This window comes from Cricetulus griseus, chromosome 3, assembly GCF_003668045.3.
Source record: "Cricetulus griseus strain 17A/GY chromosome 3, alternate assembly CriGri-PICRH-1.0, whole genome shotgun sequence".
Lineage (NCBI taxonomy): Eukaryota > Metazoa > Chordata > Mammalia > Rodentia > Cricetidae > Cricetulus > Cricetulus griseus.
Genome location: NC_048596.1, coordinates 190,525,513 through 190,597,601, shown reverse-complemented (window position 1 = coordinate 190,597,601; position 72,089 = coordinate 190,525,513). Strand labels below are relative to the sequence as shown.

General features: G+C 42.2%; 1 protein-coding gene across 2 annotated transcripts; it reads right to left on the bottom strand.

Annotated features, from left to right (window-relative positions):
* Window positions 1–43,043: 43,043 nt before the first annotated feature.
* Window positions 43,044–57,519, bottom strand: Nudt7 (nudix hydrolase 7). Of its 2 annotated transcripts, none has more exons than XM_027406075.2 (4): window positions 57,485–57,519; window positions 54,630–54,783; window positions 45,562–45,720; window positions 43,044–43,406 (listed from the first exon to the last, which is right to left on the bottom strand). In XM_027406075.2, the coding sequence occupies exons 1-4, from the start codon at window positions 57,517–57,519 to the stop codon at window positions 43,044–43,046; spliced, it is 711 nt and encodes a 236-aa protein (XP_027261876.2). The 2 variants fall into 2 exon arrangements, with proteins under 2 accessions (XP_027261876.2, XP_035297349.1); XM_035441458.1 differs by having other exon boundaries at window positions 45,622–45,720.
* Between the last annotated feature and the right edge of the window lie 14,570 nt (window positions 57,520–72,089).

Below are 72,089 nucleotides of genomic sequence, written 5' to 3'. Positions count from 1 at the left end.
GAAGAGCAAAGGAAGAGCCTGCAGGAGATTTTCTCCTCGCACATTCTAGCATGTACAGTTTGATGCTGTGGTTTAGAGATCATTGGCCCTCCCAGCTTGGTCCCCAGGTAGCATAATGAGAGAGGTGTGGAACCATTAAGAAGTTATATAAAGTAGAACATCTTTAGGACAATAGATGTTTCCTCTCATGGCCCAAAAGGGTTAAGATATTTCTCATGGGATCATGGTTAGTTCTCTCTAAAGGTCCTCATAAAAACCTGAACTAGCCCAACCCAGTCTCTCTGGCTTCCTGTTTGAAGATGTGACTTGTCCCTCACTGACTTTCTTTGTCTGCCATAAACTGAGACAAAGGAAAATGCTACTAAGATCCGGCTTCTGCCATTCAGACTTTCATCATCAAAAAACCAGTTTAGCTGGTTTTTCTTCCTAAGTAGCAGATATTAATTTCTGCTATGTGGCAGAAAAACACATATGGAAATGGGACCAGATGAAGGCATGGAGTCTACAGGAAGATAATTTTGCAAATTGCCTGGGGTCATATGCTACTATAAGACAGGCACAGGATTTAACTTAGCCCACTCTGATTTTAAACAACTAGACTAGGACTGACTTTTTCCTTTAATAGTTCCCTCATGAATTTTTGGGAAATGCAAATACAATAAGTAAATACAAGTAGTATTTTGGTAATTAGCAAATACCAAATGTGAGATTCATCATGCAGCAGACTCTTCCAGTGGTGGCAGGACCATGGCAGAGGAAGAAAGCTATACAAAAGCAGAGGCAGGTCCTGGCTTGATCGAGAATACTGACAATTCAATCATGGATTTTTTTTTGCATTTTAAAAATAATAATCAAGTGACTATATTTAATCTTAATTTCCGAGGTTAGAAATGGATATTTTGAGTTTTGCATCCAAGGTAAGTCCCTATATCTCTTGGTCCTAACCCACCCCTGATGTCATTTTACCTTGAAATAAATTTCGAAAAGTATGGCACACATAAATTAAAAAGTGCTCATGATGTTTTAAACAATGCTTTGCCCTGGCATTAGGTGACACTTTATCATCCATATACTTCCCTTTTTTTCTCTGTACCTTCCGACTAAGTAAAGGATAAAGTATCAAGTTGGCAGCTGGCAACTATGAACAGGGAGAGATGAGGCTTCAGTCCCAGGCCTCCAGTAGGTGCTTGGGGGCATCTTCTATTTGCCCTCAAGGTAAAACTCATTTCTTCTCATCCTCATCAGTGCCCTCAGGGGCCCAGTTTCCAGGGAAATCATTGGAATGGACCAATATGCACACTTACTTGCTAGTTTCAACATTGTCCAAATAATTAGAAAAACCAACAGACAGTTGTAAGATCTGAGGAAGAGAGGGTTCAAGATGCTTGTTACCAATTCACACCCTGTCCAGCTAGGTTTTAACTGGCTCATAAGAAAGGCTATAGCATCCAGGAGGCAGCCCTTCTCCCCTCATGTCCCTACTATCTTCACACCTGGGTAAGTGTTGTCAGAAACACATTGAACAGCCAGTTAACTTCGAATTTCAAATACATTACTAGTCATTTTAATATAACTAGGTTCTACATTGTGTATGGAACACAATTATATGTAATTATTTTTCTGGTAGCTAGACATCTGATATTTTCATTTGCTAAATCTGCCAAGACTAGCCTTTCGGATAATTGCACCAGCTATTGCCAGCTCCTTGTTAGTTAGGGTCCTCTAGCCTTATTCACAGCCTTGTTAATGGAATTTTCATTGAACTCTACTTGCCTTCCCCAGTTGAGAACTCTGTCTAGTTTTTTGATTAATGGAACTCATACTAGTGGGCAGCAATAACTGTTAGGATTTTATGGTACTGTTTCATTTCTCATTTTGTCTTCTTTTGGTGGCAAGTGGCATTGGTTTTTCTTTTATAGTGAAATATATTTTCATTTAAGAGTAAATGCATTTGCGGGGGGTTGGGGATGTAGCCCAGTTGGTAGAGTGCTTATGAAGCATGCACAAGGCACTGGATTTGATCTCTACTACTGCATAACTGGGAAGTAGTGGTGTATACCTGTAATCCTAGCACCCTGGAGTTACAGGCAGGAGAATCAGTAGCTCAAGGTCAAGCTTAGGTATGTAATCAGTTTGGGGCTAGCCTGCATACACCAGACTCTGTCTCAAAATAAGTAAAATTAAATAAAGTAAGTAGCTTTATTTTTAAAACAATAGTAGAGGTGGCACATATCTATGGCAAAGTTCACAGATATAAGCAAAGACTAGGTCCCAGTGTTCAGCTGACTTTAGATCAAATCCCAAGTCCACCACATAAAACAGTCACAAATACTAAAAATAAATGAAAAAAGTCTTTGGAAGTATGGAGTCTTGGCTTTTCTCAATATCAAATTACATAAGTAGACAGACAGATGGACAGACAGAAAGACAGACAGACACACACACACACACACACACACACACACATACACACACACACACACACACACAAATCCCTCCTCACTCCAGGGCACAAAACAAATGTTAGAACTAAGATTAGAGTGTGAGAACTTGTCCCTGAGCCCACTGTTTCTCATGAGACCACAGACCTTGTATATAGAGGAACTGCCATGCCAGCTTGGGCCTTACTCTGCCCTGGAGGCTGGCTGGTAAGAGTAGTCTGGCCCCATGATTGTGATGTTTTGAAGCATAGGAGTGAAGTCCTTTAAACTGGCAAAGTTGGTATTTCAAAGTGAGAGACTGATCACAAAAGATTTTCCTTGAAAGGACTACTTGGCGTATTGATGGTAAGAGCACACATCGGTGCTGCCACTATGGAGATCAGTGTGGTAGTTCCTAAAAGACCTAAAAGAAGAAGTGCCATATGATGCTACTCTTGGAAATATACCTGATTCTTCACTCAGCAACCCACAGAGATACTTGAATATCTATGTTTATTGTCCTGATAGACATAATAGCTAAGGTAAGGATTGAGCCTAGATGTCCATCAAAAGATGAAAAGATAAGGAAAATTTTATACACCCAGTGGAGTTTAATTCATCCAGTAAGAACTAAGAAATCATGTCACTTGCAGGAAAGTGTATGGAATTGGAAATCATAATGTTAAATGAAACAAGCCCTACTCAGAAATGCAGATTGTATACTTTCTCTCAAGCAAAGGGACCAACAAGGCATGGAGGATGTGGAGGGAGGGTAAATTCGAGCGAAGTGAAATGATATGCATGTATGAAGATGTCATGATGAAACCTCTTGCTTTGTAAACCAACTTTTAAACATCAACGTAAAATCCTCCTGGAGTTTAGGAGACTTAAAGAATGAAAGGAACTTGTTTCTTGAGTGATGAGGTTTAATGATGAATGAAGAGAACAAATGAATAGAGGAAGGCATGGGGTGAGTCTCAACCTGGATACAGTGTGTCCTGTCCTCAATGTCCTAATCTCTCCCTGCCTGCTGTGAGATGTCTTGGGGTACCATCCACTTCAGGTCTAGGGACCGTCTGGGGAGATGTGGTTTGTCATGAGCTCCCCAGGCTTCTGGAGTCTTAGTTAACTAATTTCTGTGGTGTGTGTGTGTGTGTGTGTGTGTGTGTGTGTGTGTGTGTGTGTGTGTGTGTGTAGGCAGGTGAGTGCCATGGCATGTGTCGAGTCAGAGGACACCTTTATTCTCTCCTTCCTTTACAGAAGTCCCATGGGCTGTGCTAGAACCACTTTTTATCTACCGAACCATCTTGTCACACTATCTAAAGGGCACCACGAGGCCCTCAAGTAGTAATGAAGGATTAGCAAGAAGCAGGGTTCCCTTTGCCCAGTGAAGGGTGGTCACATTACTTCTACCATTATGCTGCCACAGACAATCCTAGGAGCCTTTCTTTCACAACAATCCTGAGAAAGGGAAACTGTGCCTGGAATACTATTGGTATTGCAGTCCAGTACTCCAGGAAGGAGGTTCTATAATTCTGATACTGACCCAAAATTAATGACACCAGGATCTCCAAGATGTTGTGGCTTAGAGAGGTTAAAGATGAGCCCATAATCACACCACAGCTACACACTGGAGCCAGGACTGTGACCTGATCATGCAACTTTGGAGTCCAGCCTTTTAACATCTGGCCGCTCCCTGGAATAGTGCTTAAAAAATTCCCTCATGAGTAGATAGGAGGTGGGGTAGGAGGAGGTGGGAGGAATGGGAGGTGGGGAGGGAGGGAGATTGGTATGTAAAATAAAAAAGATGGTTTTAAAAAAGAAAATTTAAAATATAAAAGTTAAAATTTCTCTCACAGAAAGAGATGTGGAATAAGGTCAAGTTTATGTTCCCTCCCCTGACAACTATGAATCTCTTGGAATTCTGTGTATTTCAAATCTTGGAAGTTACATTTTCATTGAGTTAATGTACCAGAAAAGTGCTATGAGATGAAAAGGGGGAAGGCAAGAGGGAATAGAGAAAGGCTCCAAGTTGGTAAGATACAAGTTTATAGAGAAGATTGCCTTGGAGGATACATTATGGGAAATGGTCTGTGTGAGTAAAGGCTGGAGATGAGGACAGTGCAGGAACACACACAAAGAATAATTTACATCTTCTGATATCTCCGATACCCTAGCAATCTGTCTACTGTGTTCATCCTGGCCAATCCATAGTGACCTTCTTCATTGGAATTTGAACTACTCATTCTGTTGTCAACCGTTACATGAATCTTCTGCTCTCTGATTCTTAGGTCTCCACAAGCAAAGGGTTTTCTGGGAAATTACCTGGACAGAAACTCAAACTGACAACCAAGGACACTTTCCACAAAGCCTCCCTGATTTTCTTGCCTGGGAAACTGTAGGAATGGGCTTCTAGGGTTTGGCACTGACAGCCCAAGAGCCCTTGGTAGGGACAAACTTCTTGAAGATACTTGTTGGTTGGGTAACCAGATACTCACACTGGCTTTGTTGGGAAGACACAAGTTATTTTGTTGTTGTTTTGTTTTGTTTTCTTAACATTTTTGACACAATGTCATATGGTGTTAGGTCTTTTTTTTTTTTTTTGCAACACAAAGATAATGACATTTATGTGTGTTTTCCTGATTAAAAAGCCACAGCTGAAGGTATTGCATTTTTCTAGCCTCTTTGTAAAATGAACTTTTAGAGAATGGTGAACAAGTAAGTAAAGAATTGACATTTCTACACTATACCTTTGGCTTCTACACTTTAAACCCATAATTTAACTATCAAGAGGGATGGGTTTTAATAGTTGCCACTGATCTCCATAGAAAGTTGAGTAAATGGGTTAAATTTTTATTTCCAACTTAGAGATGAAAATTGAGCAAATCTATAACAACTATGCTTGCTTTTGCATAGGTATCACTGTGTTATACTACCTCTCAGACACTTATGTGTCCATCATTTAAATATGGTAACATGTGACATTTTATTTGACACAAAGGTAGCCATGTAATGTTAGCTACAATGGGGCTGGAGAGATGCCCCGGCTGTTAAGAACGCACACTGCTCTTCCAGAAGACCTGAGTTCAGTTCTCAGCACCCACATGGGGCATCTCTGTAAATTCAATTTAATGAGATCCAATGCTGTCTTCTAGCCTTAGTGTGCACCCGTACTTACATGCACATTAGCACACACACAATTAAAAATAAGATAAATACCAAAAATCAATCTTATACTAATGGCATATAAAATTATACTTCATACTGAAGTCACTTTTAAATATGTAGAGAAAAGGTATTTGATATTTTCCTGTCAACTTAATGACGGCACATGAATCTATTGATATTTTAATTTTTGTGTGGGGCCCCACAGTCAGTGTCCTGACAGCCACTCAGATGGAGGTCTGGAGGGCCTTTCAGTCCCATGGCACCAGCTCTGCTGCAGCTGTGATATGTAGGTTTAAACTAACTCTCTATTGTTCTATTTACCGACAAAGACTCAGAAGTCAGATGTGGGGGTGAAGGCCTACTAGATCAAAGAACCCAAGTAGCAACCAGCTGACCTTGATTTTTGGCCAGACATCCAGCAAGAGATCAGTCTCTTTACTCATCCCAAACCAAAAAGAAGCACCAAATCCAAGTCTCCACCCTTTCTTCTCTATCCAAATTGCTGGCCTCTCTGCAACTAGTTCTGGTTAGCTAGTCACTAGCTCTGTCCCCTGATTCAAGGTAAACTTTATTTACCAGTCTCAGAGTGTCATGTTACAATCAACTATCACACAATAGGTATTAGCATTTAAAGAAAAAAAAAAAACAAAAAAACACTGCTACAGTCATTGTTATCCTTTTTAGCTGTCCTGAGGCATCCTCCCTCACAGCAGTGGCCCTGTGACTTGCAGTTCAGAGTAATACAAGGTTAAAGAGGGTGAATTTTGCTATACTAGAATTTGTCTTGCTCTGGGCATGTCACTTAATCCTCATTTGCTTTCATAAAACAACAGAGATGGCCATACTAGCTCTAATTCTTCAACTAGATCAATTTAATGCACAATGACCAACAAGTTGGAAAAATCCACAGACATACAAAGAAAATAAAGTATAAAAGAGTGGAGCAGAAAATGCTGACAAGAAATATTAGTAGAGTATAACATTATAAAATGTTTTCACTTCTATGGGGTTGTGGACTCTAGGCTGGTTATCTTTTGCTCTATGTCTAATATCTAATTATGAGTGAGTACATACTATGTTTGTCTTTCTGTGTCTGGGTTACCTCACTCAAGATGGTTTCTTCTAGTTCTGTCATCCATTTGCCTGCAAATTTCAAGAATTCATTGTTTATTTTTTTTCCCACTGAGTAGTCCTCCATTGTGTAAATGTACCACATTTTCTTTATCCGTTCTTCAGTTGAGAGACATCTAGGTTGCTTCCAGGTTCTGGTTATTACAAATAATGCTGCTATGAACATAGTTGAACAGATGTCCTTGTGGTATGAATGTTCATCCTTTGGGTATATGCCGAAGAGTGGAATTGCTGGCTCAGACTGACAACTGGGGAACCTGCATAAGACTGAGCCAGCTCCCCTGTACATGGGAGGCCTGGGCAGTCCATGGAGCCTCTGCAGTATTTATCCCTAGTGTATGAACAGGCTTTTGGAGCCCATTCCCTATGGAGGGATACTCTCTCAGCCTAGATGCATGGGAGACGGCCTTGGTCCTGTCCCAAATGATGTGACAGACTTTGATGATCGCCCCATGGGAGACCTCACTCTCTCTGAGGAGTGGATGGGGGTGGGATAGGGAAATGGTGGGGATAGGAGGACAGGAGGGAGAGGGCACTGGGATTGGTATATAAAATAAATTGTTTTTAATTTAAATAAAAATTAATAAAGCTGCCTATACATGTAAATAGGTACAACCTGCATTATGATATGCAATGAGGTTTTTTTAAAGTATCTCACTTTTCATTAACTAATTAATTAGTTACCCAGGGCCTCAAATATGCTAGATAAACAAGCTTCACTGAGCCAAATGTCTAGCTCATACATTTTAGCTGAGCATTTTCAGAGGATGTTGACTGGCAGGGAACATCCACTTTGGATATGTGTGGCACTACTCCATGCACTCAGGCCTAGAAATAACGGAGGGACAAAGGAGAAGTTGCCTCTTGCCTTGGCACTGACATGCTGTGAATGAGCCTATCCACCATGCCTTCCCTCCTGGACCTTCTGAAACTGGGAACAAAGAAAATCCTTCCTTCCTAAAGATGTTTGTGCAAGGTTTTTTCTTTTGCTTGTCACAGAGATGGAAAAAAATACTAATACTAATGCTAGAGTAAAGATTAAAGGCAATTTAGGTAAAGGGAATGCTGGATGCATAGTTACTGACAGAACTGTCACTGTCATCATTATTGTCTTCTTTGCTGTCATTTCCATCTCTTGGCAAGATAGGAGAATCCAAGGCTGTCTATGTTAACCAATGATCCTCTGATCTCAGACAACTGATTGGAACAGGCTAATGCTTCTGAGTCTGCTAACCCTCCAAAACATCTAGAGATGTCCATCACAAAGGCAGATGAGCCCTGCTAACTCTCCAAAACACCCAGAGATGTCCATCACAAAGACAGATGAGCCCTGCTAACCCTCCGAAACACCTAGAGATGTCCATCACAAAGGCGGATGATTACCACCAGCCCAGGACAGTTTCTAGTTTCTGAAATACTGAGCAAAGAACAGACCAAATTTGCCTTCCAGCCATGCTCTCTTGCCCTTTCATTCCTGTACCCTTCTCCACTTAAAAGGCATTGAAATAGCACCTGGCATTCTGGTTACCTCTGGATAGCTGTACCTCCATCTCAGACCACAGAGGCATCTACTTGGAACAGAACATCTTTTCCCTCTTCTTTCTAGCAATTCAAGGATGGTGCAGATACTGGAACAGATACTTATGCAAACCTACACCACGCTGCAAGATAAGTCAGCTTTTCTGAGCTTTTGAAGAACTGCCCCCTTGATGCCACCAGAATGGCCTTTCTGTCATATGGCTCTGGTTTTGTTGGTCCCCGGGACTCTAGCCCCTTAATGGTTACGCATTATCTGCAGAATGAACCCACAGCATCTAATGGGACTCCGTGAGTCTGATTTCCCTGGTTTCACACCTATGTTCTACCCTCCCCCCGGTGCCTTCTGCTCCTTAAGTAGGCTTTGTACAGGTCCTGTACTCTTTGATAATGCTTTGAACTGATGTTCCCACTTCTAGGACCACCTCTCCATGGTGAGGTCACTTGCAGGATCTCTAATCATGTTTTTTTGTTGTTGTTGTTTTTTGTTTTTTGGGTTTTTTTTTTTTTGTAACTCAGCTCTCCTTTGTGGGGCCTTCCAGGTTAATTACTTCTGTCCATTGGAAATTAACCTGAGGGGCATATTCATTAATATTGGATTATGATAGATTACAGGAAGTTATTTACTTTCTTTTTCCATGAAGTCATCTCCAGATGGGAACATATTACTTGTGACAATAAAATTTCAACCAATAATTAATAAAGACTAACTAAGTGCCAAACTGGAGACCTAAGGTGTGCAGGGCTCTCTATCCTAACAGCTATGTCCTAACCACTGGAACCCACAGGACATACTTTAAGAGGAATTTTACAGATGGGATTAAAAGTCTACATATAGGGATGCAGCACAGAATCTTCGATCACAAATGTGTGTACTTACAAAATAAGCAAGATGCTATGTTGGTAGCTTTGTGGATGCAGGGAGGAGACAGCAGCTAAGGAATGTGGTTCTAGAAGCTTGACTGAGGAGGATCTTGTAACCAAGGAAAGCAAAAGCACTTAAGAAGTCCAAGGAACAGGAATACAGATAAAATGGGAAGGGGACACCCAGGTCCAGAATCAGATAGAACAGTTAATTATAGCATTACTTGTTTTAAAACGGAGTCACCACCTCCCTCCCCCATCCACCACCAACTCTATGGCTTTAGTGAGTTTCCTTATCTGTAGCATGGCAATCTTTCTATTAATGCCAGAGGGGGTGGCAAAAATCAGAATGAACCCATACACAGTTCCTGTCATTCTAATCTCCCTGAAATGACTGATTCTCTCAGATAAGTCAAGGTGTGTGCCATAGATACTCATGGATTATTTGGCTTATTTGCATCAGTTTAATACAGTGAATTTAAATATAAGTTTTCCATAGAGTCTTGTGCTATGGTTTCACTGTGTCCTCCAAATTTCATGTGCTAGAAACTAAATCCCTAAAGTTGTAGGTTAATAGAATTGGGAGATGAGACCTATGAAGTCATGAAGTTATAGACCTTTGAAGTATTGGCAACTTGCCATTGAATATTTGGGTGAGTGGCATTGTATAGCCTATCATACACGTGTCTCTTAATTTGGTACTTAGCAGGTCTTCAATAATAAAGTTAGTTGAATTTTAGTGATGTCCTCACTCTTCTTATGATTACACCAATAAGGTCCTCACCAGAGGCAAAGAATATGCCAGTATGTTTTGTAGCATAGAAACAATGGGGATATCTTTGAATTATTTTCCTAAGTTAATTAATCAGATTTCCAGAGATCAGGAGAAAGGAAATACAAAGTTTGGGCAGAAAAGCTCTCATGTCATGGGTAGGATCTGGTAGAATTCTACCAGATCCTACCAGATCTGGTGGGGGGGGGGTATTTGTACAACAAGGTACAAATCTGGTAGCGGGCTGGTATTTGTACAACAAGGAATACAGAAGGAACCTCCCTCCCTCTAACTCCTCTTGACTCCACTCACTACCTACCATTTCATCTGGTGGGGGTTCCTATTCTGGTTCCCTAGCCTAAATTCAGAGAATATCTGGCAGCAGATATTACCTGGAAGGGAGGAAGGGCCATGGTATAGTAGCTTTGGGGAGAAAGCACTACAGGTTCATTAAGGGCGCCAATTCTACAACCTGTAAGAAGTGGTCCACATCCTTCCTCTCCTTGGAAGAGTTTCAGAACACTCTGAGTTTCTGTTTCACCATTTGTAGAACGGGGAATGACAATAGCATCTTTCAATCTCTTGGTGTTGTTGAAGGTTAAAGAAAATATTTAGTATTTTTCATGCGCATGTGCATGTGTGTGTGCCTGCATGAGTTTATGTGCTCCATGTTTATGCATGGAGCCCAGAAGAGGGTGTCAGATCTGCAGCTGGAGTTACAGGAGGCCACTAGCCACCTGATGTGGGTGATGGGAACCAAACCTGAGCCATCTCTCCAGCACTGAGGGTGAAATATAAAAAGCCTAGAAAGTCATTTAGATGAGATTTTTGGCAAGTGTTTTTAGTTAAGGGACAGATGGTGAATATTTTTTATTGTTGACATCCACAGTGATGTATTTTTATTACAATAATCATAATATGTAGTTTTGATTTTAAACTCTTAATTGAATTTGCCTTTTCATAACTTCACACATGCCTAGAGTACACTCTTATTCCTGCAATCCTCCACCCTCTCTGGTCTCCTTCCCAATCTTGTTAGCGCTTTCGCCCTACAACTCCTTTTCAAACAGTTTATTTTGGTTTGAGACCCTCGGAGTTAAATATTTTTAAGATTTAGTTATTTTATCTGTATGTGTATTTTGCCTGCACAAGTGTTTATGTATACAGTGTTCATGCTTGGTACCTATAAAGGTCAAAAGATGGGATCAGATGCCCTGGAATTTGGAGCTCCAGATGGCTGTGAACCACCTTGTGGGTGCTGAGAAACAAACCCAGGTCCTTTGAAAGAGCAACAAGTGCTTTTACCACTGAGTCATGTTTCCAGCCCCAAACCACATAGAGTTTAAACTGTATCATCTGTGTGACCAGGGTTTTATAACCATCCATTGGAGCCTGATGGACCCCCTCAGTGGATACACAACTGAGGACAGTGTATATATATTCTCGTTATTGCAGGAGAGAAAAGGAGAAACTTGATTTTGTTTCTATTGAAAATGACCTTGTGAGGACATGGTATTATTCATATGGGGAAGAAAGTGCACTTCTCTTCTTTTTTGTATATGTATAAAAGTGTATAAGTGTATGTGCATATATACAACACACACACACACACACACACACACACACACACACACACACACACACGTGTGTGTTTTCCATAGAGTCTTGTGCTACGTGTGTGTGTGTGTGTGTGTGTGTGTGTGTGTGTGTGTGTGTGTGTGTTTTGCTTAAAACTTGAAAGGCTCTTTTCAAGTTTCAAGCTTTTTAGGGCATAGCTTCCTATAGCAACTGTTAACCTCTCTCCAGGGCTGTATGCTAATAAAACTTTATTTGTAAATCAGGGTTTGGGCAATAATGCTTTGGATCAATACCATTAAACCTTCAAAACTGGTGGCTGTGATTATTATTCTGTACTTTAGAGCTTTGTGGGATCAACCGGAGTCCTTATTTGAACTAGCAGATTCTCAAAAATGGAGTCTACTGCCATTCATCTTTATTCTCCTTGGAGAACTGCTTCTGTGATAAGCCAGTGGGCAGGGAGAGGGTGGATTCATTTCTGGACTTTAAATCAGCCTAGAGAATTGTGTCTTCCAAGTGCTTTTGGTATTGCTTTTTTTGAAATGTTGGCCCCTTGAAGGTTTCATTTTTATTGATCAAACTTTAGGGTGTTTGGGGGATAATTTGAGAAATAAATAATACACAGCATGGTTCATTTCTCATTAACCCAGCCAGATTCAGCTGTAGAGCTAGAGAGTGAAAATTGTATATGGGAATGGTTTGTTGCAAAATGTGAGTATATTGAGATAATTTAATTGTTTACTTTTAACTATCCCGGAGGTCCGAGTAAGTCTTCATAGTCAAGAGAATTTATTTAATGACTTTAGTGTAAAAACCATGACTTTATTTTCACAGGACTGGCTGAGCAGAAGCAGCAGTTTAACCGTGCTTGTGTGCCCTGCAAACATCCACAGTCTCATGTTCTAAATGAAAATGCTCATTAGCAAGCTTATCTCCTGATGTGCTATTAGCTGGAAGACAGAATTAATGCATTTGTTAGGTTGCCTGAAGTAAAGAGTGGAAAGGATAGAATACTTTGGCAGTCAGTTTCCATTCTATCATCTGCTTGTTGTTTTGCTTTGCTTTTTTTTAAAATGTCACCCCTAGAGGTCTTCTGAACTTCATATGGCCTAGAATTCTCAGAGCTAACTAGTATAGTATCTCCCCACCTCTCTGGTATCCTCTGTCGTGTCTATATTAACACTATAGAGGCTAAACACTAGCACTGGGTTCTGTGAGAAGAAACTCAGAAGACAGGTGTTGTGGAACGTGCATTGAATTCGAGGCTTCAGGGCTGGTTAGTTTTTTTGTCAACTGGACACAAACTAGAGTCATCTTCGAAGAAGGAATCTCAGTTGAGAAAGCGCCTCCATTAGATTGGCCTGTAGACAAGTCTGTGGATCTGTGGGGTGTTTTTTCAATTAATGATTGGTGCAAGAGGGCCAAGCCCACTAGAGGCAGTGCCACCCCTAAGAAAATGGTCATGAGTTGTACAAAAAAAAAAAAAAAAAAAAAAAAAAAAAAAAAAAAGCAGCTGAATGAACCATGAGGAGCAAGACAGTAAGCAGCAGTCCCCTGCCATCTCTGCTTCAATTCCTGTCTCCAGGTTCCTGCCTTGATACCTTGTCCTGACTCCTTTTAGTGACAGACTGTGGCCTGAGAGCAGTAAGATGAAATAAACCCTTTACTCCCCAAGTTGCCCTTGATCATGGTGTTTATCATAGCAACAGAAAACAGACAAGTGTGGCTTTCTCCAGTAGCAACCATTGGTTACAAATGGGACTGACATATCATTGGTCCCCTCCATCTATGAGACCTTCGTTTGTAAATTATCCTACCTATGGATTGAAAACGGGTTTTTAAACCCGTCTGTTGAATATGTATATAAACTCTATGTTATTATTCCCTAAGTAATACAGCACAATAACTATTTAGATAGATAGCACTTACATTGTATTAGGTGCTGCATTCGTCAGGGTTCTCTAGGCGAACAAAGTAGAGAATGAATATATACTAATTGGGATTTATTAGATTGGTAATTTGGGCAATCAACAATGGCTGTCCCACATTGGAGAAGCCAAGAAGCTGGTTTCACTCATGCCATGAAGCTGGAGGCCTCTGAAGCCCTGATCTGGCACTGAAGGCCTAGAGAATACCTGGAGAGCTGTTGGTCTTCAGTGCACACTGAAGTCTGAAGAAGCTGGTAATAGCAAAGGAATCATCACCACCATAAGCATTATCAGCATCATCAGCATCACCAGCATCACCAGCATCATCCACATCACGAAGCAGCAGCAGCAGCAGCAGCAGCAATAGAGTAGATTAACTCACCAGCAAGAGTGAAGGTTAAGCCAGCATAAAGCAAAAAGCTTTCCTTCTTCCAAGCCTTTTTTTTTTTTAAAGTCTTGGCCATTACCAGAAGGTGCTGCTCACATTTAGGGTGGGTATTCCTGCATCAGTGAAAGGAATCATGATAATCCCCCAAAGACATGACCCTGAGCCAATTTGATATGGACAGCCCCTCATTGAGACACTCTTTCCAGGTGGTTCTAGGTTGTATCAAGTTGGCAGTTAAAATTAACTGTCACCAGATGTTGTAAATACTCTAATAAAAGTGTGACTCCGGATGGATGATACGCAAATACTATGATATTAGTGGGTTGAGGGACAAAGGGAGTCTGTAAAGGAGAAAGGTGGTCTGGTCCTTAGAGTCCCTGGCCCTGGAGGCAAAAAAAAAAAAAAAAAAAAAAAACCTACACATTTAGCAACAGCAATCTTCATTTGAATAACCTCATGCTCCTGGAGAAACACTGAAAGTCAGTAAACCACCTCACAGCATACAATATGACTGTATCAGCTTTGCACCTGATTAAAGGGACTACTAGCTACCAACCCAAGTACGCAGAAGAGAGCTCAGTTTGTAGAGACCTTACCTAGAATGAACAAGCCCCAGGGCTCCATCCCCAGCTCCACCGATGCCTGTTATCCCTGCACTCAGGAGGTGAAGGCAAGAGGATCAGAAAAACTATGATAGATCCATGTCTATCGCCATACACAAAACTTAAGTCCAAATGGATCAAAGACTTCAACATAAATCCGGCTACAATGAACCTCTTAGAAGAGAAAGTGGGAAGTACCCTTGAACAACTTGGTACAGGAGACAGCTTCCTGAACATTACACCTGTAGCACAGACACTGAGATTGACAATTGATAAATGGGACCTCCTGAAACTGAGAAGCTTCTGTAAGGCAAAGGACACAGTCATCAAGACAAAATGGCAGCCCACAGATTGAGAAAAGATATTCACCAACCCCATATCTGACAGAGGGCTGATCTCCAAAATTTACAAAGAATTCAAGAAGCTATTTTCCAAAACACCAAATAACCCAGGTAAAAAGTGAGATACAGAACCAAATAGAGAATTCTCAATACAGGAATCTAAAATGGCTGAAAGACACATAAGAAAGTGTTGAACATCCTTAGCCATCAGGGAAATGCAAATCAAAACAACTGTGAGAAATCCTTGCCTACACAGTGAGTTTAAGTCGTGGGGGGGGGTGAAGCAGCAGAGAGAAGCACTACATAAATGTACATTATTGTTCATTTTATTTGTTATTTGTTTTCTTTTAGACCACACTTTACAATAACAGTGGGTGGAAGAGTATGTCATGGGCAAACAGTTGCCTGATCCATGTGAACAAAATATGAAGGTCTTTAGAATTCACAAGGACAACTAGAACATGCATTCCGTGTTCTGTGTTAGCTTAGAGGCAACTGCTTGAGCAATTAAAGTTCTGATTACTTTTTAGTTATAATATTTTCTCCAAATACTGACTCATAATTAGTCACACTCTAAATCTGTATGTTTGGATCATGACACTTGAAACTGTCAAGTTGTTTGTATGACTTTCCTTGGGAAGATGAAAAGAAACATCTATGCATCCCAGCTAAGGTACCAAAAGACCAAAGGAATGTTTCAGCTAAGCCAGCTTGACAGACAACATTTATAAGGTTACTTACCAGTGCTTGGGTAATTCAAAGGCAGCTTGTGTGGCCAAGGCTTTCAGCCTCAGCACAGTTATAGCTCATGGAAAGTTGTACAACTGAAGATTCCCAACCTTCAGTCAACCTTTCACCTCCTCTATACTCTAGCACTTCCTTTCCCATGATGACAACAGTAGGGGCAGTAAGGAAACAAGTCTGGAATCAAAGGTGAGGATCTGATGACCCTCACTACCTCCTGAAAGGGTGTGTTAGCAGCCTTATTACCATTCCTGTTACATGTCACATTGGCTATCAGCTATACTGATATCAGCTGTAAAGCCCTTCTTGTTCCTTGCCAGGGCTACAGGGCCACCATATTCTACGGGTTGTCAGTAATCACTTCTCCATGATGAAGATGGTCATGTAACTCATGGCAGACATAACTACTCTACCACAGGAGCAGATTGGACATTTTTCCTAATTACAGCTTTGCTTTCTTAATGAGGGAATCTTAGGGAATGGGTTTTGGAATATACATCAACACGACTTAAGACAAATGAGTGGCAGGAATACTCTTCGGGGTTCATACTTGCAGTTCTGTGAAGACACTTATCCCCTAAGGTTGGGCCTACAAAGCAGCAAAAGCAGTTCAAACCACCACAGTCTCTGTTGAACCACATTTTGTTGTTTATTCCCAGGTTCCACCCAGTGCTAGCTTGTATTCCTCCTTGATGGATTTTTTTTCCTAGGCGGCCTGTTTTCTCTTGGCAACTCGTTTGTAGCAGAGTCTCCTCTAAGTTCTGACATGCCTGGACATTGTTAGATCCTTCTGTGTGGAGGGTCAGTTTGCTTTCTCAGCATATGGCTCTGTCCCATGTATATTAACTGATGAAAACAGAGACCCAAGGGAAAAGAGATATCTGTTTCACACATCATCTTTGCACACAGAAAGCCCCAGATTTCTCAGATGTTGCATTTATGGGCAATTTATGCTGCAGAGATGTGAGCTGAAGACACAGTGAAGAGCTGGGGAGATGATGGGGTGTGTAAAGAACAGGGAAAGAGGGAGAACAAAAGACGCATGAGCTCATATCTGTAACTATTCTATTATGGTATTTCCCAGACAGATAAAACCTTGTATGGAAGACTTGGTCACATCAGCCAGACTCAATAGCTAAGAATTTGGGTTTCAGAATTTGATTTCTTGCTTCCCAAAATTTTGTATTAGGGATTCTCTAGAGGAAAAGAACTAATAGAACAAATACTTGACAATTTCACGTGTCCTGACCTGATCTGGACATTTAGATTGTGGCTAAATATAATTATTTGGAGAAAACATGACTAAAAAAGTAGTCAGAACCTTTTATTCCCAAGGCATTGCTTCTTATTTTGAAGATTGCTAACACCAAACATGGAGTGACTGCTTCCTCCTCTGCCCACATGAGTCAGGTGACTGCTCACAACTTCTTCTTCAGCCCACTCTTATTCTAAAGTAACGTCTGAAGAAGACAAAGGAGGAAGGATATCCACAATAATGCATATTAATTCAGTGCTTGCTCTGCTTCTTCTTGTTCTCTCTCAAAGTAATTGTGGAGGAAAAGATGCCCTTGAACTTCTGATTTTCCTATTGCTACCTTCTGATTGCTGCTATCACAGGCGTGAGCCAATGTGCCCACTTTAATGCCTTGTGTGTGCTGGGTAACTACTCTACAAGTGAGCTCTCTCCCCAGGCTACTCTGATTTGTAATTTAGCTGCTTTATGATCCCAGACACAGGACTGGAGTGGTTAGTCCTGCTGTACACTATACAGAGACTTGTACTTTCCAGTGTTTCTCTCAGAACATATGGCTATGCAATTTTATACTTAGAGATTGGAACTTTTGTATTTAAACTCTTTTTCATACTCAAACACCAACTCCTTCTGTATTTTAATCTTTGAAAAATTTCTGTTTTTAAAAGTTATTTTTTTCTGGCTATCAAAGAAATGCATAAACATTTTGGAAAAATCAGCAGGTGGGAAGCAAGAAAAACCCACCAAAACCCAAATAACATAAAGGGTAGCTGTAATTCCAGGACTTGTCTTGGGAACTTTGTCAGTTTGGCAACTTACTTTCAATGACAGAGATACATACAAAATTACTTGCCAAGGCTGGCAGTGATGGCAAACCCCTTTAATCAGGCAGAGGCAGGCAGACTTCTGTGAGTTCTAGGCCAGCCTGGTCTACAAAGCAAGTTCCAGGACAGCCAAAACTGTTACACAAAGAAACCCTGTCTCAAATAACAAAACAAAAGAAAAAACCTCACAAAAAAATATACTTGGATATTTTTGGATACATAGGTTTTTCAATAATATTGTATAACTTTGGTTTCTTTGGTGTCCTTGTTTTTTTTCCCACCTGTGTACAAATATAGAGGGAGGATAAATGGCTGAGAATAAATTAAATATTTTTGGTTAAAGAAAAAATGTATTGACAAATATGAAATGTAGTGATTCGTAAATGGTTATAAAATCAGTCCAGGTCAGAGCAAATGATCTATCAACTGTTTTAGCTTTGAGAGGCTAACACTGCCTACACATACTCACTAAATAGCCAAGTCTACCCTCTAATTTGTGGCAGTCCTTTTCCTCCAGCTTTCCCAAGTCCTGGGGTTATTTGGGTACTCCACATCCAGCTAATACCTATTTTAAAACAATATTTTATATGTAGCAATACAAATTACATGTTAAAGAACACTATAATAGAATACTTGATACAGTTTTAAATAAAAGAAAAAATTTCAAGTTACAAAACTCCTCCCCTAAAATGAATGTTTTTTAAATAACTTTTTCTGAGTGGGTCCGCATAACAAATGCATCCAGTGACTAGTCATGTCTAATGCCTATCACGTTAATATCAATTGAGCTGAATAGAAAGGACAACTTCAACATCCACTAGTCCCTGCTAATATTTTTTAAATAGCAAAAATAAAAGCCATAGCGTTTGAGGATATTAATATTATGATTAATATGATTTCAATATTATAAGGAGCTACTTTTGTTGCAAATGACTTTGACCTAGTTTCAAAAAAAAATCCCAACTCATTTATCCATTCAAGGTTGTTTTACATTCTTAGCAGACAATAAAATATAAGAAAAAGTTGCCATGTTTACAGAGATTGTATTTGAGTGTGAGTAACAAAGGGAAACACAAATAAGTACTCAAAAGAACAGATGTGTAGAATGTGAGAAATTAAAGTGTGCATATACAATAGAGTGAAGTCAGCGTAAGACTTTCTCAGCATAGGCAAGCGTATTGTATGGTTTAAACCGATGCTTGACATGAGAAGACTAGTTCCAACCAAGAGTGAAGACCATTTTGGGAAGAAGGGACACTGAGTGCAAAAGTGCTGTGGAGTAAATGAGACGGGTATGCTTCTGCAGGATTCGAAGAGCTGGAGTTAAGCAGGGTCAAGAATGTGCTGTTTTCAAAGGAAGAGAAGAAGGTCAAACTTCATTTTTGTACAACTGCAAGGTATCAGGAATGGCACCAGGCATGACAAGATGCCACATGGCCCTGAGTGTTCAGTGTATTATGAAGAGCGGGAAGAAAGGATAGGATTTGGAGAAGGACAGCTAGCAAACTTGCAGGTGTGGGCAGGAGGGGATGGCAGCAGGTGACACTGGGGCATGGGAGTAACAAGATGCACTTGTATGGATTGCAGTTGAACTTGTGCTGGAGGGGAGACCAGAAACATGGAAGCAGAACAGATTGAGGTAATATCTGTGGGGATACAGAACAAGCACTTACTTTGGTGAACATTTGGAGACAAATAGAATAACATGTTTGGGTATCTCTTACAGCACTCAGTAGAGTCTAAAAGTGTTTTCTGGTAATAACAGTATTTTCCATTTATTAAGATCCTAGCAAGTACTTAATACTGCCCCCCCAACTCTTCTTGTCTCTCCACGTGCAGGGGGAGCAATAATACAAAGGTGTACATTGAATTTCTGTTCTCTTTATTTTGCTTACTAAATTACCAAATAGCCCATGCTTTCCATATGGCCTTTGCCCTACTGTGGATTTCATTGCCAAGGAAACAGATTGTTAAACAGAGGCACTGCAGCTAAATCCTATTAAACATGCTATAATTCAAACGAAATGTGCAAAGCCAACCAGCACTTGGCTTTGGAACATTGGCCTCCAAATGTCCCCTTCCTAATGCCTAACACTATACTTAATAAGACCCAACATTTAGAGGCCTGTCTAATGCTACTCAGAACTTCAGACTTGCACATTCTTTCTGCAAATCCCTGCTCTGAGTGTCAGAATTTTTAATTAACCCCACAAAATGGTATTTTCACACAATAAACTCTTGGCATACTGCTAGTTTCAAATGGCAGAGGGAAAGAGGTACTCTTTTCTTTTCCCTCAGTCACATTTTTTTCCTGTGTAAAACATTAAGCATAATTGCCTATGCACCCACATGTAGTCAGATATAACCAGACAAATCTAGAATGGGATTTCACAGAAGTTTAGAGACCACATCCTTCAGATTGACTTTATACATAAGGAGCCTCGGGTTCAGCATCATAGATTTATTTTCCAAGGTCACACAGCTGATTAATGGGCAGCACCAGAGGCAATGTCCACTTGCCATGGCTAAAAATCTAGTGCTATTTTTTTTCTGTCTCAAGGCTATCTCTCTTACCTCCTCTTAAAAGTTGCCCTCACTACTCTTTGATATAAATTTTTCACGTTCTATTCTCTCTTACCTACATTCTCTGCCCCAGTCTCCTTCTCAAAGCCATTGTGTTATCCCTCTCCCAATTGCTTCACGGATGCCCAGATTTCTCCACTGCAGCAAATTATTTCAAATCTCACACCTACTTTTATCATTTGTTTCATTACTGTGTCTTAGGCTCATCTCTCCCTTTGCAAAATAAGGGCATGATGATGTATACCTGTAAGCCCAGCCATTGGGAAGTGGAGGCAGGAGACTCAGGGGGTTCAAATTACCTTTAGTTACATAGATGAGAATATGGTAGGGCCTGGGAGCAGATGCTGCAGGGGAATGGGAGGCATGAGATGAATTTGATTGTGAATTACAGATAGAATAAACAGGCTTACAGTGGGATGCAGACAGGAGATGTGAAGACCAGCCTGGGTCATAGAAAACCTTGTTTTAAAAAAATACATGTTTGCACATCAAATTGTATTTTGCATAAATGTATTTTCCAATCCAGTGCCCATGGATTTTTGGCATAAGCCTGTCCTCACTTGACCCTTGTCATTTCATTAGAAAACATCCAGTGAAGTGAGAAAAATGTAATTGGAACCATTGTAGCACAAACAAATGCTTATATTAGGACAACTCACTGCTAAGCTTATTGGATACAGAAGATGAACCTCATGGGCATGAGATACCAGCTGTCAAACAGATACAGTCCTTCCAAGGAAGTGAGTGTGGTGTTAGTGGTAGACGTAAGTAAGAGAGAAAAAGAGAAGAGTAAAGGTGTCATTGTTGCCCAATCAGGACTCAGCATCTGTCAGGAACAGAACGTTATGAAGAAAAGTAATACTTAGACCTAAGTCCTGTTCGCATGCAGTGTGGTATCAATTGTTTTTAATATTCCTGTGTCTCTAACTCAAGTCACTGAATTACATAAAAACACATTAATAATACCAAGAAGAAGTTGTCTCTGTCTTGGGTTTTGGTTGACATTAATGTAAAGAGGGAAATGAATGAATTTGAGATACAGAATGGAAACGCAAGAATCACTGAAGCTGCAAATGAACCTGAAGGTTATTAGAAAAAATAGAAGCCCTGGAGCATTTGAATGTATCTCAAGGACACTGCTCTTCACAATAAAGTTATGAAGAGGATCTACATCAAATTCATCTAGAATTGATGGGGGATGGTCCCCAAATCTGCATCAGGTGACAAGGTAACAATGAGATTCTGGAGTCAAGCATTAGCTTGAATTCCTTGTTCTCAGCTTCTCAACTGTGGATACCATGGGTCATTGCCTCAAACTCCTACATCTGTGACTCTCCCACCTAGACTGTAACCCTGAACTGTGCACCAAAATAAACCTGAATATGCTTTTGTCCAAGTATCTTATCACAATAAGGCAAAGGAGCATATGCAGAAAGAGGCCTGCCCACCTTATGGTGCCTGGGAAGCAAAGAGAAAGAAGGGACCAGAGTCCAAATACCCTCTTCAAGACCATGCTCCCAATGACCTAACTTCCTTCTGCTGGGCCCCACTCTTAAAGGTTCCACTTCCTCTCATCAGCACCACAGGCTGACAGTGGAGCCTTTAACATGGGAAACGTAGGGAAATACTTCAGATCCAAGAATCAGACATTTGTTCTAGAAGGATGATGTGTTATAATTTTCTGTTGCTTGGATAAAACATCATCTCCAAATGCAACTTACGGTTCAAGAGTTCATTTGAGATTACAGTTCCAGGGCCGAAATTCATAATGGTGGGGGAAGATATGGTATCAAGCAGCTGAATCAGGAAGCTGAGAGATCACATCTTCAACCACAAATATGAAGCAGAAGATAGCAAATCAGAGTGGATTTGCTCTCAACCCCACCCCTCCTATGACATGCTTCCTCCAGGAAGTCTCCAAGTCCTAAAAGTTCCACAACCTTCCAAAGCACCACCACCTACTGGGAACCAAATGTTCAAATACAGGAGCCTATGGGGGACATTTCCCAGTCAAGCCACCACAGATTAAGAAGATCTAATCTTTTCCTTCTGGTAGATCATAGCACACAAAGAAAATCAAGTAAGAAGATGGCTACATTACAAGATAAGCACCGCTTAAAGAAAGAGCTGCTCATTCTTGTCTACTTTCCAGGGAGCACTTTATGTAGAGTATTTAACACATTACTCTACACTTTACTACACTTTACACTTTACTACAGCGAAGTAGTAATAGTTGATACCAATGTGTGTCAACCTGAGGTTGACTTGTACAGGGAGTAGTCTGTTTGGCAGATCTTTAAGTTTCTCATTGCCCACTGACTTATAACAGATGAAATCTATTTGATTACAAACAGCTATCTCTCATTAAGGCATGTTTTTAAATTTTAACTAGTATCCATGGAACCCAAATCACTGACCAAGTACAGTGCCAAGGCTAAGAGTACAGTAGTGGATCAAACTGGAGACCTTGATCCTGCTATTGTGGAAATTGAAATCTGGAGGGAGATGGCATATCAGTTTAAAAAAAAATGAACAAGGTGTATCATGGCATCCCTGGGGCAGGAGTTATAAAGGATAGGTCCATAGTACCAAGAGAAACTGAACTAATGAAGCTAATAGGGGTAATAAACTAATTTAGAAAGACACAAGGAAATGTAAAACCCTAAAAGAAGGATGAACTCGTCTAGGCATCCACGAACTGAACCAAGGCCAACTCTGGTGGAGTACAATGAGTAGGAAAGGACGAATGGTACATGACACAGCTGGAGTCACACAGGAGATCAGAGTATTTGTAATTACCAAAACCAATGAGAAGTTTTTGGATTTTACACACACACACATAAAAAAAATGGGATTCTGTGTAAATCTTGAAAAGTAACTATTGCTGTAGAGGAAAGATGACTGTTCTAAGCACAGCTACTAGACAGGTGTCTGCAGGAGTTCCTGGAGGCTTAAACTCAGTTGATTCAGTAAAGGTGAGGCACATGAGACTAGGATGTTCAGAGAGTGAAATGTGTAGGGATTTGGTGACATACTGGATAGTGAAGTGTGAGGAGATGAGGAAGCCTTGAGTAAATGAAGTCCTGAGGGATGCATGGTATTGACATGGATATAGTGATGTCAAAGACCAAAGCCTCAGATGCACGAGAAAATGACAAAGACTTCCTGAGGCTAGACTTGGGGAAATGGTAGAGCTTTCCCCTTTCTAATCCAAGTGTGAATGATGAAGCTTTGTGTGGAAAGTGTCCAACATAGCTTTCTCCCCACAGACATTTATGGCATGAAAACTGTTCCCATATAGAGACTGCTCCTATCAAGATTCCATAAGCCCACCTCCTTGGGTCAGCTTTATGCAATTGTCCTGCCTCTCTGTTCAACTGTATATAATAAACACACTGAGGTTCAGGAATGCTGCAGCTTCTCCATCAGAGAGCCCCGTTCACCCAACCCCAGCTTTTCTGTGTGTCTGTACATCTATTGTTTCTACACTTTCTCACTGCTCCAGTCAGGTCAACACACGGAGTCATGCAGGGATTCTATAGTGTCTGTGTTTGAGTTTACCTACAAAGAAGACCCATGGCTGCTGATGCAAGTAGTTTATTTGGAATATATAGTGGTCTCAGAGTGAAGAGATAAGATGAGGAAGGATAGGCAGAAGAGAAATGGAGATCTTAAGCCACCATGAGAATGTGCTATTGTGGCTTGGTTTAGCATGAGAATGAATGCACAAAACATGGTTTAGGAATAACCCCTCAAGGGGCCATTGGTATACTAAATTCCGTCAGTCCTTGGATGATATGCCAGTACTTCCAGCTACCTGCTATGGGTTTGAAAGAAGCCTTTAGGAGCAGAGAGGTAAGCATGGACTATTGGGGGGGGGGCGTTCCAGGCCTCACTGCAAGGGTGGGGACTGAGATGTGGAAAGGGCATGGACTGTGTCTGTTTAAGAGTTGAAAGCTAAACACATAGTCAAGAATCAGTCAGAGTTTTTGAGTTGATGAGATAAGCAATATTGAAAAGTGTTGCAGGCCAGATATTTCTCAATTTCTTGGTTTCTGCTGCTATAACAAAATATCCTGAAAAAGAAAACAACTCAAGGAAGGGTTCCATGTTGGTTGAGCCTGCATCTCATAAAAGGAGTGAAAACACATGATTCCTGCTTTTTCTTCTATTCTTTTCATTAGTTTCATGCCCAGTGGGTCATACAGCTAGCGATGAGGACAGAATTTTAACTCTGGGTTTTCTGCCTTCAGAACCGTTCTTACCACAGCATGTTGCTTCCAGAAAAATCTGCCTGTGGGTAGGCCTAGTCTGAGTTAAGAAGATTAGAACTGAAATTCCTCACACTGTGAAAGAATATGAGAAAGGAAAGGGGGAGGAGGGTCCAAGTACATGAAGATTTATACGTGTAATATGGTAGCATTCTTTGAATTTTTGAATAAACTTTATTATAAAACCTTTCAGATAAACATAAACATAACTCAGCAAACTTAGGCAGACCCAGAGTCTGTACCAGTTAATGAACTCCTTTGCCACTGGAGTGGGCATTCAGAACAGAAGTTGTGGGACCTTCGTTCACATTAAGTCTTACTCCTTCAGTATTGAATATGTTTTAGGCACATACTTACCACCAAAAACAAAGAAGTTCATGGTAGATTTAGAACTGTGCCAAGAATTCACTTCATGCCCTCTTTCCTAACTCATGCCTAGCGCCTGTACTTTTTCCTCAAGCCCTTATATTTAGCCTTTCTTTTTCTTTGTTCTTCATGTTTTACTGTACCCACATGGGTATTTGTTTACATATCTACTTTTTGAGGAATGGTCTAGAAATCCTTTTAAGCTTGCATGTTAGGGTACTATACTCTAAAAGACAGGAATATTTCATGGAAACCATGGGAATAGCCAGGCCTCCAGAATATCTGGAGATCCCAAGGCCCTCAGGACACACTGCTGACAGCCATCTCTGGCCCAGTCTGGTCACTGACATTGTTGTCCCTTCCAGACATCAGGCAAATAGGCCTTGGTGCCACTTGATTCTAATCCGAAAGGGATTTCTTGGAATTAAATCTGATTAACTGAGTTTAGGCTGCATGCCAGTCTCTCTAGACTGTCAACAGTGGCCCATTCCTGCTAATCCCAGGACAAAGGGGAAAGCTGCACTAATAAATGGGGAGCCATTTAAGAAAGTAAGGTGAATATACAGTTTGTCTTAACAAGTTAGCACAAATCAGTGGCTTCACACATCAAAAATCCATAATCTTTCCATTCTAGAGGCCAGAAGTCAGAAATGAAGGCATTGGCAGCAACTTCGACTCTCATGTTCTCTAAGGGGTTGCTACATCAGGATCCTGGAGACTGCCAGCATCCCCTGGCCTGTGGCATAGTACTCTGATTCATGTGCCTTGAGCTTCCTTCTCCTTTCATTTATAAATATGATAGTCACTGAAATTAGGACTCTCCTCAAGATTCTTATTAAGTTAATTACACCCAAAAAGACTGCCCCCATGTAAGATCCCACAAACACCAGGGCTAGGATTCAGATGTGTCTTTCTGTGGCAATTATTTAACTCACTGAGACAGATGAATGGATTCTTGCAACAGGTTAAGATGGCTCACAAAGCATCGCCACTATCCTCGGTTGATTGTTCATTCTGATGCAGGGCTGTGCAAACTGATAATACAGGAAAAATGTAGGCCACTTCTCAGAAGACCTTCTGGGGCCCACGAAGCATAGCAGATGTAAAAGAGGAACAAGGATGATGGGAAGAAATAAAATTAACCCAGAGTCAGGAAATACATTGGAGTTAAGAAAAAAATGAAAAATAAACAGGAACTTAAAATTTCATGTTAATAGTAAATGAAAAGAAAAATGACACAGACATGCCAACGATGCCATGATGAAGTGGGGAATACGTACCTGAAGATATAAAAAGAGGAGAGTAATAGTCAAGGAACTATCAAACCAACTCCACACCTATAAAATAAAATTTTATGGACTTGAGCATGAGACTTTAAAAAAAGGAACTTTAAATTGCTTCAGAAAATGTACCTTCTCCTTGCAGATTTATGTGGTAGAATCTAGATCTAACAGGGTAACCACTGCTTAGACTCCAAGTGGTTCTCAACCTTCCTGATGCCATGACCCTTTAATACACTCCCCCAATCATAACATTATTTTATTGGTACTTCATAACTGTAATTTTGCTACTGTTGTGACTTGTAATACAAATATCTAATATGCAGGATATCTGATCTGCGACCCCCAAAGGGTCACAAGCCACAAGTTGAAAATGACTGACTTAGAGCAGAGACATATTTGCTTTAATTATTGAGCATCTGACCTAAAGTCTCTCTCAAGAATGTATTATCTCTGATATGATTCAAAGTCTTGGAGAAATCAAATAGATCTGGGGGCCTATATTTAAGAAGGTTCAAAGGAGTCACAGGTCATCAAATTAAGAGTTACATTTAGGTTTGCTGTTGACATTAACATGAAGTCAGACAGAGGGGGGTCTCACAGTATGGAAAATATTCTTTTTTGAGAGTTGGGCTAGAAGAGCAAAGCTACAGATGAATTGTGTCATATGATATTGAGACAGTGCAATGTAGTCTGTGGAGGGAAGGCAGTGCAAAGTGCACGTGGATGACCTAAGCTGTTGTCCCCATTAGGGACCCTTTGTAGAGGTCATCTAAGATAACAGGGAATGGTGGTGGATGAATATTCCAGAAGTTCACTTAAACCTTATGTTATTCTCAGTGAACCCACTGACAATGAGGGTAAAAGGAACAACTACTTGGGTTATATTTAAACACCTCGTTTAAGGAGTGGGGGAGTATTTTCCTCATTTCAGTTCATTTTTTAAATTTTATTTAATTTTTTAAATTAATTACTCTTTCCAGTCTGATCATATTTTCCCATCCTAGTGCCTCATCCTAAGCCTCCCTTCATCCATTGCTCCTCCTTTTTTTTTTTTCAGAAAAGGCCTCACATGGTTATCATCCAAGCGTGGTATATCAAGTTTCTGTGAAACTAGGCACTTCCTCTCCTATTAAGGCTGGACAAGGCAACCCAGTAGGAGGAAAGGGTCCAAAAGCAGGCAACAGAGACAGAGATAGCCTCCTCTCCCACTGTTAGGAGTCCCACAAGAAGACCAAGCTATACAACTGTCACATATATGCAGATGGCCTAGATTGGTTCCAGGCAAACTCTTTGGTGGTTCAGTCTCTGTGAGCCCCTATGAACCCAAGTTAGTTGATTCTGTGGATTTTCTTGTGATGTCCTTGACTCCTCTGGCTCCCATAATCTTTCCTCCCCATTTTTCCATAGGACTCCCAGAGGCCCACCTAATATTTGACTGTGGGTCTCTGCATCTGTTTCCATTGGTTGCTGGTTGAAGCCTCTCTGATGACAACTGGGCTAAGCAATATGAGTATAGCAGAATATCAATAGGAATTATTTCACTGACTTTTTTGCCAAACATGTTTGGTTCCACCCTAGGTCTCTGGGCTGTTTAGCCTCTGGGTTCTGGCTTTCTAGGCAGTGTCAAGGGTGGGCTCCCTCTTATGGTATGGATCAAAAGCTGGACCTGTTATTGGTTGGACACTCCCATAATTTCTGTGCCACCTTTATCCCAGAATATCTTGTAGGCAGGGAAAACTATAGGTCAAAGGTTATTTGGTTGGGGTCCCAATCCTTCCACTGGAAGTCTTGCCTGGTTATAGGAGATAGCTGGTTCAGGCTCTGTATCTCCCATTGCTGTGAGTCTTAGCTAGGGTCTTCCTAACATATTCCTGGGAGTTTCCATTGCTCTAGGCTTCTAGCTCATCCCAGAGATGCCCCTGATTCCAGTTGTCTTTCCCAGTCCTCTCCTCTCACCCTCCATCCTCCTTGCACCAAATTCTGTTCGTTTTTGTTATAAATTATTTTAATTTTTAATTTTCTATTTCCCCCTCTCTCTATTCCCTAGCCCTCCTCTCTCTTGTGAATGTGTGTGTGTGTGTGTGTGTGTGTGTGTGTGTGTGTGTGTGTGTGTGTGTGGTGTGTGTATTCATGGAAGTGCCAGAAGTGGTTATCAAATGCCCTGGGGCTAGAGTTGTGAACTGCCCAGTGCTAGCAAGCAAACTGTATGGAAGCAGATGTACTTGCTGTCAACCATGAGCCATCTCTCTGACTCTCAGCCCATACCAATTCCTTAACTGAAATTCCAGTGGCATGAATGAAATTAGCAAGTATGCCAGCACTGTCTCTATTAATTGGTATGTTCCATTTTAATTAGAACCACCCTAGCTAATTACTCATTTCTTTGTGTGTAATGCCAGCCAATAAACTGGAGGACATGATGTAGGCAAAAACAAACTCCACACTCTCCTTGCTTCGTTAACTTTTCCATGTGTTTCCTTCACACATGTGTCTCAAAAGAAGTGTAAATTTAACATTTTAGTCCCTCTTCATCTTAGAGTAAGGGAGCAGACTAGAAAGAGCATGAGCTTTGAAATTTGTACGTCTGGATTATGCTGTTGGCTTTGCTCTTCATGAACTCTGTGACTGTGAACTTCCAGTTTTCTCATTTAAAAATAGGTACCATATAAACATTTGCTACACAAAAAAATAATGGTGTGAGGGTTCAATGAAGTCATGAAGGCACCAGGCTGGGCATATAAGAAGTCTGATGGATTTGTCTACAGGCTCATTTGGAACACAAACTTCCCAGTTGGTTGAGTTATTTCAGGAGAGTGTGGAATCTTTAGACGATGGGACCTACCTGGAGGAAATAGGTCACTGGGTGAGGGGTGGGAAGAAGGTGCGGTGGAGTTTACACTCAGCTGCTCATTCATGCCTGCTCTCTCTGAGTCCTTATCTGCTGTCACATGGCCAGCATCTATCATATACTTCCACTGTCATGGACCAGGATTCTCTACAGCATTCTGCACTGTGCTGATGGACTGGAACCCTCTGAAACCAGGAACCCATATAAATCTGTCGTCTATTAAACGGTGACGTATTTTGTCACAAGGACACAAAATTAACTATTACAATCTGTGTTTAATAAATCTTAGTCTTGGTCCTGCGGCAGGTGCCCGAGCCTCAGGTGAGTCTGGGTGCTGCTCTGTCCCCCCCCCCCGAACCTCTCCCATCAACCCCTGCTTGCTTCTGCCTGAACCCCCCCACAAGAGTGGACCTGCCCAGACTGGAAGGCCCACCCTGAGTCTGGATACAACTCACCCCTGTCCACACTCCACCCTCTGTCCAGCGAGGGTTCTATGAAGTCATGAAGGCTAAAATAAAAAACACCAATGACAATCTATGCTGGAGAGGATGTCGAGAAAAAGGAACACTCCTCCATTGCTGGTGGGAGTGCAAACTTGTAAGAACACTTTGGAAATCAGTATGGCGGTTGCTCAGAAAAACAGGAATCAGTCTACCTTAAGCTCCAGCAATTCCTCTCTTGGGCATATACCCAAATAATGCACGTTCCTACAACAGGACATATGTTCAACCATGTTCATAGCAGCATTATTTGTAATAGCCAAAACCCGGAAGGCCCTCAACTGAAGAATGGATAGAGAAAATGTGGTCCATTTATACAATGGAGTACTACGCAGCAGAAAAAAAGCAATGGAATCTTGAAATTCGCAGGCAAATGGATGGAACTAGAAGAAACCATCCTGAGTGAAGTAACCCAGTCACAAAAAAACAAACGTGGTATGTACTCACTCATTTATGAGTTTTAGACATAGAGCAAAGGATTACCAGCCTACAATCCTCTTCACCAAAGATATTAGGAAACAAGAAGGACTCTAGGGGATAAATGCATGGACCCCAGGAATGGGAAGGGGCAGGAACTCCTGAGCTAATTGGGAGCATGAGGGTAGGGGAGAGGGAGCTTCCAGAATAAGAGGAGGAGAAGAGGAGAGGAGAGGAGGAAATATTGAGAGGAGAAATATTGAGTTGGGGGAAGAATAGAGAGCAGGATGAGAGATACCATATTAGAGGGAGCCATTATAGGTCCGAGGAGAGATCTGGCACTAAGGAGATTTCCAGAGATCTACAAGGATGCCACTAACTGACAATCTAGGCAATGGTGGAGAGGATAACCTAAATGCCCTTCCCCTATAATGAGACTGATGACTACTTTTTATGCCATCCTAAAGCCCTCATCCAGTGGCTGATGGAAGCAGAAGCAGACACCCACAGATATACCCTGAACTGAACTCTGGAACTTAGTTGCAGAGAGGGAGGAATGAAGATTAAAGGGGTCAGTACCAGGCTGGTGAAAACCACAGAAACAGCTGGCCTGTATAAGGGGGAGCACATGGACCCCAGACTGCTGTCTGGGAGGCCAGTACAGGACTGATCCAGATCCCTGAACATGGATGTCAATTAGGAGGCCTCCGCATTCTAGGGGGTCCCTGGTAGTATTTTTCCCATGTGGTGGGATGCACTCTCGGTCTGGACACATGGGGGAGGGCCTAGGCCCAGCCCAGGATAATGTGGTGGACTTTGGGGAGCCCCTGTCAAGGGTCCTACTCTGCCTGGGGAGTGGAGAGTGGATGGGGTGGGGGATAGGTCAGGGGCAAGAGGGAGGGGTGGGGAGGAGGGGAGGGAGAGGGAGAAAGGATTGACATGTGAAACAAGCTTGTTCCTAATTTGAACTAATAAAAAAAATACAAAAAAAGAGGATAAAGGTAAAGACTTAAAAACACACACACACAAAAATAAATCTTAGTCTCCATTATCAGCATCACCTTTCCACTGGCCTGGATGCCATCTCCTCAGCCACTAACCTCAGCTTAGCCATCACATTGTCCTTAGAGCTGGCACTGTATTCCCAGTCTGAGTTCCGCTCCTACTCTCTATATGGATCTAGTCTATCATATGACACCACTCACTCAAACTTTCCATTGACTTGTAAGTAATAAAGTCCTGTGGTTGAGGCTGAAATGGAAAGCAATATTTTTCTTCCAGTGTGGGTAGACCACATTGCCAAAAGGCTATCAAGCTAGTAAAACATAAATTCATACTAAGTTGTTAGGGTGGAGCTGCAGAACAGACAAAATTGTTAAGTGTTGTTTTTCCACCTAGATGTACCTTGGAAAAATTACTGAGATATACAAGGCTCTGCACTGAGAAAGTTCTAGAACCCCAAGTGTAGGAAAATGGCCAAGCTTTAAATTAGAGAAATAATAATGGTTAATGCTATTGTTATATGTTATAGTCATGACACTTTGGAGACTGAGGCAGGAGACTGGCAAGTTCAAGACCTATTTGGGCTATAGGATAAATTCAAAGCCAGCCTGGGTAAAATGATGGCAGGGCTGGAGATGTAGTTTAATGGTTTCACAGTTATCTAGCAAGCATGAGAGCTTGGGTTCAACCCTATTACTACAAAACAAGAGTCATACTTAGTAGCTAACAAGAAAGTAAGTACTTACTAACTTCAGAGTCTCAAGTATATTGATTGATTTAATACCTTGATATCTGAGCTAGTTAGTGTATTTATTTATTTACTTTGTCAACAACCTGGAGACATATGGGGAAAAGGAACCTCAGTTGAGGAATTGCCTCATCAGCAGGCAAGTCTGCAGAGAACATTTTTGATTTATGATTGATATGGGAGAGTCCAGCTCACTATGGATGGCACCACCCCATGTAGGTGGCCCTGGGTTGTACAAGAAATCAGGCTGCACAAGCCAATCCAATCAGCACAGCTCCTCATGTCTCTGCTCCTGTTCCTGCTTCCAGCTTCCTCCATTAACTTCCTGCCCCCAAATCCTTAATACTGTAGTATTAACTGAAAGTATGAGATGAAATAAATTCTTTCCTCCTCAAGTCAGTATTTCTTTTCACAGCAACAGAAAAGTCAACCAGGACAACATCCATCAATGGAATGTTCATCCTTTTGTGCTGTAGGGAAGCCAGCAGAGAATGGAGAACAGGCTTGAGTCATGGATTGGTGATGATGGAGGTGGTACTCACGCCTAAGCATCCTGATGTCAGACCTGAGCTCTTACCCTGTTCTTTACCAGTGCTGTGGGCTGTAGAAATACAGAGTTGAGGCTGTCTCCTTGGCAGAACCACATATGAAATCAGAGTGGAGACAGGAGATGTTTTGCTGAACCACTGAACCCTGCATATCACAGAGTACTGGAATTCTGGCATGGGACCCTAGTAGGCCAAATAGTGCCTTCTAGGAATTGCGGGCTGAGGTACTAATTTTCTGATCTTTTTCTTTAAAAAAAAAAAAAAAAAGAACCTCATGCAAATTTATTGCATGAAGTAACAGGTTTCACAATGCAATTTTTGCTTATGCATACCATGACTTTTTTGGACCTGTTCATCTGCATTACCCAGTTGCCTTCCTCTCCTGCTAGTCTCCTGTCTCTTCCCAAACATTCCCCTGCCTTAGTTAGGGTCACTATTGATATGAGAAGACACCATGACCAAAAGCAGTTTGTGGAGGAAGGGGCTTATTTTGTTGACACTTTCATATCACTGTTTACAATCAAAGGAAGTCAGGACAGGAACTGAAACAGGGCAGAAACCTGGAGGCATTAGCTGATGCAGAGGCCATGGAGGAGAGCTGCTTATTGGCTTGCTCAGTCTGCTCTTATATAGAACGCAGGACCACCAGCCCAGGGGTGTCCTCACTCACAATGAGCTGGGCCCCCTCCCATCAATCACTAATCACATGCCCTACAGGCTTGCCGTGTGTAATCCAATTTTATGGAGGCATTTTCTCATGTGAGGTTCCCTCCTCCCAGATGACTTTAGCTGTAGCAAGCTGACATAAAACTAGCCAGGATATACCCCCTCTTCTATTTTTATGTAATCCATGCCCCCCACTCCCATGAGATTCACATGTGACATTCCTTTTTCTAAGTCTTAGTTCTCTTAACATTATGCTCTCCTGTTTCACCCATTTCCTCACAAACGACATCATCTCATTCTTCTATATGGTTAAATAAAAGTCTCTTTTATGTGCATACCACATTTTCTTTGTTCATTCATCTGTTGACTGGCACATTGGCTCTTTCCTATCTTGACAAACAGGTTACTCTTGTGTCTGCATCAATTCCAATACATGGTTCTTACTACCGTCATGACAGGATGCAAAAAGAAGGTGCAGGTCCTCCTGGTTTTTTTTTTTTTTTTTTTTTTTTTTTTTTCTTTTTTTATTAAATTATTAATATTTTCACATATACTTTCCCTCTCCCTCTCCCTCCCCCACCCCCATTCCTTCTCCCCCACCTCCAACCTACCCCCCACCCCATCCACCCACCATTCCCCAGGCAGGGTAGGGCCCCCAACCAGGGTTCCACCAAGTCTACCAAATCTTCCTGTGCTGGGCCTAGGCCCCTCCCCATGTGTTCAGAGACAGAGCGAATCCCTTCAAGTGGGATGGGCTCTCGAAGTCCCTCCCACCCACCAGGGCAAAACGCCAGTCCACCTCCCTCTGGAGTCATTCATGATTTCTAGTTTCCTTGGGGTAGAGGATTATAGGCTGGTAAACCTTTGCTCTATGTCTAAAAATCCCAGGAGTGCAGGGGCCTCCCCATTGGCATCCATGATCAGGGGGCTGGATTAGTCCTGTACTGTCCTCCCAAAGAGCATCTGGGGTCGATATGCTTTCCCTTTTTCAGGCCAACTGTTTCTGTGGGTTTCTCCAACCAGGTACAGACCCCTTCGTTCTTCATTCCTCCCTCTCTTCAACTGAGTTCCAGATTTCAGCTCAGTGTATTTCTGTGGATGTCTGTCTCTGCTCTCATCAGCCACTGGATGAGGACTCTAGAATAGCATAGAGAGTATTCATCAATCTCATTCTAGGGGAAGGGTTTCTAGGCCAACTTCTCCTCCACTGCCCAGATTGTCAGATCGTGTCATCCTTATAGGTCTCTGAAGATCTACCTAGTTCCAGATCTCTTCTCGGACCTATAGTGACTCCCTCTGATATGGTATCTCTCATCCTGCTCTCTCTCCTCTATTCTTCCCCCAACTCAATATATCTGCTCCTCCATTTCTTCTCCTCTACTCTTCATCTTGTGCTCTTATTGTGGCAGCACCCACTTCCCTACCCTCATGCTCTCAATTAGCTCGGGAGTTCATGCCATTTCCCATTCCTGGGGTCCATTTATCCCTTAGAGTCATTCATGATTTCTAGTTTCCTTGGGGTAGAGGATTATAGGCTGGTAAACCTTTGCTCTATGTCTAAAAATCATATATGAGTGAGTACATACCATGTTTGTCTTTTTGTGATTGGGTTACCTCACTCAGGATGGTTTCTTCTAGTTCCATCCATTTGCCTGCGAATTTCAAGATTCCATTGCTTTTTTCTGCTGAGTAGTACTCCATTGTATAAATGTACCACATTTTCTCTTTCCATTCTTCAGTTGAGGGGCATCTAGGTTGTTTCCAGGTTCTGGCTATTACAAACAATGCTGCTATGAACATGGTTGAACATATGTCCTTGTTGTATGGACAAGCAGTATTTGGGTATATACCCAAGAGAGGAATGGCTGGATCTTGAGGTAGATTGATTCCCATTTTTCTGAGCAACCGCCATACTGATTTCCAAAGTGGTCTTACAAGTTCACACTCCCACCAGCAATGGAGGAGTGTTCCTTCTTCTCCACAACCTCTCCAGCATAGGTTGTCATTGGTATTTTTGATTTTAGCCATTCTGACAGGTGTGAGGTGGTATCTCAGAGTTGTTTTGAGTTGCATTTCTCTGATGGCCAAGGATTTTGAGCACTTTCTTAAGTGTCTTTCAGCCATTTCAGATTCCTCTGTTGAAAAATCTCTGTTTAGTTCTGCACCCCACTTTTTAATTTCATTGTATGGTGATTTGGTGGCTAGCTTCTTGAGCTCCTTGTATATTTTGGAAATCAGTCCTCTGTCAGATGTGGGGCTGGTGAAGATTTTTTCCCATTCTGTGGGTGGTCGTTTTGTCTTACTGACTGTGTCCTTTGCCTTACAGAAGCTTCTCAGTTTCAAGAGGTCCCATTTATTAATTGCAGACCTCAGTGTCTGTGCTTCTGGCGTGATGTTCAGGAATCGTTCTCCTGTGCCAATTTGTTCAAGGGTTGTTCCCACTTTCTCTTCTAAAAGATTCAGTGTGGCTGGGTTTATGGAGAGATCTTTGATCCATTTGCACTTAAGTTTCGTGCATGGTGACAAGTATGGATCTATCTGCAATTTTCTGCATGTTCGAATCCAATTGTGCCAGCACCATTTGTTGAAGATGCTATCTTTTTTCCATTGTATGGATTTAGCACCTTTGTCAAAAATAAGGTGTTCGTAGGTGCGTGGGTTAATATCTGGGTCTTCAATTCGATTCCATTGGTCGATCTGTCTATTCTTGTGCCAATACCAAGCTGTTTTCAGAACTATGGCTCTATAGTAGACCTTGAAGTCAGGGATGGTGATGCCTCCAGAGGATCTTTTATTGTAAAGAGTTGTTTTGGCTATCCTAGGTTTTTTATTTTTCCATATAAAGTTGAGTATTGTTCTTTCAATGTCTGTGAAAAACTGTGTTGGGATTTTGATGGGGATTGCATTAAATCTGTAGATTGCTTTTGGTAGAATTGCCATTTTTACTATGTTAATTCTGCCTATCCAAGAGCACGGGAGATCTTTCCACTTTCTGGTATCTTCTTTAATTTCTTTCTTTAAAGTCTCAAAGTTCTTATTGTACAGGTCTTTCACTTTTTTGGTTAGTGTTACCCCCAGATATTTAATGTTGCTTGTGGATATTGTGAAAGGTGATGTTTCCATGATTTCTTTCTCATTGAGTTTATCATCTGTATACAGTAGGGCTACAGATTTATTTAAGTTAATTTTGTATCCTGCTACCTTGCTGAAGGTGTTTATCAGCTGTAGGAGTTTCCTGGTAGAGTTTTTCGGGTCACTTATGTAGACTATCATGTCATCTGCAAATAGTGAAAGTTTGACTTCGTCCTTTCCAATTTGTATCCCTTTGATATCCTGATCTTGTCTTATTGCTCTAGCTAGAACTTCAAGAACAATATTGAAGAGATATGGAGAGAGTGGACATCCTTGTCTTGTTCCTGATTTTAGAGGAAATGCTTTGAGTTTCTCTCCATTTAGTTTGATGTTGGCTATTGGTTTGGTGTATATCGCATTTATCATGTTTAGATATGTTCCTGTTATTCCTGTTCTCTCCAAGATCTTTATCATGAAGGGATGTTGGATTTTGTCAAAGGCCTTTTCAGCATCTAGTGAGATGATCATGTGGTTTTTCTTTTTCAGTTTGTTTATATGGTGGATTACATTGATGGTTTTTCGTATATTGAACCATCCTTGCATCCCTGGGATGAAGCCCACTTGATCGTGGTGGATGATTTTTCTGATATGTTCTTGGATTCGATTAGCCAATATTTTATTGAGTATTTTAGCATCAATGTTCATGAGAGATATTGGTCTGTAGTTCTCTTTCTTATTCTTATCTTTGTGTGGCTTGGGTATCAAAGTGATTGTAGCCTCATAGAAGGAGTTTGGCAATATCCCATCTGCTTCTATTGTGCGGAACAGTTTGAGGAGTATTGGTATCAGCTCTTGTTTGAATTTCTGGTAGAATTCTGCAGTGAAGCCATCTGGTCCTGGGCTTTTTTTGGTTGGGAGGCTTTTGATGACTGCTTCTATTTCATTAGGGGTTATGGGTCGATTTAAATTGTTTATCTGATCTTGATTTAATTTTGGTAAGTGATATTTATCCAGGAAACTGTCCATTTCCATTAGATTTTCGAATTTTGTGGAGTACAGATTTTCAAAGTATGACCTAAAGATTCTCTGGATTTCCACAGTGTCCGTTGTTATATCCCCCTTTTCGTTTCTGATTTTGTTAATTAGTGTGCTCTCTCTCTGCCTTTTGGTTAGTTTGGCTAGAGGTTTGTCTATCTTGTTGATCTTCTCAAAGAACCAACTCTTTGTTTCATTGATTCTTTGTAATGTTTTCCTAGTTTCTACTTTATTGATTTCAGCTCTCAGGTTGATTATTTCCTGGCGTCTACTCCTCCTTGGTGAGTTTGCTTCTTTTTGCTCTAGTGTTTTCAGTTGTTCTGTCAGTTCTCTAATGTGACTTTTTTCTAGTTTCTTCATGTGGGCACTTAGTGCTATGAACTTCCCTCTTAGGACTGCTTTCAGAGTGTCCCATAAGTTTGGGTATGTTGTGTCTGCATTTTCATTAGAATCTAGGAAGTCTTTAATTTGTTTTTTTATTTCTTCCTCAACCCAGGAATGGTGCAATTGGGTGTTATTCATTTTCCAAAAGTTTGCAGGTTTCCTGCCATTTGTATTGTTGCTGAATTCTAGCTTTAATGCATGGTGGTCTGATAAGATACAGGGGGTTATTTCAATTCTTTTGTAATTGTGGAGGTTTGCTTTGTTGCCTACTATGTGGTCAATTTTGGAGAAGGTGCCATGTGGTGCTGAGAAGAAGGTATATTCTTTTGAGTTTGGATGGAATGCTCTATAGATATCCGTTAACCCCAGTTGGGCCATGACTTCTTTCAGATCCTCTGTTTCTTTGTTAAGTTTTTGTCTGGTGGTCCTGTCTAGTGGTGTAAGGGGGGTGTTGAAGTCTCCTACTATAAGTGTGTGTGGTTTTATGTGTGGTTTGAGCTTTAGTAATGTTTCTTTCACAAATGTGGGTGCCTTCGTATTTGGAGCATAGATGTTCAGGATTGAGATTTCATCTTGATGGACTTTTCCTGTGATGAGTATGAAATGCCCTTCTTCATCTCTTTTGATTGATTTTAGTTTAAAGTCCATTTTGTTAGATATTAGGATTGCTACACCTGCTTGTTTCTTGAGGCCATTTGATTGGAAAATCTTTTCCCATCCTTTTACTCTGAGGTATCGCCTGTCTTTGAAGTTGAGGTGTGTTTCTTGTAAACAGCAGAAAGATGGATTCTGTCTTCGTATCCATTCTGTTAGCCTATATCTTTTTACGGGTAAGTTAAGGCCATTGACATTTAGGGATATTAATGTCCATTGTTCGTTGGTTCTTGCTTGGTTTGCATTTATTGTTGTTGGTGTCATTGTGTGTGGATTTTGCTCTCCTGCTTCTTTTTGTGTTTGGCAATATTAGATTATCTATTGCCTGTGTTTTTGTGCATGTAGTTATGTTCCTTGAGTTGGAGTTTTCCTTCCAGAACCTTCTGTAGAGCTGGATTTGTGGATATGTATTGTTTAAATCTGTTTTTGTCATGGAAAATCTTGTTTTCTCCATCTATAGTGATTGAAAGTTTTGCTGGGTACAGTAGTCTGGGTTGACATCCATGCTCCCTTAGTGCTTGTAGTGTATCTATCCAAGACCTTCTGGCTTTCATAGTTTCCATTGAGAAGTCGGGTGTGATTCTGATTGGTTTGCCTTTATATGTTACTTGGCCTTTTTCCTTTGCAGCTCTTAATATTTTTTCTTTATTCTGTAGATTTGGAGTTTTGATTATTATGTGTCGGGGGGACTTCTTTTTGTGGTCCAGTCTGTTTGGTGTCCTATAAGCTTCTTGTACTTTCATAGGCATATCTTTCTGTAGGTTGGGGAAGTTTTCTTCTATGATTTTGTTGAATATGTTTTCTGTACCTTTGAGCAGTGTTTCTTCACCTTCTTCTACACCTATTATTCTTAGGTTTGGTCTTTTCACGGTGTCCCATATTTCCTGGATATTTTGTGTTAGGGATTTGTTGGTCTTGAGGTTTTCTTTGGTTGATGAATGTATATCCTCTAGCGAGTCTTCAATAGCTGAGATTCTCTCTTCTGTCTCTTGAATTCTATTAGTTATACTCACATCTTTAGATCCTGCTCGTTTATCCAACCTTTCCATTTCCAGCATCGTTTCATTCTGTGTTTTCTTTAATGTGTCTAATTCAGCTTTCATGTTTTGAACTGTTTCAAGAGCTTCCTTCACTTGTTTGGTTGTTTTATCTTGGGTTTCTTTAGCTTCTTTAAGAGATTTGTTTATTTCTTGAATATTTTGGTTTGTCTTTTCCTCCATATCGTGTAATTTTTTGCTTACTTTTTCTTCTATTTCTTTAAGGGATTTTCTTGTTTCCTCTTTGAAGGTCTCTATCATCTTGCTCAGATAATTTTTGAGGTCCATCTCTTCTTCATGCACTGTGTTGGGCTTTTCAGATCTTGCTGGAGTGGAGTCCCTAGATTCTGGTGGTGTCATATTGGTCTTTCTGTTGTTGAGCGGGTTCTTATTCTGTCTTCTTCCCATATCTTTTTCCAGTGAGTGCAGGTAGGATCTCTCTATCTCCTCTTGTTACCCTGTAGTGTGTGTGGGCCAGGAATTCAATGTCCGGAGCTCTGGATGGTTTTGCCTCTCCTCGTAGCCTCCTCACTCTGATGGCGTTAGGCCTCTTGGTGGATCGGTCGCCGGGAATGGAATGAAGAGTGGCCTGTACCCAGTTTCGGGGAGCTCCTCCCTTCCTGGACGTGTCTGTTTAGGTCTTCAGCAGTGTGTGTTCATGACTGCTGTTATACTTGAGGCTAATCTGGTTAGTAGTACTGGAGACTCCCTGCCAGTGTGTGTGTGTGTGTGTGTGTGTGTGTGTGTGTGTGTGTGTGTGTGTGTATGTGTGTGTGTGTTCATAGGTACATGTATGTGGAGGCCAGAGGACAGCCTTGGGCATCATTTCTTAGGTTACTGCTATCCATCTTTGTGTGTATATAGGCATGGTGTGATGGTGTGTATTTGGGTGTTATCACCCCATGTGACTCCATGTGGACAGCCAGGGACTGATTTTAGCATGTCTTTCTCAATCATATCTATTTTATTTTTGGTGGTCTCTCCCTGAACCTGAAGGTCATCATTTCAACTAGACTGTCTGACAAGCAAGCCCCTGGCATCCACTTGTTTCTACCCTCAGCACCAGGTTACAGACTTGTACTGCCACGTCCAGGCTTTACATGGATTCTGGAGATCTAAACTCCAGAATCCTATACTTGGGAGGCAAACACTTTACCAACTGAGCCATCTCCCCAGTCCTCCACCTTGTATTTTGAGACAAGGTCTTTCACAGGCCTGGAATCTGCCCATTTCGTCATGATGGCTGCCTCAGGATGGTGAGCCTCAGGAGGATCTGCCTGCTTCCACCTCCCTAGCCCTGAGGGTGTAAACAAGTGCCCCTATGCCCGTCTTTTCCAAAAACATAGAGCTCTAAGTATAGAGCTTAGGTCCTCAGGCTTGCCCAGCAAGCACTTTGCCCACTAACCTCTCTCTCCAGCCCCCAACAACTTCTTTTGATTTGATCTAGATTGGACATTTAATTAGAGCCCTGAATATAGTTGTAATTAATAAAGGACAGGGACCATAATGCAGCTATCAATAAATAAGCAGCACTCTAACTCGGGTGTCTTCAAGTTGCAGAGTTCAGCTGCTCCAACTCCTTTCAGAAAACAGGCAAGGCCATCAGAGTTCACATCAACAAACAGTGTGAAGGGAGGCTTTTCTGCAGTGCCAGAGAGGTCAGGCATCTACCCAGCAATTACGCTGCTGTCAGATTGTAAATACACATTTGCAAATGCCTCTGTAATTGTTCAGAAATGGCCCAGGCCTGCTCATGCAGGGCTAGTTACGGAATGGTAATAGGGATGCTCACCCAACATCTGCTTTCCTGGTTGGATCCAGATTTGCACCATTTAAACATTTATGGCCATAAAGCAGTGGACTGGGTATTTGCCTCTGCCAACTTTGAGAGAGACAAAAAAATGCTCAGCAGCAACGGACACTATCCTGGCAGACTGATGTTGTTTAATGTGGGCATCAGATTTTCAGCTGTAGTTGTGAAAATCTAATACTATTACTCAGTAGGATGTAAAATTAGCATCATAGAGTTGTGGTTATAGGGATTCACTTACCAGCCTCTCTGACCTTGACACAGTTAGTATCCTAATTAAACAAAGAAATCCCTGCTGGCATTGAAGCATGGTCTATGGTGATGGCCACAGAGGAGGCGGTAGGTCTCAAAGCATGTAGTTTGAAATGCTTGTCTTTCTGATTTAGGATTTGTGTTTGAAACTGGTGTTTTATTTGCCATCAGCATATTGGGAGATGACTGGTTATATTTGGAGACTCATAGGCCTTTCCTGCTCATCTGTTTAAACTGGTTTGGGTGTCTGCCACCTGGCCCCTCCTGTGACTCTGAAATTCTGTGCACATCACAGAATTTTCACATCAAGAGTCAGAGCTGGGATGTCAATTTTGCTTGCAATCCCTTGAGCTTGGGCGAATACTTGTCTTGTCATATTCAAGTATTACAGTATATTATTTAGGGTTGCAGCAATACTGCAATGAAAGGGCCCAAAATTACAATGCAGAAAGATGACAGAATTTTTATTACTGTCTTCCATCACTGACCTCTGTCAACTGCTCAATTTGAAGGGTTCCTTTACTTCACAGAGACACTTGGAGAGCCAGGCACTGACCATTCTTTGCATTCTGCCATCCGCTTAGGGAATTTCTTCATCTACCTATGGGGTCACCTTTTTCCTTGTGGCCTACTGGCCACCAGTTCATGAGGACAAGGGGCAGAAGCAATGACAGAGAGCTTTGTATGGCCTATAAGCACAACGGAGATAGCTCTCCAGGAGACAGCTTCAGGAAATTTGATCAACTTTATTCCAGAGTGTAGGGAATATATAGGATTGGGAATGGTAGCTGGGGAATCACCTAACTTACATTAAACAGCATGCTCCTATAACTAAATTTCTAGCACAAGTCAAAGTTATCATCTGGGGAAGCATGGTCCTATTGTAATGTTCCTAGCACATGTCTAATTACCATATGGGCAGCAGGGGGAAAGCTTCTGCAGGGAACTGCACACAGGGTCATACATACTAGAGGTAAGTCAGGCATCTTGGCCTAGAGACAGTCTCCAAATAAGGCCAGGTAGAGAGCAGGGTGCTTTCCATGGGGTGCAGTGGAGTCTCCCACATTGTGGAGCATGGAGAGAGTTGGGCCTCCCAGCATCTACCTGTTCATTGCTGGTTTGTAGATCTATCCATGCTGCAGCTCACAGAAGACAGAAAGTGGGGCTTCAGGGGAACTGTCTTCTCTAATTGAACAAGACCAGCCAGCCATCTTTCCACTATATCACATTGCCTGGAACTAAATCCCAGGATCCCATTTGATGGCAAAAGATCCTGGGGAGTCTGCTCACCCAGCTTAAACTCTACTGTCATAAAATCAAGGGAAGGTAAAGTGTGTGTGTGTGTGTGTGTGTGTGAGAGAGAGAGAGAGAGAAAGAGAGAGAGAGAGAGAGAGAGAGAGAGAGAGAGAGAGAGAGAGAGAAGACACCATTTTGGTGTCGTTCCTCAGGCACATTTTTTTTTTTTTAAACAGCATTGACTTGGAGCTTGCCAAGTAGGTTCAGAGTTGCCTGGTCCTGTGTCCCACTGCTGGGATTACAAATGTACACCACCATACCTGAATCATTTTACATGGGTGATGGGGACCAAACTCAGACCCTTATGCTTGCAAGACAGGCACTATATTGGTAGTGATATCTCCCTAGTCCCAAGCGGGTAGGTTTGAATGGTTAGCCAGAAGTTTGTGTCAAGAGAAATGATGGATTAAAAATATTTCAAATACTTTAAAATAATGTAAACAAACATTGCACAGTCATATATTCAACAAACATTTATTAAGTGCCTACTATGTGCCAGATACTCCTAAAATAACTAAAAATATTGGCATCATGGGTAAAATTATACTGCCCTGCCAAAGATTTTTCCAGTTTTGAAGACTTGTAGTGTTCTAGATGAAAAAGTGGCAACCAGAAACCAGGCAAGACCTTGCATTCACCTTGCAGGAAAAATATTCACACTTGTCAGGTTCCACTTGCTGACATTGCTGCTCTGTGCAGATATTCTTTAGGGTGCTGATGTCTTCACAGCTTGCTTGGAGGATATTTTCGAAGAAAGGTCTTTTCACAAGATGGTATCAGGTCATTGAGATCAAACTCAATGTCAAAGGAGGGACTTTTTTCCAAGATAATTAAGGCAACCAGCACAGCCAGTTTAGAAGTCATTCCCTTGATTACGTACTTCACACCAGTTTCGGGGTCTGTATACTCAAAGCAGTGTATAACAAAATGAAAGCTAGAGTGTGTGAAGTGTTTCTGGTAGTAGACTTGGGGGTTCAGGAAATAGTCCAAAGGCACGAGGAACACATCCTTAACTTCATCAGCGTTAGGCTGGGCCTGGAAGTTGTGGTCTAGAAAACCCACTACTGGAGTTACCAGTGCATCATTCTGAAAGCAGAAAACAAAATCCACACATTACAAAGTGCAGTGATATACTGTTTCAAAGGTTAAACTCAGGCCACTTCTAGGACAGGGAAGACCAAGGCTATGATATATGGTATAAGGTGGGCTTCGGGCAGGGGTGCTCCCGACACAAATTCATGTCCCTCATGTAACAGATGTGCTCCACCTGTGTTAGCATCTGGAATGATGTCACACACCTTTTCATCTTGGTAAGGACAGAAGTATGATATCTTATCAACAGGAAAGTGACATATTACTTGGGGCATACTTATATTTAGGGAAAAAAACCCTCAAAACTATGTTATATAATTGCTTATAAACTATATTTTTGTAACATACATATATGTTTTGTGAAGAGGTAGTTTCATTTATGAGCACAAATTCTTGCAAAATGTCTCCAAGTTTGCTGATGGAGTGTCTTTACTTCCACTGGAAAGCCTGCATGAGAGGCTGGGACTGAACATAAATATGATCTCCAGTTTGAAGTTCCTGGTCATAAGAAAGATTCTGGGAAAACCAGAGGGAGGTACATTGTGGGGGGGGGGGAGTCTAGAAAAAGTTAAACAGGCTTGTGGGGACCTCTCATGGAGGGAGGCAGCCAAAGAGGGTTTCAGAATGAAAACAGGTCATACTATTAATTGCATCCATGGTTAATAGCAACCTTTGGCTAGAGAGGAGATAAGGGAAACATAGGCCTTAAATAGACTTAGGGTAATAAATCTGAGGTCATAGGTCACGAAGAGGTTCAGCCATGCTGGGTCCTGCATAAGGGCTCACTGTTAGAGGTCATAGGTTTCCCAGAGTAAAAGGTAAGCTGAGGACTGAGGAGCAAGCAATTCTTAAAGTACTACCAGGAGAAACTGGTGAGGGGCTAAGGAAGGAGTGCAACATCTTGGTGAAGAAAGCAGGCAGGGTGTTGTGGAGGAAACCCCAGCTAGAGAAAAGGAGTTGGGTTTTCAGGCTCAGCTCCAGACATTGGTAGAGGACAGCTTTGCAGGAAGTCAGCCCAACACTCCTGAGCCTCTGTGCAGGATGTCCCACTTTAGCCATCTCCAGTCACCCAACAGTGAATCCTTGGCAGAGAGCTGCTGGCCACCCAAAACACATAGTGGGAGGGAGGGATGGATGAAGAGGTCTCAAGAGAACCCCAAAAGTTACTACAGTTCCCAAAACAATGGGGCCAACTAACAATGGGCTGAACCAAATCTTCCTTCTATGTTCTACTTTCATTTCTATTGCTGTGATGATACAGTAACTAAAAGTCACTTTGGGGGAGAAGAGGTTATTTGTTTCACAATTCTAACTCACAGTCCATCATTGAGGATAGTCAAGGCAGGAACTCAAAGGAGGGGCTGCTTACTATTCCACACAGCATTGCTTCTGAGCAAGGAATTCACTTTATAGCCAAAGAGGTGAAGCAGGAACCATGGATAATGCTGTTTGTTGGCTCACAGGCTGGTTATGCTTAGGTAGCTTTCTTATACAGCCCAGGACCACCTGCCTAGGGGACAGTACTACACACAGTGGGCAGAACACTCCTGCATCCATTAACTACTAAGACATGTCCTTACCTGCAAACAACACACACACACACACACACACAGAGAGAGAGAGAGAGAGAGAGAGAGAGAGAGAGAGAGAGAGAGAGAGAGAGAGGAGAGAGAGAGAACAGGCCAATTTGATTTAGATAATTGAGTTGAGACGCTCTACTCAGATGATTGTAGGTTGTGGCAATTTGACATTTAAAAGTAACCATCATACCCTATAAGTTGATTAGCTCCTGTGTTTATTAGAGTAAGAGAAAGCTGTCTGAGGCATCTGTGAACTCCATTATTCGAACCACCCACATGAAATTTAGTAGCTTCCAGGGACTGTGGAGACGAAGCTACTCTGGTTTGAAAAACTTCTAACTAGTTCAATAGTCAATAGAGTTCTAAACTCCCTAAAATGTGTTGGGGGATTTGTAGAAATTAATTGAAAATCACCCCCATTGGAAGACAATCTAACCCCCCATTTTCCAACTTCTAGGCACTGGTGGCAGTATTTTTTTATTATAAATTTTGTTTGAAAGCCCAATGCATAGAATATTAAAATATGTAGAGCCCTCTAGGAGCTCAGGAAGTCCCACAACTGTCCTTACTTCAAGCAGATATGGCACCAGGTGAGAGACCACCTCCACTTGGTGGGGATGCAGCCCCACCTCCTCCTGGGCTTCACGGAGAGCAGTGGCCCTGTCATCTATGTCCACCGGATCTCTCTTTCCTCCAGGGAAGCAGACTTCTCCAGGTGCCCTTCTCAGCTGGGGGATTGAAAGGACAGAGTTACAAAGTGAGATTTCAATTTGAGAACTATTTAGTCAGTCAATGCACATTAACTCAACATCTACAGTGTACAAGATCTGTTTTTCCTTGAATCCTAAAACAAAACAACAACAAAAAACAAACAAACAAAAATCCAACAACAACAAAACAAAACCAGGGCTCCTGAGATGGGCTCAGCAGATAAGGGCACAACATGGTTTGAATCCCAACCCCATATGGTGGAAGAAGAAAAGTGATGGTTGAAAGTTATCCTCAGACCCTCACATGAATGCCAGGATTTGGGTACATGCACTCACATGAGCGCTCTCTCTTTCTCTCTCTCTCTCTCTCTCTCTCTCTCTCTCTCTCTCTCTCCTCTCTCCTCTCTCTCTCTCTCATACACACACACCACACAAATATATCATACACTAATAACTTTATTACAAAGGTTGAGAGATGTTTGTTCGAAAAAGTCTCTGTATTTTTCCCCACTGAAATAGATATTTTATATAATCTTTTCCTAGTTCATTAACCAATGAAAATATTTTTACTCAATATTAGCATTAAACTAAACTTACTACTTATTCATGTAATATATATATGCTACTTTTTATATTTTAGCACATATCCATTAGATATTATTTTTAACACATTACATTTAGTACATATAGAATATGAAAATATCCCTGGTGGAAATAATAACTTAACTTTATAAGTAATGTGCATACTGTAAGAAAAATAATACTACATAGAAAAACCCATCTAAGGATGCAGGCTCATTTAGTCTGGCAAACTCACATGTTCATAAAAATGTTGCTAATATCAGATGCAGAGATTCTCAGGTAAGCACTGGGCCAGTCAAAGAGAGGGAGGACCAATAATATGATCAAAGGAGTCAAGATCATGATAGGGAAGCCTACAGAGACAGCTGGCCCAAGAGAGTGGGAGCTCACTGACTCGGCTGACAGCGGGTAACCTGCATAGGACTGAACTCAGCCCTCTAAGTGTGGGTAAACAGCTGTGTGGCTTTGGCAGTTTGTGGGGCCACTGCCAGTGGGAACAGGATCTATTCCTGGTGCATGAACTGGCTTTTTGGAGCCCATTCCCTATGGAGGGATACCTAGATACAGGGGGGGAAGGCCTTTGCTCTGCCTCAACTTCATGTGCCAGACTTTGTTGACTCCCTATGGGAGGCCTTACCCTCTCTAAGGAGTGGATTGGATGACAGTGGGGGGGGGGGGAGTAGAAGGAGGGGAGAAAGGGGAGACTGGGATTGGTATGTAAAATGAAAAAAGATTGCTTTTAAATAAAACATATTGCTGCTCAACAGTGTTCATAGCAGCATTATTTGTAGTAGCCTGAAACTGGAAGCAACCTAGATGCCTCTCAACTGAGGAATGGATAGAGAAATGTAGTACATTTACACAGTGGGAAAAAAAAAAAAAAAAAACAATGGAATCTTGAAATTAGCAGGCAAATGGATGGAACTAGAAGAAACCATCCTGAGTGAAGTAACCCAGTTGCAAAAAGACAAAAGTGGTATTTACTCATTCATATATGGATTTTAGATCTAGAGCAAAGAAGTAGCAGCCTACAATCCACACCGCCAGAGAAGCTAGGAAAGAAGGAGGACCCTAAGAAAGACACATGGTTCCCCTCCCAGAAGGGGAAAGGGCAAGATCTCCTAAGCTAATGAGGATCATGGTGGGAGGGGAGAGGGAGTTAGAAGAAAGAGAAGGGGAGAAGAGGAGGGGAGAGGAGGACAGGAGGGAGCAGGAAGATCTAGTCAGGAGAGGAATGGAGGAGGGCAAGAAAAGAGATACCATCATAGAGGGAACCATTATAATTTTAAAGAGAATTCTGGCACTAGGGAAATGTCCAGAGATCTACTAGATCAACCCCAACTAACAATCTAAACAATAGTCAAGAGGCTACTTTAAAAGCCCTTCTCCGATAATGAGATTGATGCTACCTTATATGCCATCCTAAAGCCTTCATCCAGTAGCTGATGGAAGCAGATGTAAACACTCACAGCTAAACACTGAGCTGAACTCTGGAATCCAGGTGCAGAGAGGAAGAAGTGATGAGCAAAGGGATCAAGACCAGGCTGAAGAAACCCACAGAATCAGCTGACCTGAACAAGGGGTTGCTCATGGACCCTAGACTGATAACTGGGAAACCAGCATAGGACTGTTCCAGACCCCCTAAAGTTTGGAGGTCTGGACAATCTATGGGGCTACTGGTAGTGGATCAGTATTTACCCCTAGTACACAAATGAACTTTGGGAGCCCTCTACTCATAGAGGGATACTCTCACAGCCTAGACACACTGGGGAGGTTCTAGGCTCTGCTCCAAATGATATGACAGACTTTGAAGATCTGCCAAGGAAGGCCTCACCTCCCTGGGGAGCAGAAAGGGGTTGGGATGGGAGGGTGTGTGTGGGGGGCAGGGGAGGAAGGGAGGGAGAGGGAACTGAGATTGACATGTAAAAGAAGCTTGTTTCTAATTTAAATAAAAAACATATTGCTATTTTCAATTCATTGTTATGCTTTACATGGTTTTATTTATTAAAATATTTATTGTATATATTATATGTAGAGAATAATTCCCCCTATACTTCCTGATTTCCTTTTTCTTCCCTCCCATTAGTTCTCTTAGTCTTTCTAGACAGTTTTCCTTTTCCTTTTTTATCATATATACACACATGATTTTATGTGATATAAAATGTAATAACTACAAGCAAAAGAAAACAGTATATGATTAAGTTCAGTTGCATTTATTTTCTGACAAATGGTATGATTTTGTTTATCTTTCATTTCTTTCAGTTTTCATTTAACACACATACACACACGCAAACACACCTCACATTAATAACTTTGAGAATTTCCCTCACTTCTGATTTTTCTCTACATGCTTCTAAAAAACAACATAATTATATAGACACATAGACACCAATGAGGGTTTATAAAAGCTAAAAGAAAGTATACTATAAAGGTAGTATTACCAATACATGATTTTGCTAAGTCCATTATGAGTGGTTATCAGATTCAGAGCATATGTTTCACAAGAACATATGCTTTGTGGAGAAGTACTAGGACAGGGTCTCATATAGCCCAGTCTGGCCTCAAGTTCGCTATGTAGTCAGGGATGACCTTGAACCTTTGATCTTCCTGCTTTCTTCTCTCCAGTGCAGGAATTGGGATTTACACCACCATGCCCTGTTTTAGGCAGTGCTGGGAATGAGACTCAAGACTTGGTACACTCTAGGCAAGCACTCTACCAACTGTTCTACATTCCCAACCCTACAAGCTATTATATCTTAAAGCATTCTTAATGAAGGAAAATTAATAGAGTACTAGAGTAACCAATTTAAAATAAACAATTCAGGAACATTTAATAAACCCACAATGATGTATAACCATACCTAATAACTAGTTTCAAAATGATTCCCCATTTTGTTTGTTTGTATAGATCACAGATGATCGCTATTAACGGGCACACAAGCCACATTAGGTTACTATTATTCTCTTTTCACAGAAAGGGTAAATCACCTAGAGGTTAAGTTACCTGACAAAGTTCTCACAGTGAGCTATACATTGGAGTTTAATTCTAGAGGCCATGTTCTTAATCAGCACACCATCTATTTATTAAAAGTCTCCAGGACCATGGGGATGACTCAGCTAGAACTGTTTGTGATGGAAGTCTAATGATCTGAATGTGATCCCTAGGATCTACATACAAAGCTGCATGTGACGGCATGTATCTGTAATGGCAGAATTCTTTCAACTAGATGGGAGGCAGAGACAGAACAGTCAAGAAGCTTCAAGTTTCCTCTATTAGTCAGCAATCATTCTGCAGAATTTGAGACAACCTGGCAGAAGTTCAAAGAGCAATATTTTGAATCCCATAGCTGGGGAATGAGGAGATAAGGCCAAGAGAGACCCTGTCTCAATAACAAGGTGGGAGAGAAGAGATTCTCAAAAGCTGTCCTCTAACTCCCCTGAAGAGGTGGTGATGCATACATGCCTACACTCACACTCCCATATAAGTTGAAATAAATAAGAGTTTGCTAAAGCATAGTAGTGTTTAGGAGCCATCACCACTGGTGCCATACATCTCAACATCTCCATTTATTTTTGCTCACCCACATGAAGAATGGGGCCCTTTCTTTTCCTGTTTCTCTACCCACATCTCTGACTCCTGTCCTGTCTGACTTTAGGACAATGTGTTTCCATGTGTGGCATCCCAGTAATTTCCTCCTTTCTCATCTCTGAAGGATGCAGCCCTCACCATTCCCTTTTCTGCAGTGCCCAACTTCTCAGGCAGCTGAGCCCAGTTCCTCTTACACACTCACCTACCCATGTCCAGTGCCCTCCCCATGCCTCTACTGAGAGAGCCTGAACCAGCAGGACTCTTAGGCCAGTTTCTTGCCAACTGTGTACAAAGATCACAGCAGAGTGCACTTGCTAGAACTATGGGGTGGTTACATGAGCTGAGGCTTCAGCATGTGGAGTTGTGTCCTGCTCCAAGGCAGAGAGAGGGGTGTAATGAGAACCCCTAAAGTTGGTTATTGAAGTTCAAGAGTTCAACCAATATACTGTCAGCATTTTGAGCAATTGGGCTGACAGAACTGTGTAAGGAAAGCTAGGAGCCTGCTCTGGTCAGAAAAATCTGTTTCCTGGCTGGTACTGTTGAAATCCTGAGTCACAAGGTAATGCCATTTGGAGGTGAGGCTCTTGGAAAATTATAATGAAGCATGGCCCTTATAATGAGGTTAGAGCCTACTGACTGCTCTGCTCACCCTATGAGCACACAGGGAAAATCATCTATGAGTTAGAAAGAGGAGGCCAGGACCAATTGCTTGATCTGAGATGCCTGGATACTGAACTCCACCACCTCCATAGCCATGAGAAATGTTTGATGTTCATAAGCCATCCAGTATAAGGTCTTCTGCTACAGTAGTTTGAGAGGACTAAGACTGTTATGAAGTTTATTTAGCTGCTATACCCAAAGACTCTGCTTTAGTAAGCTTTTTGTTTTTATTCATTCACTTATTTTATTTTGTGGTGCTGAGGATTGAGCCAGGGCTTTGTGCATACTAGGGCAGTGCTCTTCCATTGTGCTGTGTTCCCAGTCCTAGGTAAGTCTTTGGACAATATAAAACATTTGTAGCTCCTCCCTGCTATAAATGAAAAGCTCCACAGGATCTGGCATGGCAGTTATGGCATCACACATCTTCTCTTCAGTGACAGAAGAGAGAGTAGGGAGAGGAAGGCTAGACCATTTTCTGTCTACCACAGCCTGTCTTACAAAAGATTTAAAAATATGCCTCCTGTTACATCACCTCTAAAATGTGATTGTTTGCACAGACAGGGGCACCCACAAGGACTCATTGGGCTTGATAGAAATACTGACTTGATTTAAAATATGTTTGGAAAGCCCTTCAAAGAGACCCCAGAGCATGCCAATTCAATTCAAGTAGCCTTCCACCTTGACTCCAATTAATAGGGAACAAGCACCTTTTGGATTCCTGAGAACTCTACTGTTAGAAAATGTTCTGCTGTTTTGAAGCAAGCAAGTGCATATAAAACAAAAAATTTTCATAGACTTTTGACACCAGAAAGGGTTCTACATAAGCATGGGAATTCACAATCCTTTCCCTCCATAGACAGTGTAAGCTGTCTGTCTGGGTGTACATGTGTGTATGCATATGTGTTTGTGTGAGTGCACATGTCTACATGTGCATTTGGAGACCAGAAGTCAACTTTAGGTACCTTTCCTTAGGTGCCATCCACACTTGGTTCTTCTGTTTGGTTTTTATTTATTTTATTTTTGAGATTATAATAGAATTACATCATTTCTTCCTTCCCTTTCCTCTCTCCAAACACTCTCATATATATCTGTCCTTGCTCTAAATCAAATTCATGACCTTTTTCTGCCATCAATTGTTATTACATTCATATAGGTTATTCTAGCCTGTTTGGTGTGCTCCAGGTCAATAAGAGACTGTCTCAAAAAAACCATGTAGCTTCTGACATTACTAGGAGACACTCATAAATTCTCACCATCATGACAGCCTTAACATGAGCTGAACAAGGACAACACCAATAGACATGCCAAAGAGGAGGGGGGAAGCCCATGAGGCTTCAATCCTACATAAGGAACTGCAGACAACTAAGGAATACTGATAATAGGGGAAACTGTCTTCCCCAGAGAATTGTACATCATCTGGTTATCCAACACCAAATGGTCAGTCCTCAAAACATATATGAGTAACATAATATGGACTGAGTAGGTTGTATTCAGGAATACACACACACACACACACACACACTCATGCACAGGTGCATGCACAAGCAAATGAAAAAAAAATTCTCATTTTCCCAGTGAAGTTGACTACCTCAGGTTGCCAGACTACCATGGAGAAACATACTTCTATGCATATAAGGGCACACACCTCAACTGATGTGCTCCACCCTCACTTCTTGCACTCTTCTGGAGTCTCACATCCCTTTCTGGTGATGCAAGACATTTTCTCCTTTCCCATTGCCTGCCTGTGACCTAGAAACATCTGGACTAACACCAAAACTTCCCTTCTTCTGATACCTATAAGAAGGGACTCCTCTACTCTGCCTCATGGGCCTGATCTCAAATCAGTGCTTCTATCATGCTGTCTACCCATGATATTAACTCTTCTAATAAATCTTATCCAAAAGGACAATCCATCTAATGTTCGTTTGAACCCTAGCCCTGAAACCTTTCAGCCAAATGAAAGATCCCAGGCCCCAGGCCTCTAGGTCTATGAAAGGAGAACTTACCTATGCTGGACTGAGCAAAGAGAGAAAGCAACAAGGAACAGTCAATGCCAGGGGACACAGACATTAGCATGAACTGAGACACTGTTGCTCTTTTGCACACTTCTCTCAGGACAGCTTTCTGTCCCATCTGTAGATACTAGAAAATCAGGATTGTAAACATGGCTCCAGGGTGGTAAGATGGCTCTGCTTATGAAGCACTTGTGGTGCAATCATGATTGCCTATGTCTGATCCATGGAAGCCTCATAGGTTAAAGGAGAGGGCAGACATCACAAGTGTCCTCTGATCTCCACACTTGCATACATGGCATGCATGCTTCTCCCCCATAACATATTTTTAAAAATAGTTTTTAAAACGGAAATTAAAAGAATAAAAACCTTCCAGAACCAGTTCTGGTGGTACAAGCCTGTCATCCCACCTGTCTCAAATGCTGAGACATTTGGATGGCAAGTTCAAGGCATGCTGGAACTACGAGAGTGAATTAAAGTCCAGTCTGGGCAATTTGATGAGATCCTGTCTCTACAGAAAACGTAAAGGAGGAACTATGAATGAAGCCCCATGTTAGACATCCAGCTTTGCAGAAGGCCCTGAGAAGTCCTCAGGAGAAGCTGCAAAGCTGGTTGAAAACACTCTGCTTCCCTTGTTCACAGGAAGGTAGGGCTTGCAATCAGAGTGAAGGAGATTTAACCTTTATGTTTGTGTAGCATTGGAACTGATCCTAGAACTTACTCTGTAGACCAGGCTGGCCTCAAACTCATAGAGATCTGCCTGCCTCTGCCTCCCAAATGCTAAGATTAAAGGCATATACTACCACTGCCCAGTTATATTATTTTTAATGACCTCAAGGAGTTGGAGAGATTGCTCAGTGGTTGAGCACTTGCTGCTCTTGCAAAAGACGTAGGTTCAGTTCCCAGATCTCACATGGTGGCTCATAACTACCTACAACTGTAGTTCTAGGGTATTCAGTTCTTTTTTCTGACCTATGTGGATACTAAACAAACATGGTGCACATCTATCCATCCAGGAAAAACACCCATACACACAGAAAATAAATCTTTAAAAATTAAAATGACTTGTATGATCATCAGGCATAACCGCTGTGGCTGCAACGAAAATCAGAGTCCCATTGGCCAGAGGGTTTGGTCATATATGGCCTTCATTGTTTCTCAGATAATCAAAACACACACACACACACACACACACACACACACACACACACACACACTGGGGGGGGCAGGGAATTATGAACACTTTGTCTATGCTTAGGAGCAGAACTGAGATACTCATTTCCCTAGTCTAGGTTGGTGGTGCATGCCTTTAATCCCAGCACTCGGGAGGTAGAAGCAGGTAGATCTCTCTGAGTTCGAGTCCAGCCTGGTCTCCAGAGTGAGTGCCAGGATAGGCTCCAAAGCTATACAGAGAAACCCTGTCTCGAAAAACAACAACAACAACAACAACAACAACAACAACAACAACAACAAAAACCCAAAACAATAAAAACAAAAACCAAACAAACAAAAAAAATGGCATGTTTGGCTGAGGAGGTGGCTCAATGAGTAAAATGCTTGTTTGTGCAAGTTTGTATCCCCAGAACCCAGTTAATGATGCTGGCATGGCTGTGTATTCCTGTAACTCTCGTTATGAGGTAGGCTGGAGGCATGAGGATTGCTGCAGCATACAAGCAATGCCTAGTCTAGACACACAAGCTCCAGGTTCAGTGAGAGGTCTATTTCAAGGCAACAGCGCAGACAGTGATAGAGGAGGCCACTCAATGTCTTCCTCTGGCCTCCATAATCATACATACACACACACACACACACACACAAATAAACAAATACCAAAACTTAAGTTAGCACTTGGGAGGCAGAGACAGGTAGATTGTCATGAATTCAAGGTCCACTTGGCTAGAGAGCAAATATGTCTCAAAATCACCAAACAAACAAAATCCCATTTCATCCTGTGGCTTTCATGACCCCTCCAACACCATGATTTCAAAAGTTCATTTGAGAATGGCAGCCTTGAGATGAGGACAAAGTGACAGAAGTGTGTTTTTAAATGCCCCGAGATGTCACAAGAGCCTCTTGTTACCTACCTTGTCGGAGCGGACAGTGAGCAGCAAGTACAAATTTCCTTCTTTGACCAGCAGTGGCAGAAGGACAGAGTATTTATTAGAAGACAAATGGGAATACCTGGTCCCAACATCGAACCTTCTCAAGCGGGCCTTGGCATCATCTATGAGGTTGTTCCTAAGACAAAGACAGGGCAAGATCTCTCGTAAGCAGAGCTGTGGCAGAAAGCTCCCAGCCCTGCTGAGCTATTTGTGGTGGGATGAGTGGTGGGGGTCGGGTGTGTATCTTAGATTTAATTTCATAGTCTCATTATAGTTTTCCAATAACCTGACAGAAATCACAGTATTTAAATGGCATGTTGTTGGCAAGAACGAATGAGGCAAAAACACAGTTCACAGTTGCATACATGAGTTCACGTAGAAAGGCAAATTAAATTTAAAATTCAAGAATAAGCCAAGTTAGGCATGTCTGTATGTAATACTTGCATTAGAGAAGTAAGGGCAAGAGGACCAGGAGTTCAAGGTTATCCTCAGCAACACAGTGAGTTCAGGGCCTACCTGTGATATGTGACCCCTTACCTCAAAAACCAAGCCAAATCAAGCACGTATGGTAAAACATCTCCCCAGTAATGCAACAGTTGAACTTTGACATCTGTATGTAAGCTGGGCTTCATTGTAGTCCCAGCTGTTTGGGAGCTGAGGCAGGAGGATTACAAGTTCAAGATATCCTTGAGATACAAAGTGAGTTCAAGGCCGACCTTGAACTCCAGACCCTGTTTCTAAATAAACAATAAAAAAGCAGGCTTGGGATATTGCTCAGTAGTAGAGTACTTGCTTAGCATGGGAGGCCCTGGTCTGTCCCTAGTGCTCTGGGGAAGAAATAATATAGCTACACAAGGGCAGGACAGGTGTGTGGAAAAGTCTTTGTAAGGCCTGCTTGGCCATGTTCTCAACCCCAGACGCCACTTAAAGGTAATTCCCAAACTCAAACACCCACCGAATCTGGGAGAGGGCGGTTTTCGGCTGCACAGGGTACCCCACACAGTGACTCAGTGGCTTTGAGGTGAGGCCTGAGAAGGAGCACTTGATCCTACTTCAGAGTGATGATGTTGCCTCTGTGGCAGCTCAAGGGACTGTGCTTTGAGGAACCATTACTGACGGTTATGCAAAAATTTAGATTCATCACCACAGATGGCAGTGTGCTCGTGTAGCTCTTCCTGTGTCCCTCAGACAAGCATACGATGCAGCTGGCCCACACAGGGTGTGGGATAGTGGCCTAGTTCATGTCAACTTAGAACCTGGGAATGGGACCTTACTCAGAAATGGGATCTTTGCAGATGTAGTTAAGGCTGGTAAGACAAGATCACTCTGCAAGGACAGGTGTCTCTGAAGGAAGAGGCTACAGAGAGACGCACACAGAGATGGGGCTGGGGGCCAGAGTGCTGCTGCTATAAGTCAAGGATGACCAGAAGCCACCAGAAGCTGGAAGAGGCAAGTGCCCCAGAGACTTCCGATTGTGTTCCCATTGACACCTTGAATTTGGACTGGCCTTCAGACCTAAAAGAGGATAAACTGCCATTACTTAAGTCATACAATTCTTAGGACTTCGTCATGGTGGCCACAGAAAGTGGACATCAGTTTTCATTAGTCTGTAGTATGACTGTGCAAAGGCAGATGTTTAGGTCAATCCAAACTCATTTCAACTCAAAATGGATGGTGTCAGGTGTGGTAGCTCACACCTGTAATCCCAGTGTTTGGGAGGTTGAGGGAGAAGGATGGCCAGAATTTTGAGATCAGCATGGGCTACACATGGAAAAAAATTATGACATCATCTCCTGGATGTCATTAAAGTCTTCATCTGTAACTTTCTTGAGGGTAGTCATTAAGATAAAGTGACCCGATCCCCTGAGCAAATTGAGAGCATGGGAAGAGGGGGGAGGGAGCTACGAGAATGAGAAGGGAAGAAGAGGAAGGATGCAGAGGTCATGAGGGAGCAGAAAGGTTGAGTCAGGTGTAGATGAGAAGAAAGGATATGTGATAGGGAGGGTTTTAGTTGGGGGAGTGGTAGGGGAGGAAGGGGGAGAAGGGAATTGGGATTGTCATGTAAATCAATCTTGTTTATAATTCACATAAAAAAAGATTAAAAAAAAGATAAAGTGATCAATTCACACACGGAGTGGGGGTGGGGGGAGGGGCACTCAGCTGTGACTGCTGATGACTAGCTAGGGCATCCTTAACAAGCCATTGGTTGGAGATGTTTGCTTATTCTCACCACCTCCTCCCTTGCCCCTTCCCCGTGGCAGGGTGAGGGCTGCAAACCAATCAAATGTCCTGGAAAGTGTCACTGAAAGTGGGCATACAGTGTGCAGGCCTCTGTTCAGAAAAGACAGCTAGCCAAGCAGAAAGAACTCTGCCCAGAGAGGCTTTTAAGGAGCTCCTAGAGCTGCCAATTCTCAGGAAAGCCCTGTAGATAATGTGATCATGTGAGCCCAGGCTGGGAGCAGTGCCTTGAGCAAGACCCACGATCCTGAGTGTTAGTAGCCACCCAGCAAGTTGAACCCGGTCTGGCTGATGCAGTGCTGTTTGGTCATCGTGGGGTTCTGAGGTTCTGCTGTGGGGACACAGGTTACCGAAGAGTGATACAGGTTGGCAAAAGGGAAGCGCTGTGACCCAGGGGCATGAGGACATGCCTGCCTGTTTGTGAATCTTTTTAGGGGAAACCCCCACTCTGTCCCCTGGAGCAGAAAGAGCAAAGTCCCAGTTGGCCGATCAGGAGGCTAGTCCCGAGGAGCCTGAAATGTAGGATGGACAAGTAGGACAGGCATGTGATCCGGGCCCAGCTAGGTTGGGCTCCACTGTGTGGAGCCGGAGGGCTTTACCTGACAGGCTCTGGGAGTCCACAAGGTCGCGACATGGGCCCTGTAGTTCCTTTGCTACGAGCAGTTGGGGACTTCAGGAAGAAAAGCTTTCTCATGCGCATGCGCATGTCAGCCGAGTGCCCTGAAAGTAAGGGGCGGGAACTACACTAGGAGAAAAAGCTGAAGGCTTGGAAGAAGCCGAACAGTCCCAGACCCGCGAGGGGCGGGACCTAAGATGGGTGTATCTGGGCGGAGTTAAGTCTGAAGGTGGAGCTGACAAGGTTTAAAAAGCCGAGTGCTCTTAAACAGTTTGCTTTCTAGCAGCTTGGGCTTCTTCAAAGCAGTTGAGCCTATGAGAAAATTTGCAATGAGCAATTGTAAAAAATATTAATTTTTAAAAGATTGCACTAATTTGTGTGTGGGAGGCGGGGAGAGTGTCAGAAGACAACTTGCTGGAGTCAGTTCTCTCCTTCCACCCCATGAGTTCTAGGGATTGAACTCTGGTAGGTAGGCTCAGCCGCAAGCACTTTTACCTGCTGAAACCATCTTGCAAGCCCAGTAACAAATACTTTTTTTTTTAACTTTTATTGATTTTTTTGTGTGTGGATTTCACATCATGCATTCCCATCCCACTTACCTCCCAGTCACTTCTCAGCAAGCCAGGCATGGCGTGTGCTATAACTCAGCACTGAGCAGTAGCTGAGGTTACAGCCAGTCAGGCCAGGGGGACAAGGAAAGAAAAAACAAGGCAAGAAGAGAGCTGAATCTCTTTCAGATGCAAGGGGAGAGTGGTCTGGTGGCCAGGGAACCCCTGCACTTCCTGGACACGTATCCCATAGAGAAAAGACCAGTACAGAGGAGAGGGTCTGGAATCAAATAGCTGGGAGGAAAAAAAGGTGACTGGGTGGAGAATTGGAGCTTGGACAACCAGGCTGAGCTCCTCACTTCTGGCCAAAGCAGGGCTTCTCACGTGTGAGTTTCCCACCAGCAGTATCAGTGTCTTGGCGTTGTAATGTAGACTCTATGCAGAGGCACACACCTGCTGGGCCCAAGGAGGGTGGCAGGTCACCACATGTAAGTAGATGCTGATGTCTGCTGACTGCACCTGCTTTCGGGGTTGAACTGCCAAGAGATGAGGGAAGCCAGAGAGTAAGTTCAGGAAGAAGGGGAGTGCCATCACCTCACAAAGAGCTGGATAAGGGAGTGTGCCAGGAAGACTGGTGGGAACTGAAATTCACAGGGTGGCCTACTCCAAAAACTGGCACAGTGTCTGGCCCATATACTTAATAATGTGCTTTAAAATGTATTATACATGCTTCCAAGCCTCAAGGGTGGTGGTGCACACCTTTAATCCCAGCACTTGGGTGGCAGAGGCAGTCAGATCTTTGTGAGTTTGAAACCAGCCTGATCTACAAGAGCTGGTTCCAGGACAGCCTCCAAAGCTACACAGAGAAACCCTGTCTCAAAAAACAAAAACAAAAACAAATCATTATATATTTGTCCATAGTTTCATACATAAATACAATGAATTTAGATCAAACCTACCCCCCACACTCCTCTTCTTATTCCCACCAGACCCCCTCCCCACTTCCTCTTCCCAAATTCATGTTTTCTCCTTTTTATCTTTTCTTCTCTTAAAATCCAAAGAAAGTTAATGTAAAATTAAGCAATATATAAAAATGAATCAAAACTGACTTGTATTTATCTTTGTATTAATGGAGTAAAAATATAATTCATGTGTATTGTTTTTTAGAGTAATAATAATTTCATAAAAATGAGAGTACTTAGGACTCATGAGAGAGACCATAGTTCCAAAGATTTTTAAAAATTTATTTGTATTTATGTATATAAGTCTGCAGGTACCCATGAAAGCCAAAAATGGAATCAGATTCCCCTGGAGCTAGAATTACAGGCATAAGCGGGTGTTGGTGGCACACACCTTTAATCCCAGTACTCAGGAGGCAGAGGCAGGTGGATCTCTGAGAGTTCAAGGCCAACCTGGTCTCCAGAGCCAGTGCCAGCATAGGCTCCAAAGTTACACAGAGAAACCCTGTCACAAAAAAACAGAAAAAAAAAAAAAAACAAAAACAAAAAACAGCACTCTGTGGTTTGTCTCTCTGGGCAGTACCAGGAGAATCTGGGGAGGGTCCAAACCAGGAACACCATAACCTCCTAATAAACCTCCTAATAATACTGATGGTGGCACTCCATGTATGTCAGGGTCAATTTTCAGAACAGGGTGCTGGGGAGATAGCTCATTGGCTGAAACCCTTGATAGTGAGGATCACAGTTTGGATTCCCAGAACCCATAGTGGTTCACCTGGGAGGCTGAAGACAAAGTATTCCAGACTGCTGGCAAGACTAGCCATATCAGTGAGCTCTGGGTTTGATTGAGAGACCTTTGCTTGATGAATATGGTAGAAGATGGTCGAGGATGATTCTCAAAATCAACCTCAGGGTACCAAATGCACCTGTACATATGTACTTACACTGACACACATGCAAGCATACACAAAATATATACACATATGAGAAAATGAGAAAAAAATGTCATCAGTGAAAGGTTTAGGCATTATGCTGGCCTGCCCCTGTTACCTGGTGAAACAGGCAATACCCTGGTCAGCCCAAGGTTCCATGGGAACTAAGTCTGCACGCAGGTGCAGAGGACCCCTTTAAAAGATTGGCCCCTGCCCATTTACGCTCTCTGTTCCCGCTCTCTGTGCTCTCTGTTCCCCCACTCTACTCTGTCTCCCACCTATGCTCTCGCTCTGTCTCTCTATGGCGACCGGCCGTGGCGGTCAGCCATTTACCCTGTTCCTCTTCTTAGTTTCCCCATTCTGCCGGACCTTATAATAAACTTATAGTCATTATGTCTGTCTCAGCATTTCTCTTTTCTTCTTTTTAAACAAAAGAATAACAATCAGAGCAACAATAAATAGGGTTATTTCTCCAATGGTATTGCCACCCTCTCTTTGATGATTGGAAAAGAAAAACTTTGAGCTTAAGGTCATAGCGCTCTGGTTTGAAGCTATATCATTCTGACCTCTGAGCCCATGTATTTCACCATACCCCAACGAAACAAATGGCCTGTGAATTAGGGGTATTTGACCATGAAGGAGAAATAAATGACCCCTCATATAATATTCATGGCATAGCTACTTGTGAGAAGCATGAGGCCATGGCTTGAGATGTGGAACCTTGACCTTCAAGGCCTCTCAGTCTAGGGGAATGAAATAAACACAACTCACTTCTCTGGTAATTCACAATGTGTTGACTATGTGTGGGAAGGGATAATGACCATGGTTCAGAGGGTTGAACTGAAGGCTGAGAATTACTGTCTGCAATTCTCTTTTTTTCAGACTTCTATTGATTGACTCTTTGCCCTTAAAGATGAGCAAACTGAGACTAAGAAGTTTCAGGTGCCCTCACATTGTCCACAGCAAGTAAATGGTAGAGCCAGATGTTAGTCCTGGCCAACTGGACTAAGTCATCCAAGGTAGTAAAGAATGCTGAATGCAGAGGGGACAGCAGAGACCAGTTTGGGTATGGAGTCTTGCTTAGAGGGCCTCATTGTTCAGTGTGCTTGGGCTTAAAAACAAAAATGAGCATGTTGCAGCTGTGGATCCTGGAAGTGCAGGGAAAGGCATGGAGTGTCACAGCAAGATAGATGCTGACCTTCTTCACCAAGGAAGAGGAATTAGCAATCTGTATTTTAAGGAGACCTGTGGCTCTAAGTGGGAAATCAGTTGGTGTCAGGGTGATGCTGAAAACAGAAAAGTAAAGGTTGTCCTCTGGCCTTCATATACAAATGCACACGCACTCACACATACATGTGCGCTTGAACACACACTCACACACCCTACACACAGGAAATGTTCTACTTTTGTGGCTTTGGTAAGGCTGGAAACTGTAGCAAAGGGTGGCTGTAGCATCACACTATGAAATGTATCATGGTGTGTGTGTGTGTGTGTGTGTGTGTGTGTTGTGTGTACACGCGCGCATACACACACACACACACACACACACACACACACACACGCTCATGCGCATGCAAGTTCTCATGTGCAGCAAGTATTCATGTAAGTAACAGAGCCTTGAAGTCAACTGGCAGCATCTTTTAGAAGCAATGACTTCTCTCTCTAGCTCTGCGTACATTTATTTACAGGTAGTAACGTTAATTCTAAAAACTGTGGGAGAAAAACATTGCTGAAAAAAAAAAAGTCAGTTTGGTTCCACAGTCACCCTCCATAGGTACAGACTTCTCTAAGAAGCACACCCCAGGAGACAGGGTCAGCTTCACCTGCAGACCACCAATGTGAGGTATGCTGAGCTAAAGAAAACATCAAGTCCCCAGGAGCAAAGGCCACCTGAAGAAGAGACGCAGAATACAATTAGCCAAATGCCAGTAAGAGCTTTAGCAATGCAAGGGGCTTAAGAGTGAGCTCAGAAGTGTGGCACAGCAGGGAAGCAATTAATTTCCCTGGCTGTGGGCAGTGGGGTGGGACCCTGGTAGGCTGCAGAGACAGTAAGATAAGACACTGGGAAAATGATGTTCAGAGAAAGTGAGTCTCCTCCATTCTGTCATAGATTTAGAGGTGTGTCAATCCCTAATAGCTAAACTCCTGGAGAAAGGGTGAGGAGAAGGCACACATAAATGCCACAAAACTTCCTGATAGCTGTGAGGCTAGTTCTCCCTTCTACTACCACCAACTCACCCTAAGCCACCGAGTGTCCCCTGAAAAGAGACACAGTTGAGAGGTACCTGAAAGACTGGGTTATAAACAGGAATTTCTCTACAAATGGATCAGGGGCCATTGATGTCAAAATTACATGGTGGCCATAGGTGCTGTGTGAACTAATCAATCCCTCTTATGATACACTTTTCCTGCGGAGATGTGACATAAATGTCTGTTCCCCTCAGATAGGAAATTGATGGCCAAAATAATGACACTGCCAAACTCCAAGTTGGTAAACCAATGTGTTTATTGGGGTCACTAATGAAGCAAGGACGACTCAAAGGCATCTCCATCACCAAAAGCTAGCCCCAGAATAAGTAATAGCTCATGGAAATGGAACCTAGGGGCTCTCTGCAATACTCAAAGCCAGCTGTACAGAATAATGAGTGTGTCCCAGACAGCTCAGCTGGTCTGAGTCTGCTCCGATGCCCTTAGGGCTTATATAGCCTTAGAGAGAGAAGGCCTCCTGTGTCTGTCAGTTTTAGGGACTTCCTGAGCTTTACCAGTAGATTATTTCCTAGGTGTTATGTTGCCTCCCTGTAAAACTTTGCCTGTCTTAACAAACTTCCCTCCCTAAAGATGGAATGTTTCAAATTGCTACAGACCCTGTAGTTTTTCGTTTTGGGGTAGAGTTCACCCAGGAGCATGTGCTCCTAAACTTCTGATAATTCTGCTATAAAGGTCAAAGGCATTGATTCAGAATCCCCAATTGAGGAGGGGGACATTTAATGTTGAGAAAATAAAACCACCTGTTGTGAAATATTAACTGTGTAAAGGTGTTTTACATTTCTTTCTGCTGCTTTTGTGAAGCAAAGACTTGTTACATTTGTTTGGTTAAATAAAATTAACCTGGGTCAGGAGGTTGAGTTGGCAACTAGCTGACAGGAAATGGTAGGGAAGAACTAAGCCTAGCAACGGGGCTGAGCAGAAGGCTGCCCTTGATGGGGGATGTCCTTCTGTGTATATGTTTCTCTTATTGGTTGATGAATAAAACACTGTCTAGCCAATGAGGCTGGAAGATAGACGGGACTAGGATGAGGAGAATTCTGGGAAAGATAGGCAGAGAGAGCCCCCACCAGAACAGTCGCCATGTGAGCTGCCAAAGGAGTTAGAGATCCGTATCCTTCTCCGTAAGATAAGACCACGTGGAAATACTTAGATTAATAGAAATGGATTAATAATTAAGACAGAGCTAGCCAATAAGAAGCCCAAGCCAGGGGCCAACAGTTTTGTAATTAATATAGTGTCTGTGTGTTTATTTGGGGCTCAAGGGCCTAGGGACCCTTCTGGTCCAGAAACACTCCGGCAATACACCCTTTTTTCAAGAGACCTGAGCAAGGAGAGGTTAGCTATTTGCTATTCATCTTCTCTGGGCTAGCAGGATTTCACCTCCACCTTTGAATCCCGAGTTCTATAGAAGGATAGAGGTTTAGATAAAGTTTCCTTTAGCATTGTGGCAGAGTCCCTGCCTGAGAGAATAGAATTCCTGACTGGCTGTGGCCCATGTTGCTGGCAGCTTCAGAGTTTCAAGTTGGGGTGCAGCCGTTGTATTGAATGAAAAACAACAGCCACCTACCCAGACACCTTGGTGATATAGCAGCCCCAAAAAGAAGAAAGAACAGCTACCAAGGGCCATAAAGCACCATTCCTTAACAATATGGTCAGGCCCAACTCAGGAGAGGTTACAGGGTTGGTGAATGGACTGTTGCAGAAAGTGGGCTGCAAGTGGAAAGCTTCCTACATGATATGGCTCTGACTTTATAATTTTTATTTTATCAGGTGTGTGTGTGTCTGTGTGTGTGTGTGTGTGTGTGTGTGTGTGTGTGTGTGTGTGCGCAGGTGTGCACATGTGTGTAAGGTCAGAGGACAACCTTGGTTGTCACTTCTCCTCAGGCACTGCCCCACCCCCCTTGGTTTTTGAGACAGGTACCTGGGACTCACCCAGTTTATCTGGGATAGATGGCCAGCAACCCTAAAGATGTTCTTATCTCCATTTTCTTGGCACTGGGATTACCAGTGTATGCTACCACATCTGACAGTCTATGGGAGTGTGTGATCACTCAAACTCAGCTTCTTATTCTTGTATGGTAAATACTTTATCAGCTGATCTTTCTCTCTAGCTGTACGTTTTTAATGTATCTTTTATTTATTCTTTGACAGTATCATAAATGTAAACAATGTATCTTTACCCTATCCACACCAGCTTTCTTCCAAACTCCCCATAACACATTCCCCTCCCTCTTCATTACCCTTCATGGCTTCTTCTATTTTTCTGTAACCCACAGAGTTCAATGTTGATGTTTTTGGCTAAATCCTGTGCAGGTGTGCAGGTCTTGTGCAGGCAGCCATATTGAGTTCACAGGTGTGATGGCCAATTCACATTTAAAACGCAGTGTTTCACAGCACTCCTCCCCATTCTCATACTCTTACATTATTTCTGGTCCCTCTACCTCAATGTTCCCTGAGCCTCAGGGAAGTATGATATAAATGTCTTGTGTAGAGCTGAGCATTCAATGGTCCTCTATTTTCCGAGTATTCAATGGTCCTTTGTGTTCAGGACTTTGATCAGTTATAAGTCCCTGAATTAACCACTGCTCACAGTAGGCAGAAGCTTCTCTCACTCTTACTTTTTTTTTTTTTTTTTTTTTTTTTTTTTTTTTTTTGGTTTTTCGAGACAGGGTTTCTCTGTGTAGCTTTGGAGCCTATCCTGGCACTTGCTCTGGAGACCAGGCTGACCTTGAACTCACAGAGATCTGCCTGCCTCTGCCTCCCGAGTGCTGGGATTAAAGGCATGTGCCACCAATGCCCAGCTCACTCTTACTTTAAAAAAAAATCTTTAAAGAAACCTTTAAAAATGAAATATATGAATTTGGTCCAGCACATACTTTGATTCAAGGCAGGTTCTTGGATAGATATCTCATTGATGTTGACCCATAATTATCCTTGATTGGAAGGACCTTGGAGTCAAAGAGTTCATGAAAGAATCTCCACACTTTGGCACAGTGGCTCCAGCTTTGGGGATGCTGACCTGGGGCAGTCCAAGGAGCTACATCAGCACTGAGACTCTGAAGTGATTTTGAATCCAAGAGTACTCTTTGTAGAAAGTGGAACTTGGGTCTAAAGGGCTTGGGGATATGTAATTGTTAGAGTGTTTATCTACCATGCATGAAGCCCTGAGTTTGATCTCTAGCACACCGTAGTAATAAATGCTTGTAAACCCAACAATTCAACACTTGGGAGGTAGCAGCATGATGATCAGAATGCAAGGTCTTTCTTGGCTGTATAACAAACTTAAGACTAGTCTTGAATACACGAGACTCTATCTCAAAAAAGAAGAGTGGGAGGAGGAGGAGAAAAAAGAAAAGAATTAAAAAGCAGGATATCAATAGCCACAGATTTAGGGAAAAGAAACTGACCTTAACTTTTGGAGAAATATGTTAAGTAATCATCAAAGCCTTTGTCTTAAGGTTTCTGTTGCAACATGAGGAAGAAAGGATATGTTTTTTATCTTACAACTTGAGGTCTATCATTCAGGGAAGTCAGGGATGAAAACAAGAAATAAGACCTCATAGGGATTGTCCTTCTGTATATATGTTTCTCTTATTAGTTAATGAATGAAACACTGTCCAGCCAATGAGGCAGGAAGATAGGCAGGTCTAGGAGACAAGGAGAACTCTGGGAAGTGTAGTCAGACAGCAGTCACCACGTAGGCTGCCAAGGGAGTAACAGGTCCGAACCCTTCTCCGGTAAGATAAGACCATGTGGAAATACTTAGATTAATAGAAATAGGTTAATAATTAAGACAGAGCTAGCCAATAATAAACCCTAGTCATCAGCAAATAGTTTTATAATTAATATAGCATCCTTGTGCTTATTTGGGGCCCAGGGCAGCAGGACCAGCCAGGACAAAGAACCTTCTATGGCAAAGACCTGATGCAGAGGCCATGGAGGAGGGATGCTTACTGGCTTGCTCAGCCTGTTTTCAAATATATCCAGGACCACCAACTCTCCTACAGTGAACATCAATCATAGATCAATCATAGATCAAGAAAATGCAATACAGGGTTTGCTCACAGACCAGTATGGTGGGAGTATTTTCTCAATTGAAGTTTTCCCTTCCAAATTGACTCTAGAAGGTGTCAAATTGACATAGAACTAGTCAGCACAGGTTATATTAAATTATAGGGGAAATGCCTGAAGAACAGCTTTGGGTTACAAAAGGCTGGGAATTTATTGCCAGGTGCTCCAAATGAGATTTGAAGCATAGCACTTTTCCAAGAATGTCTAATTTTCATGATATGATAATAAAACAGACATATACTTGACTAAAATCTTTGAGCATCTCTGAGCCAGGCCTACCACACACTAACACACTTCTGTCAGTATGCTGCCTTTACACAGTTCACACAATTAATTGTCTACGAACCTTTGGAAACAAGATCAAGATTGGTGGTGTCTGACTGCTTTTCTGTCTTGTAATCTTTGTGTAGTAGAACAATCAAGAAGACTTAATTACCAGAGACAAGTGTACCAGTAAGTTTGTCATCTTATAGAAGGTTACATCTAACAGGCATATCATGGTACCACTGTGTCTCCCAATAAGGAGCCTTCTGCTCCCAATTAGGCTGTAAATTAGTTATGAAATTGGCTCAAGATTTCTCAGGACACATGGACAGCTCAGCTTCATGGCAGAAACAGAGGCTGCCCCACCAGAAACTTGCCCTCTGTGGCCTCACCTTGGTCTTAGGGGGGTCAGCTTTTCACAAACTCCTAACTCCAACCCAGTTAAAGTCTTTGGCCTTCAAAGGTCAGTGAGGAAGGGACTTCGGTGGTTTGAATGAGAAATGGCCCCTGTAGGCTCCTGTCTTTGAACACTTGGTCCCCAGGTGATAGAGCTATTTGGGAAGGTTATGGGACCTTTAGGATTTGGAGCCTTGCCTCTGGGGGTGGGCTTTGAGGTTTTATGACCTGATTCTACTTCCTGTTGTATATCTGCTTCTTACTCCTGCCATCATGCTTATACTTCCCCACTGGGATGGACTGTATGTATCCCCTCTGGAACTATAAGCCATAAAAAAACAGAAATAACAACAACAAAAAACCTTTTTCTCCCTTATGTTGCTTTTTGTGAGGGTACTGGATCACAGTAACAGAAAGGGAACTAACACAGGCCCCAATCCACATCTCTTCCTATATGTAGACTCTTATCTCTTGTCTAGCTACATGGAAACCTCCGTAAAGGACCACACCATCTGTACTGTTCATCCAGGAATGTCATTTGATATGCACCTGCTGGGTCCTCTGGCAGGTAGGGCTGGGGAAGGGCCAGTCCAGCCAGATGGTGAGTGTCTACAACTCAGACCCCCCGCTCCTAGTCATTGGAGAGAACGACACTGAGTTGAGAGACTTGTTGAAGCAGAGTCTCATTTTTTATTGCACCAGGCATGTGCTTTTATATAGAGTTGAGAAAGTGGGTGGGGACCTCAGGATGGGGTGAGGTGTAAGGGTCAATAATATTTCACCATGCCACCAGTAGCTGGGCAGAGGCAGTTTTGCTGAGATAGGTCGCCAAACTCTAGTCAGGCTCAGGAAGTTCCACTAGGCCTTGTGTCTGGGCTGTTTTAGGCCCAACATGCACTCATTCTATAATTTCACTAATACCATCACCACATAGGCAGAAAAGCAGAACTAGCCTTCTGGGAAGAATGCTGTCAGTTTGCTGCTGGCTTCTAGCTTCCTATGTGACCTTTGCCCAGCTGTCTTAGAGTTGCCACAGGACGACTTGCCTACTAGGGTAGGGAAGGCAGTTTCTATTGCTTGAGGTAGTGTCTATTGCTAAGAAGGCAGATGAGATTTCGAGTTGTCCTGAAGTCATTTCAGGGATTTGGTTTGGAAGGATGATATTGCTAGCATCACACTCTATGGAACTTTGGGCAATGACAACTATGTGTTTTATCTGTGCTTAGGAGGGCCACAGGCAGCTCCTGAACACTTGCATTGCAGCCAGAGTGACTAGAAACTCATTCTTTAATGTGCTCCCATTTAATTAGTTTAAGTTTAAATAGTCACATGTTGTTAGCAGCTGCTGTATTAACACAGTCTAAGGATTATAGGTTCTAAGTTGGAGTGTATGTTCCAGTCTTCCACAAAGGACACCAAGACCTCAGGCCAAACTCAGGCTTGTTGCAAGTTCCTAAAGGCATTTCTGCAATGTTAGATGAGGGAAATGGAGATTAGAAGACATCTTCATCAAAGAGGATACTCTTTTTAGATTTTAATTTTAATTATGTGTATATATGTGTTGGTGAAGGGGGAGGGTGCATGCATGAATACCTGCAGAGGGCAGAGGAAAATGTTGGGTCCTCTAGAACCGTTACAGGTGCTTATGAGTCTTCTGACATGGATGCTGACATGTAGCAGAACCCAGTTCTTCTACAAAAACAGTGCGGAGCTCTGAGCTACTGGCCTGTCTCTCCAGCCCTAAATTAATCTCTTAGACAAGAATCAATATATATACCCTAGTATGTGAGCCCACCCCATTCCACACCATACCACATTAGGTGAGGCTTTCCTAATATAAAAACAAATCTTCAAATTTAATCCAAAGAATGAACTATTATCAACAAGTCCACTTCGTTTTTCATGCTTACTATAATGTCTGAGATGAACTCATTGATATCGTGGCCAGGGAAACACTCTTGTTTCTACAAATGTGTCCTAACTACCTGTATGGTGAAGTGCACTGGGGAAAAGCTACAGGTGATGCCTTCTTTTGCATGTTCAGAATCTCTATGCAAGTTCTAAAAGGTCCAGCTATAAAGTTGGCTTTGTGTGACTGTAGGGAAGTGGTTCTCAACCCGTGGGTCATGACCCTTTCTTGTGGGGTGTGTCAAATGACCTCTTCACAGGGGTCACATATCAGATATCATGCATATCTGATATTTAGATTACAATTCGTAACAGAAAAATTAAAGTTATGAAGTAGCAATGAGAATAATTTTATGGTTGGGGGTCACCACAACATGTGGAACTGTATTAAACGGTCTCAGTGTTAACAAGGTTGAGAACCACTGCTGTAAACTGACTGCTCTTCCAGAGGATCCAGGCTCAATTCCTAGCACCTACTGGTAAATTAGAATCATCTGTGATTTCAGTTCCAGGAGAATCTGACACACTTTTCTGGACTCCATAGGTACCAAATATGCATGTGGTACACATACACACATACAGGCAAAATACCCAGACACATAAAATAAACAATAAAAACAAAATTAAAACTGACTTTTGTTTAGATAGAAGCTCCGCCTCAGCTCCCCCTCCTCCCTCTCTAAGCCCACCCCTAAGAAAACACACCAAGGGGCAGCTCCCCTCCTGAGATGTTCAAGAATATGCCTACAGGGTATGTAAGACCTGGTCTCTAGACCTTCCACGTGGTTCCCTGGCCCCCAGATCACCAGAGAGTTGCTTTGCTCAGATTAAACCTGGTCTTATTAATTTAGCCTGATCTGATTTATTGCATTGGAGATTTAATATTGGGGTATGGAAACCTTTCAGTTTTGTTTAGCACAAATTTCCCCTCATACACTTGGCAGAGTTCTTTTGGTCCTCTAAGGCCAGAGACACAGTTTGTACTGGTGCTCAGCATAGGTGGAGAGCTCACTTTAGTTGAGAGCCATGAGTAGGGCCAGGAAGTAAGCATGAATTATTGCCCCTGAGAATCAAGGAGAATTTCATGGAGACCCTACAGCAGCTCTTCAAAACAGAGTCTAAAATATAGACAGTCCCCAAATTAAAGTTGTCTCAGTCAATGTTTCTTTTTACCTTGTAATGATACAAAAGTTATGTGCATTCAGGAGAAACTGAACTTTAGCTTCTGAGACAAAGATCCCAGTGACCCAAGTAAGTGATCACAAGAAGAGAGAAGACGAAGCCAATGATTTATAGTGCCCTTTATATTGCCAGGCAACAGTGTTTGCTGGGTTTGGTAAATTACAAACCTGTACTTTGAGACAGGCTTTCACTAAATAGCCCTAAGTGGCCTCAGACTCAAGACCCTCTTGTATAAATCAGCCTCTCAAGTTATGGGATTACAGATATGTGCCCTGACCCTTATATGAATATTTGACTTATAATATTTCCAATTTGTGATGAACTTATGGGAGATCCTCCCCTTGTAAATAAAAAACAGAACAAACCAAAAAATGCATAAACAAAAAATAAACAAAAAACCTGTATTTTCATTTCTCACTCCCACACTTCTTTCATTTTGTCTAACTACCACTCATAACTGGATGAAACAACACATACCCGGTTTTCTTTCATCTGCTTCCCCACCACCCAAAATTTAACTCCAAGAGAGAAGGAGCTATGCTCTGTTCCCATCCTGCTGTAGCCTCAGGTAGTCTGTGTGTATTTGTTGATTGAATACTGAAGGGAAGCGCCGTTCCAATTGGGTTAGAAGGAAGGCGATCATTGCAGAAGGAGGGTGATGGACAGGGATAAAAATAAGAAGAAGAATGATGATGCAGAAGATGACTGTGAAGAAAGGCAGAGACCCAGCATTGGGAGATGATGACAAGGGAAGGCTGAAGTTAGCATGTGGAAGGCAAGAGGAGAGCTGGCTGAAGTTACAGGGGTAACTTGTAAAATGGATGTGATATTGGAGACATTTTGTGTTTCCTTTACGGGTGAAGAGGCAGCAGAGAAAGTGGACTAGTCTCTTTGCTAGAGTTATGGTCAGGTTACCAACTCACAAGTGTTAAGGGAAAACACATGCACACACACACACACACACACACACACACACACACACACACACACACACTCCTTCACACACACACACACACACACACACACACACTCCTTCACACACACACACACACACACACACACACACACACACACACACACACACACACACACACACTCACACACAACACACACACACACACATTCCTCCATCACACACACACACACACACACACACACACACACACACACACACACACACACCTATGACATCCACTGTCTCACATTTTAAAGGGTTGAGCCTGCTAGATGAGCTTTCTTCAGTGTTATCTCCATAGAAGCGAAAGATCACACAAAGCACTGTAACTAGTTTTGTTGTAAGGGCAGAGGATGATGGCCTTACAAATGACATCAGTGGGGTATTCACAGAGGAGATGAGTCATCCTTCTGGCAAGGCCACTGGCTGTCCAACTGTATTTTCCTCCTGCTTTGTCATCCAGAATATAGACAATGCTTCCGAGACAGGGATAAAAAGCAGAACATGTTTCTTTGAATGTAATTCTTCATATTTGAAAGTAACATTTTGTTCCCCAAATAGATTCAGGGCAGCCACCAGGCTAATTAGTTTAGCCCCATGGAAAAGGAGGTATTTATAACTTCAGAAGCCCTGTCTTCCTTTGAACTTGTGTAGCAGTTTAATGTAAGCTGGGTGAAATTGTGTCCCCCATAGCATCCTCCCCTCAACCACAGCAGCCCTATGGCTACAACTTATGGTGGTTCCATAAGAATGTCCCCCATAGTTACATATGTTTGAATACTTGGTCCCTAGTTAGGAGAAGCTTTTGGAAAGGATTAAGAGATGTGGTCTTGTTGGAGGAGGCTCTGAGGTTTCAAAAGACCCTGACATTTCCAGTGTGCTCTCTGTTCATGCTGCCATGTCTTCATGTTAACATCATGCTTAACCCTCAGGAACTGTGTAAGTCCCATGAAATACCTTCATTTGCAAGTTGTCTTCACCATGGCGTTTTATCACAGCAATGGAAAAGTAACCAAGACACTACTTTCCCTTTCTCTAAAGCCCTGATAGAGTCACCTAAGTGTTCCATTCCTTTCACCATATGAATGATGCCTGCAATAACAGC

Excerpts from the sequence above, each read along its gene's own strand:
- Nudt7 (XM_027406075.2), bottom strand. The coding sequence starts at position 57,519 with ATGTCGCGACCTTGTGGACTCCCAGAGCCTGTCAG. Across the intron at positions 45,721-54,629 it reads TCACTGTCCGCTCCGACAAG|CTGAGAAGGGCACCTGGAGA; the intron begins GTAGGTAACAAG and ends TCAATCCCCCAG. Across the intron at positions 43,407-45,561 it reads TGGTGCCATATCTGCTTGAA|AATGATGCACTGGTAACTCC; the intron begins GTAAGGACAGTT and ends TTCTGCTTTCAG.